The sequence below is a fragment of the Pimephales promelas genome, chromosome 18, assembly GCF_988280905.1.
Source record: "Pimephales promelas chromosome 18, fPimPro1.hap1.1, whole genome shotgun sequence".
Taxonomy (NCBI): Eukaryota; Metazoa; Chordata; class Actinopteri; order Cypriniformes; family Leuciscidae; genus Pimephales; species Pimephales promelas.
In genome coordinates, this window is record NC_142786.1 from 9,914,919 (window position 1) to 9,986,857 (window position 71,939).

General features: G+C 37.9%; 5 protein-coding genes and 1 long non-coding RNA gene across 7 annotated transcripts in view; 2 read left to right on the top strand and 4 right to left on the bottom strand.

Moving 5' to 3' along the window:
- adnp2b (ADNP homeobox 2b) overlaps positions 1–1,597 on the bottom strand; it is a 9,626-nt gene extending 8,029 nt beyond the window's left edge. The window contains exon 1 of the mRNA XM_039678800.2: positions 1,385–1,597. The gene's annotated coding sequence lies outside the window, so the exon portion shown is untranslated. The remainder of the gene's footprint in view (positions 1–1,384) is intronic.
- A 1,501-nt stretch (positions 1,598–3,098) lies between these two features.
- nutf2l (nuclear transport factor 2, like) lies at positions 3,099–6,624 on the bottom strand. The gene is made up of 5 exons (XM_039678336.2): positions 6,518–6,624; positions 6,241–6,400; positions 5,962–6,033; positions 5,789–5,887; positions 3,099–3,452 (listed from the first exon to the last, which is right to left on the bottom strand). Exons 2-5 carry the CDS (start codon positions 6,337–6,339, stop codon positions 3,336–3,338), a joined length of 387 nt encoding a protein of 128 aa, XP_039534270.1. The 5' UTR covers positions 6,340–6,400; positions 6,518–6,624; the 3' UTR covers positions 3,099–3,335.
- A 10,783-nt stretch (positions 6,625–17,407) lies between these two features.
- On the top strand, positions 17,408–26,468 carry ngly1 (N-glycanase 1). The gene is made up of 11 exons (XM_039679023.2): positions 17,408–17,603; positions 17,867–17,981; positions 18,072–18,314; positions 20,431–20,593; positions 22,125–22,344; positions 23,352–23,473; positions 23,987–24,243; positions 24,346–24,522; positions 24,652–24,840; positions 25,581–25,758; positions 25,900–26,468. The coding sequence occupies exons 1-11, from the start codon at positions 17,503–17,505 to the stop codon at positions 26,073–26,075; spliced, it is 1,941 nt and encodes a 646-aa protein (XP_039534957.2). The 5' UTR covers positions 17,408–17,502; the 3' UTR covers positions 26,076–26,468.
- Positions 26,469–27,812: 1,344 nt separating this feature from the next.
- Positions 27,813–48,696, bottom strand: kat2b (K(lysine) acetyltransferase 2B). Its single transcript, XM_039679022.2, has 18 exons — positions 48,194–48,696; positions 42,405–42,543; positions 42,006–42,151; positions 41,437–41,523; positions 40,378–40,559; positions 37,580–37,771; positions 35,795–35,892; positions 35,582–35,707; positions 34,462–34,601; positions 34,165–34,373; positions 32,678–32,804; positions 32,462–32,572; positions 32,123–32,266; positions 31,896–32,010; positions 31,386–31,416; positions 31,233–31,296; positions 31,057–31,141; positions 27,813–29,301 (listed from the first exon to the last, which is right to left on the bottom strand). Exons 1-18 carry the CDS (start codon positions 48,392–48,394, stop codon positions 29,108–29,110), a joined length of 2,391 nt encoding a protein of 796 aa, XP_039534956.1. The 5' UTR covers positions 48,395–48,696; the 3' UTR covers positions 27,813–29,107.
- On the top strand, positions 47,706–49,764 carry LOC120483795 (uncharacterized). The gene is made up of 2 exons (XR_005623655.2): positions 47,706–48,093; positions 48,189–49,764. It is a non-coding gene; the product is annotated as an uncharacterized LOC120483795 (long non-coding RNA).
- rab5aa (RAB5A, member RAS oncogene family, a) lies at positions 49,391–58,028 on the bottom strand. 2 transcript variants are annotated; one of them, XM_039679024.2, is made up of 6 exons: positions 57,756–58,028; positions 54,529–54,761; positions 54,304–54,455; positions 54,078–54,200; positions 53,893–53,986; positions 49,391–51,119 (listed from the first exon to the last, which is right to left on the bottom strand). In XM_039679024.2, exons 2-6 carry the CDS (start codon positions 54,692–54,694, stop codon positions 51,004–51,006), a joined length of 651 nt encoding a protein of 216 aa, XP_039534958.1. In that variant the 5' UTR covers positions 54,695–54,761; positions 57,756–58,028; the 3' UTR covers positions 49,391–51,003. The 2 variants fall into 2 exon arrangements, with proteins under 2 accessions (XP_039534958.1, XP_039534959.1); XM_039679025.2 differs by having other exon boundaries at positions 54,529–54,757; positions 57,756–57,925.
- Between the last annotated feature and the right edge of the window lie 13,911 nt (positions 58,029–71,939).

Consider the following 71,939-nt stretch of genomic DNA (forward strand, 5'->3'; position numbering starts at 1 on the left):
ACACAAATCAAAATAGCAGGAAAAAAAGAAAAATACTTTGCTGTTAAACCCTGAATAACAGTGAATCAAAATTATTAAATAGTTGCATAATCCTTTAGAAAGTAACCCAAAATATGAAATCCCACTTGAAGTATAACTTAACTAGTAGTGGTCGCATGAAAACGGCATATAGCCCATATACTTAAAATTTTATCATAGATGTTACATTGGTGATAAATATTTCCACTTGCATAATTCAAGAGCAATTTAATTTCACAACAACATGTCATATTCAGCACCCAAAAGAACACTACGATTTGTGGTTATTTTTATCTCATGACAATTACACATAGTCTCCCTCTTATATGAATTACTGTAATACCAATGTGGATTTACTTTTAAAGGTTTCGTCTATAATTGCCATCCTCAAAGTTTATTTTAAAAATGTGATTTTAAATATTTCCCAAATGGAAGTGTATTTCAGGCATTTTAACTAAATTACTGAATTAGTCAGTCTGAAAAAATAGGTGTGTTGTCTGTGCAAATATCTTGGATAATGTCACTTTTGACTGGATTAATTTCTGGAAGGCTTTTTTTTTTCATTATATATAATCATCATCATACTCACTAACGAATTTGAGGGAGAATCGTGCTTAATTATGAAAAGAAGTGCAAAGAGGCATTGCCTCTCCATCATTTTCTTTAGGGACATTTTTAAAAGTCCTATGATGTTCTTAATAGGTCATATACAGTGCTTCACATCTTGCCTGTTGCACATGCAGTGATGATACAATCTGATTAATTCAGTTCCACAGCAAATTATACAACACCTCTATAACGTTCTCTCAAACTTCGTATTCACGAATGTTAGAAATCAACACGCTAACGTTATTACCCAACTACATTTAGTGAAATGGCAGATATTGTGTACGAATGCAAGAGAAAATATCACATCTCAGCCATGCATCACTCAAATACCACACTTTATGACAGCATGCGTTACATTGGCATAGCTTATGTGCCAACGCGAATATCAAATTCAAGCTGTAATTATTTATTTATTGCAAGCATCAACTGCGACCGGTGACCAAACATACACGCGCCCGCCAAAGCACACTAAATCTCGGAAACAATAGAGACGAATGTAACTCTAAACTAGCCAAATGTAATTCACCCAGCGCCTCGCATCAATAAGAATTCGACAGGAATGATTCCACATCACAGAACAACCGATTCCCTTCTAGAACGCGCGATTCTAAATAACGCAGTGATGTCATAAAGTAACCTCTTCACAGCTCTCGGCTAATGGGCTTCGTCGTTCTACTTCCTGATCATACCGAACCCGCCGCAACAACTGAACGCAAAAGCTAATGTTCCCGCTGCTATCTAATTGTGAGGACATTACCTTTTTTCACCGCCACACAGACGCAGGGAGGGGATTTAGCTACTTTCACCAATCCGCGTGCTTGCCAAAACCGATGATAGAAGACGTGCAAGCGGTGTAGGATGTTGAAATAATAATTCTGCGCTCTCAACTATGGAAACCAGCAATGAAAAGTATTTATATTTTTTTGCAAGTAGGACTCATTTATTGTGCTTGCCGTTTAGAGTCGAGAAAATGGCGCATTGAACAACTGGGAAGTGACGTCAGGGAATAATTATCATACTGTGTGACTGGCCAATCGAATTTTAGTATGCTTCAAATGGAAAAACTTTCTTATATATCACTCCTGCTGGTTTTCATGGGTAACCACTTGGAGTAGTATATACAACTTTTAAGTTGGGACCTAGTCTGGTTGTGGGGTTTTTTCAGACTTTGAAATATTCATCATGATTAGGCACTCATATAGAAGTGGTCTGGTCATGAGGGGGCGCAGTTTCTTGTAATTCACAGGCATAGCCACTAGATGGCAGCTTGAACAGACAGCTCGTTGCTAAGCAACAGCACAAGAGGGGAGGGGTTTTGTTGCTGAAGTCATATCACACCACTAGTCTTCACCCAATGGGTAATAAGTAACAGATGCTAGCAAAGACATGAAAAAACGGCTTATAGCTACTTGCAATGACGGGGCATGAATTTTTGAACAGTTCACTTCTGTTTTTTATTTCATGACAAAAAGTTACTTTAGACAACACATGAGCAGCCATTTTTGAAAGATTTGATTATACATTCCGTTCGCATTTTTTAAATTTAAAATTAAGTTCCGATCTAAAAAATATTTACAAATAATGCGTTTGCGAATTTCAGCAATTGTTTTTTTTTTTAATTCAATGACCTGATAACATTTCAAACAATGATTACTATGCGTCGTACATTAGTTAAATGTTTTTTATATCGGCGATCAAAATTTCTTTAAAAGATCTTCTAAAATCAGAGCGAATTTTGGAAATTTCTACGATTCTATATTGTATGTGAAAAAAATTAATGTTCGATGTTCTAGAAAATTATTTAATGTCGTTAAATAATTAGAAAATTATTTAAAATAAAAAACATTCAATAATTATAATGGACAGATTTTTATTAAAATGTTACGTAAATTCAAGCGTCACCATTTCACTACAAAAACATTGCCCATAAATAAAATGGCATAGTCACACTAGGCTTGTGCCTCATTCTCTTCTTTTAATATGTATGAGAGCAGCAACGCGAATGTGCGAAAAAGTTACGTATTTCGCTGTGGACCAAAGCAGTTTGGCAAACCCCATTTTGCTAATTCATAATGAAAAACATTTGACCATCAATTGAACTAAATGTCACTAACCAATCTCTTAACACAATATAATATGCAATATACAATGCAAAAGACACAAATGTCCTTTATGGGTGTTGCGCAGCAGCTACTTTGCTGTGTATGTCTAGTTTCTGTTTGTATTTATTGATTTTTTTTTATTGCCTGTGTAGTGTATTCTGGTCACATATGGAAATGTTAGCCTTGTAATGACTTGTATGTACAATATTTCAACAGACCCTGTATTTTCTTTGTTCCTCTGACAGAAATGACAATAAACCACTTCACTTGACTATACTCTACTGAACAAGTAATCAGTACCCAGTATCAGAACTATCTGTTTTACACAACACAGTCTTACCAAAATATAGAAACACAAGCATTCAAAGATGGATTGTATGAATCGGAAATTTATTATCAAATTGAAGTTCATTTCACACAGTGCATTCCACAACATACAAATTACGATTATTATAATCAGTTGTTTTTAACATGTCTTTTTCTTATCTGGAGATGATCATGGACCTTCAAGATCTTTGGCAAAGTAAGATGAAACCAGTTCAGAATGTGAAATGTATAACCATTCTCCGAATACAAAAGTTGCATGGACTGTAAATACTAAATATACTATGCTCCAAAGTTATGAAGAGCTAATCTGAACATGTCGTTGGTGCAGACCCATTTATTATCTACATTCTTCAGCAAGAAGACCTGCTGAAAGCCCATAACTTGGTCCTGGTCAGCCTGTGAAAATACACAAAAACAATATCATTTTTCATGATTTTTTACAGCCAACATTGCAAGACATTTAAAATAATAAATAACTATTTATAATTATGGTAGCTTGTTTCTGCCACTGAAAAAAAAGGAATTGCAACTTTTTATCTCATAATTTTGGACTTTTATTATGTAATGTTGAAGAGCGGTTCAAGTAAACTGTTCGATATGCCATGAGAGTATCGTGATGTGTCCCGCGGGTTGTGTATCGCAGTTTTTCGGTTTGGAAATATATATATCGTCCAAGTCGATACTGAAATTTTAAAATTGTGACACTTAGAGCACAATCGTAAACACCTCAGATTGGCCGTTGTGTTCACACGCTCATCGGATACATTTTAAAACTGGCTCGGTTTCCGAAGTCAGTACTTTTTAACAACTAATAAACTAATTGAAATTCATTCAAATCCCATAGAACCGGAAGTTGCAACCGACTTTACTTTAGTGGAAACGGAATATTGAACAGAGAGCCTAAGTCCCTCCCCTTCCGGTCGACCACCATGGGACTATTTCGGAAAAATATTATATGGTAGTCAATAGCGAGAGACAACAAATAGTTTGATCTCGTTTATTTAAAAGAATTAAAACAATTTAAAAGACATAATACATTTTAAAGTCAAGAAAGTCGCAGTTTGATGTAAAACTGTTGAGGTATAAGACCTCAACAGAATATACGTAATTACAAAGACTACAAACCCAAAAGGTGCACATTTTCTCTCAGTGAATGGAGCTAACTTTACATTATAATCGTAACGCAACGCCGTCATGCCCGAGTATTTTGTAACAGACTGCACACATACGAAACGGATCTTGCTCGTTGTTTCGCTTCCCGGGAGATGTAGTTCATTGAGCGATTTTCACATAAAACTAAATGTTACTCTCGTGTTTTATGACAAACTGCCACTTTCTTGACTTTCCGAATTATCTTTTAAATTGACAAACATTAGCCTGGTTAAAACCAGACCATTCTCAGTTGTAACTGAGATATGGTCTGGCAAAGCATCATAGACAAATCATTTCCAGAGGGGCGTCACCAGCGGACTAAAACCAATCAGAGCGATGAAGGAGATGACGTTTGCAGAGCGGCGGCCGGCGGAGAAACATCTCAGAGTGTTGTTCTTTCCTCGGTTTAACAAAAAGGAAACGTTCAAATTGCTTAAAAACAGACGCGATAGCTGATTCGAGCGAGTGATGTTCAACGGCAGCGTCCATCTTTGTAATGTAGGCTACAAAATCTGCTTCAAAATCCCAGCGCTGTCATCATCGTGTAAAGCCCGCCCCAACGTTTCTGATTGGCCCAGCGCTGTCGTCATCGTGTAAAGCCCGCCCCAACATTTCTGATTGGTGCCGCGATTTCGGCGGACTGGAAATGGTTTTGAATGAGCTCTTTGCCAGACTAACTTGCCAGACTAAAGACTAAGTTGTCTGGGTTTTCCCAGGCTAGACAAACATCATATAATTCAGGGTACAATTCAGACGCAATAAAAAGATAAGTCTCTCGCCATTGACTACCATACATATTTTTTCCGAAATAAGGTCCCATGAGTGGAAGCGGAGGGGAGGGACTTGGGGCCTGTTCACATATCGCGTCTTTTGCGCGCTCAAGTTCGTTATTTCAAATGTAGGCGCGCGGTATGTGCGCTCGTAATGAAAGCGACGCGGTCACGGTGGGACACACGTTTTTTCCAAGAGCGCCCGCGCTGGATGGAGATAAAAAAACATCTCAACTTTTCAGAATGCCGCAAGCGCACGTGACAAGAACCAAACGGAGCACAACCGTTTTTCTTACTTTGTAAAAAAAGAAAATGCGGCGCACCCAGCGTTTTCTACACATTTTTAGGCGCTATATGTGATTCCGGCCTCAGGCTCTCTGTAGAGGGCGGGGTTTACTTTAGAACACCTCCTCTCCATCCTTCACTCATAGCAGACTAACAGTAGGAGGGGAGTGGTTAAAGACATCCATCAAACTGATGTCATCAGAGAAGGAACACCATTCCAGAGCAGAAGCAAATTGTCAGATTTTGATTAAAGTTTACCACAACAAACAAGTGTATTATCTCGCACGGATTAATTGTTCACTACAAGATGTGTTACCACTTACAATGGTAAATCAAAAAAAATAAATGTATGATGAATTGTAAACAAGCTCCCATATATAATATCAGTGGTTTTGAAAGGTATTAAAATGTGCCATTTTCTTTGAACAAAAACATATAAATCTTCCAATTAATCAAAATTGACAAACAAACAGTTGCCTGATGAAACATCAGGTTTAATAAATGCAAACTCTGATCACATCTTACTTTGAGCTGGCCCATTACCATACTCATGACACAGCTGTCTGGAGTCGGATGATGGTCCTGAGCTGTGATGATGTGCTGAATGCTCTGAAAGGGAAGGCTCTGCAGATAGGCACATTCAGTTAAACTTAGAAAGACAACTGTGCATATGACTGGAGTAAAATTAAGTAACTTACAGTAAGTTTGGTCATGATTGCGGTCTTCCCTTGAAATCCCTCCCCCTCCCAAGTCAAACAGGAAGCATCAGTCTAAAGGAGAAAATATACATATATCATAATCAGGCATACAAGCACAGAATGGCATAATAGTAAGAGATTTCTATTATGCCAGAATGGCATAATAGAAAGAGCCTACATATGGATTAAATCAAAATAATTCTGGTTTACTAAACTTAAACTCATCGCGCGACATAATGAGGTTCAATGGCAGTCTTTTACTCGCAATAATTCACTTACATATAGGTCAGCGAGCTTCACGCGGTCTGAATCAAACTGCTGATAATAGTGTTGCACGAATCCGCTGCCGATTTGCTCCCACATCGGTTTCTCTGCCATTGTTTTAACCGTATAAAGCTCCCGCGCAAGTTTGAAGAGAATATTCCACGTGTAGTTGAAGCTGCAAAAAAAACCCCACTGAAGATGAGCTGTTTGGTACAGTTAAACTAACGTATCGTGATTTTAGATAACATCGTGTGTAAAACATAATTGCTGTAGATATTATTTTTAAACTTACATGACCACCTCAGTGTGATGGCACGCTACCTGGGATGAATAGTTTCGCGCCTTATGGCCGGAACAAGAAGTTACCGGCAGATCTGAGATCAGCTTTTAGCCACTGTAAAAATAAAAAATAAAATAAATAAATAAATATATTGCTTTTAGCAGAGTACACGAATCAGTGGAATTCAGATGTGGATTCATTTTTCAGTCTTATAAAATAAAGGCAGAACTGATACTTACTGAGAATTTTAATTAAGAGACATTTGTTTATTCAAAATTAAAAGTGAACTACACTTTTTACAGAATGTTAAAGTGTGAATTACCAAAAGTACACTTGGAATTAAAAACGGAAAATACTTCACTTATCTATCAATATTAACAAGTCAATTAATAATATTATGACACAAGCAAAAAAAAAAAAAAAAAAAGGAAACAATGAATACATTAAATATGTAGACAGGAAATATATAGAGCATAGAGGAATAAAATATTTAGCTATAAATGACTGATAACTGATAATTGAGCTATAATTGTTTATAAAAATTGACCAGGTATAACAGGCATCTATGCATGAGCCAAAAATGAATGTATTGGATAGATGCAATGCAATGAATAAAAATGCACAACTGAATATGCATGAATGTAGTAGTATACTTTATTTTGTCCTCGAAAGGAAATTTGTTGTGTACTATTTGTTGCTGCATAGATATATAATAGACAGACAAACAAACTTAAAAATAAAGATAAACACTTATTCAACATTCGCGCAGAAAGATGGGTACAAAATGAATTGAACAAGGAAATTGTTGGAGCCTGCCACTACATTTTATGTGTAAAGAACTTCCCAAATAATGTTAGCTATATCGATATTTGTTTTAATATAAATTTAAACATTTGTTTATTTTTATTCTAATAAGATTCAATTAGGCCTATTATAATAATTGTTTATTTTATTTAAATCCTGTGAAATGTACTTATCGGTTTTTTTTTGTGTGAAATGATCATTTCAAGTTGAATGTACAATGAGTAGATTATCAAATTAGACATTCTCTGATTATAATAAAAATGTCTGACAGGACCTTTAAAGGACTTTTATCATGCCATCATCATTTCTGAAGTTTGTTCTGAGATCTCTGTCGGTACACGATCCGTTCCATCTGCACGATCCGTTCTACGCATGCGCGTAATTACGTAGAAGAAAACGTCACGGGTTTCCTACACTATCGGTACCACGCATGTGTGATGAATGAAACACTCTACGGCCAGGCGGCACAATTTGCGGCAGATGTGTGTAACGTTAGTTGTATTGTGTTTAACATTTCACAGCGGGTCTATTTTGATGTTTTTAAATGTAACTTACTTACGCTATGTATTGCTAAGTGTTTAGGTTTACGCCAATCCAAAATAATAAAGGTGTTATGAGTTATGAACATTCATGATCACTTTCCTCCATAGGCTACTATCCTTTGTGATTCTGGTATTAGGCTTAATTTACTGTTTTGGTCTTCTTCTTTTTTTTTTAGTTTTTTTATTAAAAACTGCTATTCATTAACTTTTAAGTTGAGAAATTTTATATTAGTAGGGGTTTATATACACATACATATATACACATACATACACACACACACACACACACACACACACACACACACACGCGCACACACACACACACACATATATATATATGAAGAGTTCAGATGCAAAAGCCTCTAAATGCCATTTGAAATTTTCTTCTTGAATGATGATTTTTATCAAACTTGTAAATGTAAGTTCAGTAATTTCACTTAAATAACAATTAATAGATCATCATTGCCATTTAAGTGAAATCACTGAACTTAAATATACAAGCTTGATAAAAATAATCATTCTAGAAGAAAATTTCAAATGGCACTTAGACGCTTTTGCATCTGAACGCTTCATATATATATATATATATATATATATATATATATATATATAAATGGGAAAATCCTTTTTCCATATTTACCAGGGGTATGATTAATTCTGGGCACAACTGTATATAATCTAAATGAGGAAAATAATTCCTTCAAAGTTGTTTACAGAAGACAATAAAGGAACACAATATGCATTTATGCCTAGACTATCTGCACTTACATAAAGAAAGAACTACAAACAAGTCTGGGGAAACGTTAGAGTATTTCAAACTGACTTGAAACAAGCATGTGTGCACACAGAAGTGACATGAGACCAGCGGTGGACAGTTTTGAGTATCTTTATTTGAGAGTAAAAAGTCGCAATCTCTCTCTCTCACACACACACACACAAACACTCTTTCCGCTGTATCAGCTCTCAGTTCACTTCAGACGAACACTCTTTCCGCTGTAACACACACAAACACTCTTTCCGCTGTAACAGCTCTCAGTCCACTTCAGACGAACACTCTTTCCGCTGTAACACACACAGGAACACTCTTTTCACTGTAACACACACAGGAACGCTCTTTCAGCTGAGTCAGCTCTAAGTTCATTTATCCGAACACTCTTTCCACTGTAACAGACACACACTAACAAAATGTATATGGGTGACTGTGCACCCCAACTCCAGCATTTACTCTCAGGTTGAGGGTGTCGTTGCAAATTATCATGAAGGTTTCCATGTCCTGAATGTTTTCAAAAATGAATGTGAAAGGCTCCATGGCATAGCACTTCATGGCATAGCACTCCATCGACTCCATCAGCACACTCCACGCTTTCATTTGGTCATCATGATCCATCAACATGTATGATGGTTCTTGCACCTGGCCAGTGAAAAGCCCAAGACTGTTCCTCACGATGTAGTCTGCCTGGTACATATGTTTCAATGTGAGGGGCAGCTCCTCCACTTCTACCGGTTCCTCCTATGATAAAGTAAAATACCATAAATTTATAATACTTTCCACTATAATGTGCAGTATTTTTTAGCCTGTGTGCACTAAATGTATCCTGTCCCAAAAGTTCTTATATACCTTAAAATGTAACACCACTTGACCCATTGTCTCACTTTATACACACTGTACATGCTTGAAATGACAATAAACCCACTTGACTTGAACTGTTTGTTACAATCTTCTATTTTTGAATATATCACGTGACGTAACATGTTATAATGTATCAGTTTTACATAAGGCGTGGCAATTTTTTTCCCTAAAAAAAACTAGGAAAATCACAAGTGCGCAATAATTGTATAAAATCTGAACATTTAGGGAAAAAAAAACATTTAGTGGGGAACAAGAGACAACAAGTGTAACACTAAATCTGGTAAAACTTTACACATTGCACTTTGTATTGTACATTCAGGAAAAACAAGATAACAAAAATCAAAAGGATCAATTATTATATAGCCTAGTCTACTATAAAATTGAGACATGTTTAAAATGTATAGCAGAGCTGTTTAATGAGGCAGTAACATATGATAGATGGGACAGAACAAGAAAGGCTATTAATAATCTTTCATTGCGCAAAACTATTATGATATGAAAGGCTCAGTACAGTGCGGCACAAAGCTCTTATGCGCCCCCCGAGTGGAGAATGATGCGCTTGAGGCGCGCAGCTCTTCGAGTCTGCATTGAAAAGTTCAAAGCACAAACGAAATATATTGATGCGTCGTGTATAATATACAGTATCTATCTATGCAATCGTTTATTGAGCCTTTTCTTTTAACAGTTTTAAATTTCAGTTACTGTGCGCGTAAAGAACAATAGTGCTCTGACTCTAGTGTTGTGCTCGAACCGACACTCAGTAGAAAGTAACATGAAGATTTACAGCAATAAAGACCAGCAAGATAAAGTTGTTTTATGCGAAACCATAGACCTTTATCTACAGATGAAGTATGATAATAGTAACATTGAATCATTTTAGAGAGTTTTATCGTGTTGACTGTCGTAACTGAACCTTGGAAACCCTGAAGGAAGATTTGGCGAATGCAAAACGTATGTAACGTTACGTATACTGAAGAGGGGGAGAAAAAAAATCTAAAAAATCTTTTTTTATTTTTTTTTAAATATGAATCGATTTGACCAACCAAATCGATTTGTTTTAAAAAAAATTTCCAGCCCTAGTTTTACATTTCATTTTAATTAAAATTTTTGAGACCTACCTGTATAGAATGCATACGTGAAAATGGTTGTCTGGTTAGTTTGGCCATACCTTGACTATTTGGGGTCGAGAAATCCTATAAATAGGTGGTAGGGTGCCTGCCATCAGCTGTTCTGCCTCCTCTGTCCAGAAGGCAAAGCGCTGCCCGAAGTTCTGCCCATGCCTATTCAAAAGTATGGCACTTTTAATGTAGCATAATTGTAAAGCAGACCAATGTTTTACTGCTTGAAATGTGTCGTACCTTGCGATCGGGAATTTTTCCAATATCTGGAGACACCACCACTTCCGAATAGATGGTATGTCAGTCTGTAATACACATGCAATATTGGAGTCTTGCATTGCTTGTTTTTTAACATTCTTTGATAGATATACATTCCATGAATTACAACTTACATCCAAAAAGTGAAACATGGCACCAGTACAGATGCAGAGGGCATACTGTTAAAGAGAAAAATAATGATTACGGAGATTTAGGACAAACAGGAAAAATTGAGTAGAAATTGTACAAGTTTACCATAAGCATGAATATCCCACAGCTCTGTCCATCTGACTGAACTGGAAATGGCTGAAAAGTAATATACAGTTACTCAGATGTGATGTTGACAAGCATATAGTCTCCGCTGAGCAAAATGAAATGGCAAATTTCCATAGTAAGTAAAGTTACATCAAAATCTTTGCCTGTCTTCTCCACCCACGGTCCATTAGCCACTGCTCCTGCAAGTTGTCTGGAAAAAAAAAAAATGCAAAACTGAATCACAATCCTAAAGAGAACAAGCCAGAGAACAAGGCTTTCACTCAATCCTAAAGCCAGAGAACAAGGCTTTCACTCAATCCTAAGAACAAGGCTTTTGCTCAATCCTAAAGCCAGAGAACAAGGCTTTTACTCAATCCTAAAGCCAGAGAACAAGGCTTTTACTCAATCCTAAAGCCAGAGAACAAGGCTTTTACTCAATCCTAAAGCCAGAGAACAAGGCTTTTACTCAATCCTAAAGCCAGAGAACAAGGCTTTTACTCAATCCTAAAGCCAGAGAACAAGGCTTTTACTCAATCCTAAAGCCAGAGAACAAGGCTTTTACTCAATCCTAAAGCCAGAGAACAAGGCTTTCACTCAATCCTAAGAACAAGGCTTTTGCTCAATCCTAAAGCCAGAGAACAAGGCTTTTACTCAATCCTAAAGCCAGAGAACAAGGCTTTTACTCAATCCTAAAGCCAGAGAACAAGGCTTTTACTCAATCCTAAAGCCAGAGAACAAGGCTTTTACTCAATCCTAAAGCCAGAGAACAAGGCTTTTACTCAATCCTAAAGCCAGAGAACAAGGCTTTTGCTCAATCCTAAAGCCAGAGAACCAGGCTTTGCCAGAACAGCATATCAGTCCATTTCACTCAGTTTGATCTGTATTTGTTAAGGCTGTTACAGTGTCATACACCCTTTTTAACACCTAACTTTAATTCCCTTAGTAGCATGTAACTACATGCACTTTATGTTCTGTGTTAGCCTTAATCGGTCACAGGTCAAACCTTGCTAATGTCCTCTGCTTATGCATTTCAAACCTAAATATGGTTCGGTAGTTCTCATCCCCAAACCCATTTGGACATAATGAGTCCAGAAAAATAGCCTCCTTCTTAGCAACTAATAACACCTGTGAAGAACATACCCTTATTAAATGTCAGCTATAGGGGTACCAACTGGTTTAAAAATAGAGGAAAAACTAAAAAAAACAATGTAACTGTACACAAAGCATGTAGTGGCTTGCTGTTTGTGACCCCCTAGACCATGCTGGCAAAATGATGATATCTTTAGATTTCACATTGTCCTATGAAACAAAAAATATATATATGTTCAGATCTCCTTGGACATATCTGTACTTAAAGAGGTGTATCTGCTGGACTTGTCAACACATTATGCAACTTACCGGCAAACTAGGTTCCCTTACTTTCCATTTAGGGACTTCAAATAGGTCAGCAATGTGGACATCCATTCCCTGAATAAAATTGTATGTCTGCATTTCATATACATACATGTCACAAAAGTGAGTACCCTGCTCACATTTTAGCAAATATTCTGTTATATCTTTTCAAGGGACAGCACTATAGAAATGAAACTTTGATGCATCTTAAAGGGGTAATGAACTGAGAAATACAATTTTCCTTGAGCTTTTGACATCTAAGAGGTCATCATATTATAAGAATATTCTGTAAGAAATATCATCACTCCAGAGAGGGAGGGGGAGAGGACTTTTCACGAGTGATGATATTACTGAGTCGAAGTGCTTCCAAGCACTTGTTGTGGTATTCCGCCATACATTATAGTTATCCACTTTACATGCTTTAAAAAGTTTTATTTTGTGTCACTATTCTTGGTTGAGTTACTTTACTTGTGTAACTGTATTTAATTAGGGAAAATGTGGAGGTGTTTGGTCACTTCTCTGCTTGGCCCATATTGAATGAACTGGGCTAGTTAAGTGCTATCAAAATGTCTCACGTGCCAGAGCGATTGAGCGCACGCACTGAGATGAGAGAGGTATGCATCAAACTTTTCTTAGTTAAGGTAATAAATAAATTTAATATGAAAAATTGGTGGAGTATCCCTTTAAGATGCATCATTGTTTCATTTCTATAGTGTTGTCCCACGAAAAGACATATTATGGAAAAATGTGAGCGGTGTACTCATTTTTGCACAAATTTATATGCAAGTCATCAAGATAAATACAAATACATACATGTCTCCTGCCTGCCTCCTCAATCAGCCTGAAGCACACATTCCCAATCTAAAGCGCAGAATGTTTTGGACAATTACAATAAAGGCATTAGAACCATGCAAACTCTTTACTGCAATATCCACTTACATTACTCTCCACCTGTTCATCTAGTCCCAGGCTCCAAAAGTCTTCCCTTTGAAGACAAACTGGGCCATCCAGAACAACAATTTCTTTTGCTGGGCGTGTTCTGTCCAGCACATAGGTCAGCTAGAAATAAATAAAAAAAATCCCTGTTAGAAATAACCAATCATGCATTTTATATTTAAAGCACACCAACAAGCTGTGCATGTGAACTATCCAGCTTAGTTTGGCACTCACAATTTGTTCTTGCTGAGGACACAACCTCTTGTACCACAGTGGACCTTTATTGGCATACTGGTGGTCCACCATTCCAATGTCTTCTGTATTATTTTGGCTGCCCTCAGATTCATGGCTATGATCTACACAACAGGAAAGTAAATAGTAATTATCATTGTCAAGTGTCATGTTTATATTTGCTATATCACCAAGTTTTAGATTACCACAATACCTTGTGACCGAAAGTAGGGCCTTAGCTGGGCAACATTAACTTTCTGTATCTTCCCTAACATAGCCACACTTGCCACACCCTTCTCTGTCAGGGATGTGAGGGTGAATGGCCCTTGGTGGAGATCCTGTAAGCAATTTCCTTTCTTCACCTTCTTTTTGGGCTCCCCAATTAGGACCTCGTCCCCTGCCTTAACTGAGCACTGGCGAACCCCTTTCCTTTTCTTTGCCTCAAAAGCCTTTTTTTGTTTCCCCTGTGCCTTTTCAATGTTTTTCCGTACCTTAAAGATAAGAATATATTACTATGCGGTTGTTCTTATTCAAATTGAACATGCCATGCACACAACTCTGAACAAACCGTTTCATTGAGGGCCTTGACTCCAGCTAGTTTTAGCTCCAGCTCCTCCTCGGGGTCCGCCAATTCAAAGACAGCGTCTGTCTCACAGACATTTAATGCCTGTGGTAGACGGGGGTGCCTGTTGTACATTAAAAAGTACGGGCTGTACTTGGTGGATCTCTAATTTGAAACAAAAGGTTTGCATCAAATCACAAATTAAAACTTAAAACATGTATGAAATATACATTATCTAGTCATGAATAATAACCTGTTTTGCAGTGTTTATTCCATAAACTATGGCCTGCAAGTGGATGTCCCAATCATCATGGTGCTGATTAACATATTTTCTGAGAGTCCTCTTAATGTTTTGATTAGTTCTCTCATCCTTCAAAATAGAAAGGAATTACTACATGCACTTTAGTGTACATTGGCTAAAGTTGACTTTACTGTTTTGCGGGATGCCATGATGGCACACTTACTTGGCCGTTTGACTGGGGATGGTATGCACTTGTGATGGCATGCTTGATGTTCAATGCCGCAAATATGTGTGTATTAAGCTGTACATAATTCAGACACACATGGTTATTTTCAATATTTATTGGTCTCAGAAATGACCAATGACCACTTAAAAGAGCATGAATTGTGATGATGCCATATGTCCTGTGTGAAGGGAGAGGGTAATAAGGACACATACCTCATTAACAAATGCACGGCCCCTGTCAGTGATGATTTTCCGGACCATACCAAATGTGTAGAGCTTTGACACAAGTGCCTCAGCCACCTCAGTGCTGGAACCACACTTCAAAGGCTCAGCGATAACCCACTTGGTGAACAGGTCTGTCACCGTGAGGACATATTGATTGTCTTTCATAGTTTTTTTCAGTGGACCAATGAGGTCCATACCGACCACCTCCCACGGCTCTTTCACCTGTGGAAATAATGTAAAATTACCACATCACCTAACTTTTTGCTTTAAGTTGTACACCAAGGTAAGCGCTACCTTAATGGGATGAAGGGCAGGAGACACAGTCTTTATGGGGTCGTTCTTTTGGCATCTGTGACAGCTTTTGACCTGATGGATACATTTGTTATTTAGACCAAATAATTATCTGAAGTCAAACAAAGCCACTAAATCAATTCATTGTCTGAGAGCCATAGTGTTAAATTCCATGAAAGTTCCAAAAAAGTACCCAATCTGCCACATCTGCCTTTATGTTATCCCAGTAGTACCCTACAACAACCCTGTCCATAGTCGCCCGCACGCCCCCATGGTTCCCTGTGCCAGGGTTGTTGTGGCACTCCTCCAGGACAGCCCGCCTCTGCTCATCAGACAGCACAACCAGCCTCATGAATTGTGCACTGGGGCCAGTGTAGAATAATTTACTTTCTGTGATAGACAAACAATGTTTGTTACGTTATGATTTTGCTGCTGAGAGAGAGAGAGAGAGAGTGTGTGTGTGTGTGCGAGAGAGAGAGTTTGTTTGTGTATGTTCGTGTTTGTCTGATAGTGAGTGTGTGTGTGTGAGTTTGTGTGAGTGTGTGTGTGAGTTTGTGTGTGTGTGTGTGTGTGTGAGGGTGTCTGTTTGTTTGTGTGTGAGAGTGTGTGTCACAAATCATAAATTGTTTCTTCAACTTATTAAAACATCTTACTTTACTGCAACTATCTCTTTCTGCTTTATCATAGTCATTTATAAAATACATTATATCATAACTTGCATCACATACATCATATATTGTGCCTGGTCACTTTACATCTTATACCAGAATATTATTACTGTTAAGCCTACTAGAAATATTAAAATTAGCCGAACCATGTGTCCTGCATCATCTACATAACTTAAATGACCTTTGCAGCAACAACAACAAAAAAAAACTCGCTTGAAAATCAGTTCAGTTTTCAGGGAGGTATGATTAATTCAATGCGCTGACAGCTCATTGCACCTGCCATACAGATTACAGCGGGTGACCGGTCTAAGATGGCAGCCCCACGGCTCGACCGCGCCCATAGACGACCGCGCCAACAGGCAGTGGCGGTCGATAGGCCGTGTATCTATATGATGTTGTCTATGCACTCACGTACCTCTTATAACGAAATTTGCAGCCATTCGTGAAACCTTCTTCTTCAACGCCGCCTCCACCAAACCTTCAACCAAATATTGTCTAACGGCAGCGTAAAGGGCAAACTTCTCATTTCGCTCATTTCTTCCGTTGGACTCCATTTTCTCTGTCTCGCGGTACAAACATGCGCATGCGTGGAACAGATCGTGCAGTGTCGTGAATCAAAAGTAGCGTCGCAAAACAGAATTATTATTTGCGCATGCGCATTTTCTACTGCGTCTACTGCGCATGCGTAGAACCGATCGTGCAGGTGGAACGGATCGTGTACCGACAATCTCCTTCCCATCGATTATTGCGTAAAAGCCTGCATGCAGAGTGCAGACGATTCAGTTGTGCCAATACGTGCACTTAAAACGTATTGACATTTATGTTTATTTTAGATTTATATATATAAAAAAATAAACCACAAGTGAGACATTTTTTTCTAGAGAATATCTATTAGGCGCCTAAAGGACAGGTATTTGCAACTGAGAGGCAGTTGCTTGAGACCTCCATAAAGAAGGGAAAACGCTTAGCCTACTTAGTTAATTTAATCTCTTAGGAGATTAGAGCTAGACCGATATATCGGCAGACCGATATTATCGGCCGATATTAGGCATTTTCCAAACTATCGGTATCGGCAGTTATAATGGCCGATGAATGAATGTTTCAAAAATAAAATAAAAACGGACGAAACACGCTTGAACCATGTCATGAGTGTTGGAGTTGTATAGTTTGTCCACCAGAGGGCACTCTACACCGTTCCATCAGTTCTCTTAACTCAAATAAGCATGACAAAATTTGTGACTATCATGTCCAGTTTAAAAAAAAAAGAAATAAATGAATAAAATATCAGCTGATATATCGGAATATCGGATTTTAAAACCCAAAAATATCTGTATCAGTATCGGCCTTCAAAATCCTTTATCGGTCGGGCTCTATGAGATATATCTAAAAAATATTAAAACGTTATAAAAAGTTATGAGGTTTCTCAAAAACACGGGGTTGTTTTACCGTATTTAATACAGGCAATTCCCTCGATGATCACACTCCAGTCCGGTAGGTGGCGGTAAATGCACGTTAAGTTCGTTTGCCAACCGGCAGCTTAAAAGAAGAAGAAGAAGGCAGTTCCGTGTTGTCTCGTATTTGTACTACTTACTGTTATTGTAGAAGTTACTAGTTTAACCATGTCTGGGTCTCAAGGTGTCACTGCTTTGTGTGACAATCCTAACGAGGTGTTTTTGGATGTTTCTAAATTGCTTATTACATACGCAGACAATATTCTTAGGTAAGTGAAGTGTTCCGGAGACGTTTCAGAGAGAGTCCCGGGTGGAATGTTGTTATGCCTGATTACTGGAAATGACAGTCTCTTCTGTATGTATGCTGTCTATAAGACAGTCTGTCCAACTATCTTGTTTTTTGATTCCCTGTCCATCCTACATCCATCATATTGAATGCTAGTTCTAAGCTAATGTAACACATTATTTCTATCGCTGGATCTTTTTCTTCTTTTTAGTTTATAGTTTGATCTTGTGCGTGTGTGTTCTGTAGGAACCCAAATGAGGATAAGTACAGATCAATCCGAATTGGAAACCCAACATTCTCCACCAAGCTTCTGCCTGTCAAAGGAGCAGTTGAATGTCTCTTTGAGATGGGATTTGAGGAGGTTGGTAATCTATAAGCAAATAAAGTTACCTTTATGGTTTCAAAGCATCATCACATGTTTTATGTGCTATCTTTATGTGTCGTCAATTAGGCTGAAACCCACTTGGTGTTTCCGAAGTCAGCATCTGTGGAGAGGCTGAGGCAGGTGCGGGAGACTATTGCCACTGAGAGAGACCAGAGGCTTGGTACGGGCAAAGCTGCATCCAACCCACAAAGTGCCAGAATTCCTCCAAATCCCGCCCCACCACCAGTACCCGTACCCTCCTCTTCTACTGCAGGCCCTGCGTCTGCCACTGCAGTCCCTACGCCTGCTCCAGCTGCTTTACCTTTCACTGTGAGTTTCTTTTTTCTTCCTACTACTTATTTTTCATTTTATAGGATTAGAGTCCTACTTGATGTATTTATTTTAAAGAGATAGCTCATCCAAAAATGAAAATTCTTTCATTAATTACTTTCGTTCATGTTTGGAACACAAATAAAGATCTTTTTGATGAGATCTTAAGCTTTCTGACCCATTAAAGGCACAATATGTATTTTTTCTGCTTTAAAAATAGTTAAATAACTGTATCTATGTTATATATTTCTATTAGATGTGTACTTACATTATCCCGACAGTTTCCACCAACTTTCAAATACGGAGAAATTTATAGTTTAATTCGAAGACACGGGACGTTTGTTTATTTCCGTTTCGTCGCCCGTCTATTGCGTCATATAACCTTATATAACCTTATAACCCTATGCCGTCATAAGACTCCTCAATTTTCTCTAACTTCCTGCGGAACCCGGCGAAACCATAGGCCGAAACCGCCAAACACAAAGGGGAACACTGGGCTACCGCCAAAAAAGCAAAGAAAATGACAAAGAAAAAAAAGTAGTACGTATTTTTTTATGTGTGTAAATCACGTGCCTGCTCACGAGCGCTCACTCTTAACAGACACACTGTCCCTGGCGCTGCTCGCACATTGAATACTTAAATGAGTCAGGCTGCGAATGTAAGTTACGTGCCTGCCCCAGCGCACTCATGCTTACTAAATAAACGGCTCACCTCCGGCACCGCGCACTCGCTACATTCCCTTTAGCCTTTAGCACATCTAGTGGATGCGTAACGCAAACCCAGTAACGCAAACGTTTGACTGCAGTATCTTATGCGCCTTATAATCCGGTGCGCCCTATATATGAAAAATGTTCTAAAATAGGTCATTCATTGAAGGGGCGTAATATAAATATTTATATTCGTCTGTATTATAGTTATGGACCACGATTAATTACACTTTGCCTGCACGTTCTGCTGCTACAGCCAGCTCAGTAAAGTTTAAACGTACGGGTGAAAAATATGACCCGAGAAGGGTTTAGGACAGGAGAAAAAGCATGACACAGGTAAACATTGGGTTTGCATTTAAAGCTTCGTGACAAGCTAAATCTACAGAGAGATGCCGTATATCCGTATATTTTGTGAAACGATGATGTCATGTCATGAGCTGAGCTGGTTGTCATTAACAGCGACAACAACCCCCGTGAGCCCGCGCTCTTTCCCGACGTCATCAAAGTACGTCTTTTGTTATTATTTTAAATGAGTGACCCCTGGTGGCCAAAAATGACATACTGTACGTTTAATAGACTGCTACACAACTGGCACTTCAAAAAGTTCATAAAGAGGTTGTAAAATGTATCCATATGAATTGAGCGGTTTAGTTCAAATCTTCTGAAGAGACAAGATAGGCTTTTATTCACATATAAACATTGATCAGAGAACATTATCAGAAGCTCAACCTGAACCTGCTTGATTCGCGAGAACAAACCTCATTGGTTCTTGCGGAAGCTCAAATGTGCTGCGTGACACGAGAATGAACCTTGTACATCGGTTTTTGTCCATCAAGTGAACATGCTTGTGCTTCCGTTTACCACAACTGATGTGTGAGTTGATGAATGCTGTATGAATAAAAGCCTAATTTCAAACTGTTCATCATATAAAGCGGTCATGTCTTTTCAGAAAATTTGGACTAAACCACTTAATTCAAATGCATTAAAGGAGCTGCTGTATGTAAGACATTTATTTAAAATAATGTAGTTGGATACACCACTCTACAATATTTTGAAATTGATTGCAGTACCAGTTTTGGCCACAATCTTACATACGGCTCCTTTAATTTTACAATCTCTTTATGAAGCGTCAAAGTGATAGTTGCGTAGCTGTCAAAAGACAGATTTCATACAAAATATCTTCATTTGTGTTCCGAAGATGAATGAAAGTCTTACGGGTTTGGAAAGACATGAGGGTGAGTAATTTATGACAGAATTTTCATATTTGAGTGAACTATCCCTTTAAGGATGATATGATAAACTTTCTGCACCACCAAATATAACAGCAAAATTAATAATGGGGAAAACCATATGGAAAAAAAAGTAAATGGTTTGAAGTCTGGCATCCTTTTTCTTTCCTGATGTATTAGTCCAGCAGCGTGACATTCTTTAGGACTATACAGTCAAACTTCCAACATGTGATGATATACGAGAGCCCTGAACTGCAGGAGAAGGCACTGAACTGCATACCTCATGAAGTGCTCAGGTCCAGGGCTAAAGAACGCCTGAAACAAGCCAAGGATGCAGATCCAGGTTAGCAGGACATGATATCACAACTCCGAATTAACACATACAGGTGAAATTCGAAAAATGAGAATATTGTGCTAAAGTTCATTTATTTCAGTAATTTACATTATTTCAACTTAAAAGGTGAAACTAATATATTATATAGACTCATTACGAAGTGAGATATTTCAAGCCTTTATTTGTTATAATTTTGATGATTATTGCTTAAAGCTTATGAAAACCCCAAATTCAAAATTAGAGTATTGTGAAAACGTTTTCATAGCTGTAAGCTACATCAAAATTATAACAAAGGCTTGAAATATCTCACTTTGTATGTAATGAATCTATATAATATATTAGTTTCACCTTTTAAGTTGAATGACTGAAATAAATGAACTTTTGCACGATATTCAAATTTTTCGAGTATCACCTGTATACTTGTAAATCAGATTTATTTACATTTAATTCACTTTTCATGGCATTGGACCGACTTTCCTACAAAATGGCTAAAAAAAAACAAAAAAAAAAACATTTACCCTTAATAATAATAAACATGTCTACCTGTTAATTCATACTTTGCACGTGACGTCAGAAGTACTGGCTGGCGGGCAAGTTCTCCAGCAACGAAACCAACAATCTTTCCAGGACATCGCCAGTTTTTATGCAAAAGTTGGTGTTTCGAGGTGTGAATGACACGCCAGATAGTTGTTGTGCGATTGGTTGTACTAACCAGATGACATAAGCAATCTTCACAGTATAACGCTACACGTCTGTGCAGTGATCATTCCATCACTCAAGGTAATTTCAACATTTGTCTGAATACAATGGGTGTATGATCGATAATTAATCGTGTCTTTAAGTTAACCTGTAGTTTCGTCAATCAACGCCACCAGCTTGGCGAGTCAGCTGTTTGTGTTATGAGGCTAACTGTACGTTCACACCATTGAAAAATATATGACTTCCGGGCACTTTGACGCTCTCGCCGGAGGCAGTGTAAACACAGTTGTCGTATTTTGCTAACAACAACAAAAGTGTGTGATTGGTTGTTTTGAGGTTTGTGATATCTATAGTTTTTAATTATTTACGGCGGAATTATTACTGCTCGATTATCTAAAAAAAAAACTTGCCTGCTTTACACAATTTAACTACCTTCAACTTGGAGTTAATCCTAATGCATAGTTATGCAGCTAGTTTGCTAATAGAATTGATAGCTACTAGAAAGACCTGGAACTACAGGACTCTACGTTGAAAATACCCGTTTGTTGCCCGCCAGGCAACCATGAAAGTCACATGACTGCAAAGTATGAATAGACAGGTTGCACATCAGTTGTTTTCATTTATGTGCAACCTGTCTATTAACATCTCAAAATGGGTTTCATGACCCTTTAAAACTGATACATTTATTTCCCCTATTTTTTCCTCCCTTTTTTTCCCCCATTTAATGCAAAGAAGACATTTTGAACAATATGTTTAAACTGAATTATACCTGCATGAAATAAAGACTCCAATCCAGATTATCAGAAGCTGACTCTTCTTCGGTGTTGTGTTTCACTTACAGCGTGCAGTTTATGTGAGGAGGACATGTTAGTTCTAGATCTGTTGCAGTGGTTCAAAGGGGACTTCTTTTCCTGGGTGGACAGTCTGCCATGTAGCCGGTGTGGAGGTGGAACCCAGCCTTCTGGATCCCTCCCCCCCTCAAGTGATGACCAACGCTGGGATGCAGGCCGTGTAGAGAACCACTACTGTCACACATGCCAACTCTCCAATAGATTCCCAAGGTACAGCTGCTTATTCATTCTCATCAAAAAGTTGCGCTGTTAATGATGTTGATGGTCTAGTGTCTTTGCTTTGAATTCTATGAAGCAATTTTACTCTGTATAATTAATAAATAAGCATTGAGGGATAGTTCACCCAAAATTTTCACTCATACTTATGTCATTGCAAACAGGTATGTCTTTCTTTGCTCTGTGGAACACAAAATCATATATTTTTATGTTTATGCTGCAGACATAATTGTATAGTTAGACAGGGCTGTTAAAGGGTTAGTTCACCCAAAAATCTGTCATTAACCGCTCACCCTCACGTCATTCCAAACCCGCAAGACTTGTTCACCTTCGGAACACAAATGAAGATCTTTTTGATGAAATCTCAGAGATTTCTGTCCCTCCATAGACATCTACGCTCAAAATACAAAATATTAATCTCCAACGACAATTCACTAGAGCGCCACGATGCATGCGTGTTGTTGACTCAAGAGCAGACACTTTTGCCTTAACGTGTCGTGTGAGATAATTTGTAAATAAAGTGGTAAATTCAGGTTTTTTTGTGCAAACAAAGCAATTCACGTCACTTCATAAAATTGAGGTTAAGCCACTGGAGACATATGGATTAGTTAAAGATGTTTTACTTCCTTCAAAGTGGTAGTTGTGTAGGCTGTCAATGGAGGGACAGAAAGCTCTCAGATTTCATTAAAAAGATCTTCATTTGTGTTCCGAAGATAAACGAAAAACTTGCGGGTTTGTATTGACATAAGGCAAAGGGTGAGAAATGACTGAAAATTTTCATTTTTTGGCGAAAATGTATTCATTTTTAAGCTTCAAAAAAAAAAAACACTATAAACACTACTACAAATCTAGTCTATGCATCTGTATGCTGTGTTATAAATTAGGTTTGTGTGAGGAACGGATCAGAATCCTCTAAAAACTTTTATGGCAACTTTGGTATGGAATAGAGCAATGTTATTCATGTCATTTCTGCAAATTCACATTACTCTTCTCTTCTGCAGGTACAATAACCCAGAGAAGCTTCTGGAGACCAGGAGAGGGCGCTGTGGGGAATGGGCCAATTGTTTCACACTGTTTTGCCGAGCCTTAGGCCTTGAGGCCAGATATATCTGGGACAGCACAGGTAGAAATCTTACAGCTTTAAGGTGCCAGAATACTCCAAGCTTCGTTATTTTTTTGTTTTTCTCTTATGGGTAAAAAGAAGCATCCTGTGCTGGGAGCCTCATTTATATAAATGTATAAATATATGCTGCACGCTTTCCTCTCAATAACAAAATAAACGCATAACAAAAAGTGACAGTGACAAAACAGAAAACAGGAGTTAGAAAAGCATCTGATCACCAACTCTGCAGTTCACGTTTACTTGAATAGCACTTTATACGAAAGCTTTAAAAGGAAGCCGGTTACAGTATTAAATATGAAAAAAACAATGTCGTTGTCGCTTTCAATTAGAATTACAGCTATCGAAATCCCGAAACAAACTCCAAATTAACTTTTATTTTGACCGGATTAGTTTGAAATGAAGTCACATCAGTTAATTCTTCGATTTTGCTTGAAGTACTGACTATCTGGGCCTTTACTGTACCACAATGATATCATTTGGGAATAAAATCACAAAGTTTTGTCCTGCTTTCAGATCACGTGTGGACGGAGGTGTATTCTCAGTCACAGCATCGCTGGCTACACTGCGACCCTTGTGAGAACACATGTGATAAACCCCTACTGTATGAAGTCGGCTGGGGGAAGAAACTCTCCTACATCCTGGGCTTCTCTAAGGACCAGGTTGTGGATGTGACGTGGAGGTACTCCTGCAAACACCCAGAGGTCCTTTCCAGACGCACACAGGTTCAGGAGACATGGCTGCTTCATACGATTAACAAGCTCAACGTTGCGGTCAGTTTCTCATTTTCATCCCGTCACCCAAATACAGCTCCTTTCATCATTGCCTTGAAAAAATGTATCTGACTGTCACTGTGTATAACTCCATACCTGCAGAGGCAGCAGTCTCTTGGAGAAGAGAGGAAGAAGCAGTTGTTGCAAAGACTGTTGGTGGAGCTGGTAGAGTTTATTTCTCCCAAGACTTCTACATCTGGAGAGCTGGGCGGTCGGGTCTCAGGTTCTCAGGCTTGGAGAGCAGCTCGAGGGGAGACTGGTGCAAGCAACTCTAAAGGGGTGAGATGCTCAATCGGATGTTTTATAACTGATTATGCCATTGGAGTGATTTCAATAAATGAATAGACACACACACACACACACACAGTAAATTAACTTGCCTTAGTTTTGATGTCTTTTTCCTCCCAGAATGCACAGGAATGTGTCTTCATTCCTTCCGAATCTGAGAAGCAAAACAAGTTTTTTCACATTTGCTACAACATGACCAAAGACTGTTACTTCAGACTGAGCAATGGCCAAGAGACTATCCCAGGATGGCAGAAAGGTGCTTGGAGGACAGAAAATATATTCCGGAAAGAGGAGCAAGACTGGCAGATGGTTTGTTTCTTTCAGTGGTTTATTTATTTATTTATTTATTTTTATTCAACCAATATTAGTAATTATTTACTTTACTGATTTGAATTTAATTATATAATTTGATGTTCAATTGTATTACTTTGTTGTTTATCTTGATTATTATATTTTATATTTATTTTTTATTTTGTTTAATATTAACCTAGTAGCATTATTTGTTTCATTGTATACTCAAAATTCAAAAATTTGGCAAATATAGATTTATTATACAGTTCCATTCAAAAGTTTTTGAAAAGTCTCTTAAACTTGCTCACCAAGACTGCATTTATCTTATCAAAAATACAGTAATATTGTGAAATATTATTACAATTTGACAGATCTGTTTGGTGCACAACTAGCATTTCTTCTTATTATTACAGGAAAAAATGTTTTTCCTGCTTAGTATTTTTATAGGTACCAAAGATTCTTGGATGAAACGTAGAAATCTTTTGTAACATTATAAATATCTTTACAGTCACTTTTGATCAATTTAATACATATTTGCTTAATAAAAGTATTAATTTATTTCAAGAAAGAAAAAAATCGTGCTGACCCCAGACTTTTGAACGGTAGTGCATAGGCCATAACATTTAAAATAATGATCGACTGTGTATTCCTACGTGTTGGCCTTTCTATCATATTAGCCATTGTCCTAAAGAACACATTTACTATGTATTTGAATGTATTTGAATGCAGTACTTACTGTGCTGACTCTGTGATTGTAGGTGTATTTGGCACGAACAGAGGGCTCTCCCTTTGCAAGGATAAGCTGGAAATTTAACTGCGCTCCAGTAGGGATGAAGATCAAGTCCACTTCAGTCCGAGCCTTAAGCCAGACCTTTCATTCTGGCAGCGTGCGTTGGAGTTTACACTCCGCCGAGACCACCATAGAGTTCCCTGGAGGTATCAGTCTCGCTGCTTGATGCATCAGCTTTGTGTATTAGATTAAATCACAGCTCTCTGCTTCAAGAGCTGAATTGGTTTTTAAATGTAACATCCAATTAAGCTCGATTATAATATCAGTAATGGGTTTTATTTTCACAGATGGTGAACTGCACTCCTCTTCAACACTGTCTGGAGGCGAAGAGCTGATTGTGGAGGCAGAGCTCACAGGAGGAGAGGGTGACGTGTCGTGGCAACACACTCAGCTCTTCCGACAGAGTTTGAAAGACACAGAGAAAGTTCTATTTGAAATTGTGGTTGAAATGGAAGAGCCTTGATGAGAGATAAGCATGTACATATCTATCTTATCTGCATGTCTTCTTACTCCGCGCCATGGATGTTCTCTTTTATTTGTTGTCTACTAGCCAGACATATTTCTGGCTAGTGGGTGACTCTAGGTAACACTGGCTAGCTAGCTGGTCGGTTCTGCAAATTGAACTAATGTCAAATAAATGTGATTTTAGATGTGACCAGATTTGGAAATGTATAATTCGGCTTTTTTCTTACACTATCATTTTATTTTTGAGATTCAGGCATTGCTGTCGTACATTGTACATCATCCTTTCCTGTTCATAACTGTAATGAAACGAGCATTCAATTATTTCATTCTTCAGTTGTACGTAAACCTTTTACTAATTTATTGCTTAATATAACTAGACTGCTTAATTCTGCTTTTGTGGGTTTTTTTTCTTCTCAATCTCTAGTTTATAAAAACAATGCTTTTTAAAAAAAAATTCTTTTTTTTTTTTTTATTAAAATTCAGTTTGAATGGGAAATCTAGTAGCACAGTGAGTAACATTCAGTAAATCCACTATAATATTATTAAAATCTAGTTTGGCAAACAATTAGAAATAATGCAATAATAATATGGAGAAAAGAATTTCATAGCAGGATAAACTGTCACTTATTAACAAGCACTGCACAAACTGACAACTGATGTGGATGTGATAATATAATGGTGTGTTCATGTGTTGTGTACAAAAAGCCAACATAGAAAATGCACATGAACACCCCCTCCCCCCATGTGGTATTTTCCACTGGGCGTCTCATAGAATATTTTGATGCACGAGTTGCCGAGATGAGATGACCTTTGACCTTTTCAAAATGGCGGAGATCAACGCAAGAGCAAAATGTTTCGATCGCCCCCCAGTGACCGGTCCTAGTATTGGTCATAAACCCCACCTCCCCATGTTATTCAACGGGTTGAGTTTCTGTCATTTACTGAAGCTGCTTGCGTTTGATTCCTGATCACAACTACGCATGTCTGGTCCCGAAAACGCAAGTGCGCAGATTCAAGTTCCTAGATGTCAGTGCCATATTGAGACAATGGCGGCTTCAGTTCTCTCTGATGGAAAAGAGCGAAGGGGCGTCGTCCATCTTTTTTTACAGTCTATGGTTGTGAATGGTAAAAATATGTATGTTCCATAGCACATGAACGCACCATAATTCTTGGAATCCTACTTGGCCAATCAGATTAAAGGACTGGAACTGGGCCATATATCTGCCTCTATATCCCATATCTGATTCTAAAGACATCATTGGTAATGTCAATCACAAGTCTCGCCCAAATTATAGCGGAATTATTCCTTTACAATTCCAGTCTCCAGTGTTTCTGGTCAAATTAATGTATTTTCCGAGCTGATAATGTTGTGTTAAACGTATGCAAATGGTTTAAAAAACAAATGGCTCCACAGTAAACTTAATTTCTGCAAGCCATGCTCGTTTTCTCTTTTCAGTCTTTGGCATAAAATGTAAGACAAATGGTGCTGTATTCGGACATTCTTTGGTGGTGCTCAATTTATTGCGGTTGTCGGCTGCCACAACAACGGCAATAAACTGAAGAAATTTTCAGTCAAATTTTTGGTACTTTTCAAAGTTACGGTTTAAGTCACTATTTCTATCTTGAATCCATCACGGTGGCACTCATCGTTTGATTACATATTGTGGATAACGTACAGGCAGCCGATCATTACTGCAAAATAAACTAATGATAAATCAATAAATAAAAGCTGGCATTACTGATTTGAAATTATTTTATTATTTATTGTCTTGTAGAGATCGTAGAGAGACAAAACACGAGCACGGCCATGTAGGAAACAGGTTTCCTGGATGAGTAATAAACTTCCTTTACTTGGCTTTATAGTATTGGAAACACTGTTAAGCTACGTAATGATATGCTAGACTAGACCAGCAAATTCTGCACAAATCAAGAAACTCCAGTCTGTTGACTCATTTTCAATTAAAATATATACATACAAATGCATTTTCTGCTTAATAACATACCTAAATTGGTCAACCAACAGAAAAAATGTCATCTGATTACTAACAGGTGTAATAACACAAGTAGATGATTGTGAATTTTGTTTCTTTTGTTTGATTTAACAATTTCTATGTAAAAAAAGTGCAAGAACACAAAAAAGATGTGCAGTTTGTGCAACATTACTCTCTACTGAAACAGTCCAACACAAAAGTAGACATTTCGTTCACATTAGTTGCTCTAAAAATGTAATCATTCTATAAAATATGCTTTAAAAGCAAAAAAAAGCATTTAAAAGACATACAAAATATGTCTTTCAAAGCAAAGGTACAAAGACCTTAAAATAGCTTTATCCCCCATTTCCCCGAATGTAGTACAAAGCCCATCTCTTCTTAAGTATTTAAAAGTACAAATATTTTAGAAAACAACAATAGTACGAGTCATTGCACGTGTCATCTTTACATACAGATTCTGTACGTTCTCATTAGCATATTAAGACTGTATTTGTCACTGCACAGGGAATGCTCCTCTTACGCCAATCACGTACACGCTCTGGTAAAGGCCGCAAATGTGCGGGTTTCTAATTAGGAATATTCATCGTATGAATACTAGTATTTATCAACATTTCTTTAAGTTTAATAATAAATAAGTGCCGTTTGAAGGTACAACATTAGGTAATTAGAGTAATTTTTCTTGGTTGGTACTATATAAAATATACAGTTTTTCGTAAAATCGATCTATATAAACAGATTTTCACTATTATATACACACACTAGCATGACCACATGCACACCAAATGCATACAGCCGTACTGCATACCGTAAAATTGTTCCGCGATTTTGCCAGAAGGAATTTTTAAGACAAGAAAGAGACTTTTTCCACACGTGGTGGTCATGCGGATATTCACACACATCAAACACCTGCATTTCAGACAACCCTCCTTTTGACGCAAAACAATGAGGGAGTTGTATATGATCAATGTTGAGAAAAAGAGGTAGAGAAAAGGGAGGGGCAAGAGGGAAACAGAGGGACTACTTGCGCCCCCTTGCTGGATTACTTCTCGATGAGGCCCGCCTCTTTGATCTTGGTGTAGAAGAATTTCTCTAGTAGGTTGGCACATTTGTAGTATTCGCTTTCGGGAGGGTTGTACTCTCGACAGTTAGTGAAGATCCTCTGCATGTCGGCCATGAACAGCTTCCGAGTGGTGTAATAACGACTCTTCAGGCGCTCGCTCATCGTCTTCAAGTCTGCAATGCACAATAACATTCATTCATTTAGGGGTGGGTAATACGTCCAAAATCATTTATCCCGATATATATATATTAGGGCTGGGTATTGAGACAAATTTCACAATTCGATTCGATTTCGAGTCACAAGCTTGCAATTCGATTCGATTCCGATTCGATTCAATATCGATTATTTTGGATATCAGTTACAATAAATGGCAAATTTTCTCAAGGAAATCAAATCTCTTAACTAATGTTGTGGGAGTTAACTACGGGAGTCTAGTTGTAGCCTATAGACTTCATTAGCCTAATATGAAGGTAATAATGAACTGTTTTGTAGCTACACAAACTCTTAAATTACACTTTTATTTATTTTTATAATAAGATTATATGAAATATAAACATTTAAATGGTGACTGTCATAAAAACTTGTCAGATTTATTCAAATATGCATTAAATATTGAAGAACATTAAGATTATAATGCATATGTAATATGGTGTATATATTTAGCAAAAATGCTCCTCTCTGGAGTTATTATTTTTCTAGCTGACTAACGAGTTGATGTGGGTTTTCTGAGGTAAATATGACGATGACATTGATTACAAGCTGTTTAACTGACGTCTTTCCACGGTTGAAACGCTGATTGAGATGCTCATTCATGTTTATTTCGCGCTGTGACTGGTATGATTAACCCGGAAGAGAGATCCGCGCTCCTGCTTCTCTTGAGCTGAGCCAGAGCGATCTCACGCCACAGCGGCAAAACGCTATTTATGTTTTTGAAATTCTAAAGAAAATGGACGTAATTTGAAAATCGAGACTTTGTTTCATATTAATAGTAACAAAGGACAAAGATTATTGCGATTTTTTGGATGCGCACAGCTGCGATACAATGTCCCATTCATTCAAATGAAACAGGATGACTAATCGATTCTTGAGATTTAAGAATCGATATCGGTTCGTAAAAATGAGAATCGATTAATATCGAGAAATCGATATTTATTACCCAGCCCTAATATATATATAGTATTTTTAATTCACAATGACTATATAGTTCTTTTTGCTTTAACTAAGGTTTTTATGATATGAATTTTAGAAATCTAACAAGTAAAAAAACAAGCTTACTCCAGACAAGTAAACAGTGATAAAATAAGAACAAAGAAAGTAATTCTAAGCAATAGGACAATAAAACCAAAGACACAAATGAAAAAGAAAAATTACTAATTGTATAAAGTAATCAAATGTAATCGATGTAATAGTATGTACAGTAGTACACATATACATTTATTTTTATTACAGCTACAAAAGTGATTCAGTCAAAATCTAATTTCTTATGTTGTTTGATTAACATTAATGACAGACGGCTGCTGTCACTTTAAGACCTCATGCACTGATTTAATGCACTTTCTTTCTTATATGTTTGCTTTCAGAGTTAAGACAAATGACTGTGTTTACAAGGATACTCTCAAAGAGTTTCAGGTGTGTGCGTCGCTCAGACAGCCTATATGCACCGAAATGAGTTTTCTTTTACACTTGAATGGTTTAAAATCCTTTGTTTTTAAACCACAAGGATTAAAAACGCATTCAAATGATGCATTTTCGCGACAGCACAGCACGGCAACATCATGTGAGCGTGTAATCGCTACAGATACGATAATCCAAAATTTATGCTGGTTTATAATGTCAACCGGTATATCGTCCCCACCCCCACTCTCATTCATTATACGCTCAAAAGTAAGTGTAAGGTGGTCCAGTGTGTTTAAGAGATATTTGCGTACCCATAGGGAATCGGATGACTTGGTAATAACCAGGTGCCTCGTTCTTCTTTACAGGCTCCATGAAGGGCCATGCATTCTGGTGTGACTGAGGGGTACAATACATATTCCTCATTAGCCATATATGTTCTTTCATAATTATTGTGTTTGTAATGTAAAGCCAAGCAGATATACATTACCTTGACCTGCTGTAAGATGTTCTTTATGGTGGTGTACAACTGGTCAGGATCCTTCAGCTCTTTGCTGTGAAAAATGACACAAAATAACAAAACTTACTTTCAAAACCAGTTACATAAGATTTGTTTAGCTGTGACTAATAGATACACACTCACCTCTTCCCTAAAGGCTTCCACCCTGTCTCACCTGTCCAAAGACAGAAGTAAATTAAAGTGTAAATTAAATGTATTATATATACAATAATATTTCAATTAATTGAAGTTCTTTTGAATTTTCTGAAAAAAATATCTGTTTCAACACAAATGTTAAGCAGCACAACTTTTTTTCTACATTGATAATCAGCAAATTAGAAAAATGCTGAAAATTCAGCTTAGCATCACAGGAACTGGACATTATATTTTAAAATATTTTCAAATAGAAAACATTACAAGTTTTAAGTTGTATTATACAGTATTTCTGATCAAATAAGCTGCCTTGGTAAGCATAACAGAACATAAAAAAATATGAAATCTTACAGAAAATATACTTATGTATATTTTGTTAAAATAATAAAATATTTTCAGAATATAATGAATAACATTTGTATAATAAAACATAAAATATTGTATTATCATTATTTAATTTAAAAAAATATATATATATTTAGATATCAAAGAGAGACGTACGGATTCCTGGAATGCTCTCAATTGCAATCTGGCGAACTCCCTCCTTAAAACAGGATAGGCCAGGGTAGACTTTACGAATCTGCGCTTGCTTGCGCTCTATAAGCTTCTTAATGATCTGAGATAGAGGGTGAGAAAGAAATAGAAAGCCTTTAAGTGATAACAGAATCATGAATTTGACCATACTGAGTTTGAATTGGTCATGAATTTGACCATACACACACACACACCTCTTTCTGTTTCTTGATGATGACGGAAAACTCAGTGTAAGGGATGCAGGGGTTCAGTTCACAGCCCATGAGCGTGGCCCCCTCATAGTCTTTAATGTAGCCCACATACTTAGACTTCGGCACTTTAATATCCTTAGAGAATCCCTGACATGAAATGAGAGTAACAAAATGGACATACTTAAAGCGACAGCACCCAAAAATGAAATATGTTGTTCCAACCAATCATTATTTACTTATTATTATTATTATTATCATAATAAAATACCACTGTACTATTTGTATGGACAAACTTTTATTAATAAATGACCAGCTCTCTAAAACAAGTAATAGAACACTAACCTGCTTCTTGAAGTAGCCAATAGCGTATTCATCAGCGTAGGTGAGAAAGTTGAGAATTTCGTGCTTGATGTGATACTCCTTCAGATGGTTCATGAGGTGAGTCCCATAACCCTTAAACAGCAATTAAATGAATACGGATCAAGCTAGGAATGAGTAAGGAAGCAGGAATGACAAATAATAATGGAAAAGCATCACCATAATTATAAGAGAACACACCTTGACTTGTTCATTGGAGGTGACGGCACAGAACACAATCTCAGTGAAGCCCTGAGTTGGAAACATCCGGAAACAGATTCCCCCAATAACACGGCCATCTTTAATTAGAGAAAGAGTCTTGTGCTTCCTGTTTAAAGAGGAAATAGATTGACTCATAACAATGTTATGCTATCAATTAACAGGAAGCAATAGGTTACATTAAAACCCATTAAACCAATGCAATTTAACCCTGTTAAAATGTCAGAAAATCACCATTTTAAAGCTACCCCTAATAATGTAGTGTCATATAGCTGTTTGTGAATGTAAAAGTTCTCTCCAAGTGCATGATACATGTAGTTATTGTCTCCCAAAGGATTTGGAACTGCCTCAAACAGTCAGTATTCCAATTTCAGTCCATACTTCCTGAACAAACCTATGTTGGTTTGCAACAGATTTTCATAATGGCAGTCTATGGTCTTCATTTGCTACCGACAAACAACATCTACTTTGACCCTTCCTCAAACACTGTAGTTGTAGCTGAGGCCTGGAGGAGATTGATTTGTGTTGTCGACATGTCAGGAAGATGCTGTTTTCTGCATTGCAAAAGCAAATCCACATTGCATGCACTTTGCAGGATGAGGATGATAGGCCCTATCAATTACTTGGCGCAATGCGCATGGCACCAGGCGCGACGTAAGTGTTTTTTGCTCATTTCAGCCCAACGCCGTTATCATTTTCCCGTCCTGCACCACGTTGTATAATTGGCAAATGCATTTTGCGTCCATTTTCGCACTGGTCTGAAAACTAGGTGTGTTCGGGTGCATTGTTAGCGCGTTGCTATTTTGAGGCAACTGAAATAGACTGCGCTATTGACCAACAAAAACCTGGTCTAAAGTCAGTGGTGCAGTATTTTTTTGTTATTTAAAGAGGAGAGGAGATTTTGATTGGTTTATTCACGTTATGCCCAAAACACAGCCATTACTCATTAAGAGAATAGGGTCAAGCCCTCTAGTCTAGACCATGTGCCTAATATTTTTTGTGTCGTTAAACTAGCAAAAGTGGATTCGGAGGACACGCCTTAAATGCACTTGTGCCGTGCACTTAGATCGTTAAAATAGGGCCCATTGAATTGATACATTAAAACCGATGGCATAGTTACTGTTCGTATCACTGTGTATCAAGTGCTGTAGAAGCCTCTGGATCTGAAATTCAGATATTGTAGGGGCGTTTAGTTTGTGGTAGACCAATCACAACAGACTGGGCCATCTGACCAATCAGAGCAAAGTAAACTCTCAAAAAGCAGGGTTTTAGAGACCAATTCCTTTATCAAATCGTTTTTAGAAACTAAGCAAAGAGGTGATGATATTATGAGAATATTAAAGTGTTTTTGACCTTGTAAACCTATTGTAGAAGAAAATATTTAAATTACTTCACAACAGACTTGTTATTATAAGCATCAGACAAAGGTGTTTAGTACATTAAAATGGGGATAATGGTAACCAACATACGGGTCAAATACGAGGCGTGTGATGTATTCTTTAGGCATGCGTGGCAGCTGATGAGAGAAGACGTTCTGCAGGCCAACGAGCCACATGAGGATCTTCTTATTGGGCTTTTGGTTGAGGGAGTTTCCGATGACATGGAACTCAATAACGCCGCGCCTCTCCTCTAATCGAGCAGCTTCATCACGCGCAGAATGAGCTGAGAGAAGACTGGTCTGAGAGAAAGAGATACATTTAACACTTTGAGAATGAGCACTGTCATATGTCAGACCGAAAATCCATCAGACACACTCTCTGTTTTACCTCTGGTCCCAGCATGGCAGTAGGGTCTATAATGGTGGACATGACTTCATTAATTAATTCCACAGGAATGTCACCAACCACACGAGGTCGTTTGCAGTCCTCGTGAGATAACGGCTCAGAAGGCTTTCGCTTCTCTCCACCTACATATGTGCATAAAGTCAAATCTATTAAGATATTCAGATATCAGTGGTCATTGTGATGGCCAAGAAACACTCTTCACAGACCCTCTAATCTGATTCAAGAGGATTTAGCAACTTTACTACATTTAATATCTGCAGTACATATAGATTTGGAACATGATGAAGTAGGATATATGATATTCTATGTTATCATGTAAAATATGATGTAAGGATATTTAAATTTATGGATTAAATAGGTAAAAACAAATCATAAAGTAATGATACAATCATACAAAGTGTAATTATTATTAATTATAACTAAATGAACGGCTTATATTTATCTAAACCATCAAAAATCATTTTAAGTAATTATTCAAACCATTTAAAAGATGTATTTTATTTTCGATTTTTTTTTTTGTTTGTTTACCTGCATGTCACTATCATCAGAGAACCGTGAACATGCAAATGAGTTGTTAAATTATTGTAATATATCAATAAAAAATCAGGGGGGGTTTTATACAGTAAAAACAGTGAAATTTGGAATAAATTACTTTTAAAAAATATAATTTATTTATTTTCAAAAAGTAATTTATTCCCAAAGCTGAATTTTCAGCAGTCTTCAGTGTCACATGATCCTTAAAAAATCATTCTAATATGCTGATTTGGTGCTCAAGAAACATTTCTTATGATCATCAACATTGAAAACAGTTGTGCTACCTAAAATCTTTTAGGAAACCGTGTTACTTTTTTTCTGGATTCTTTGACGAATTGAAGGTTCAACAGAAAGCATTTATTTTAAATAGAAATCATTTGTAACAAAGTAAAAGTCTATACTGTCACTTGATCAATTTAATGCATCCTTGCTGAATAAAAGTATACTTTTATTTAGTAAACTTTTGAATAGTAGTGTAGATTTATCATCAAGACTACATAAATGGCAACGTGATTTTCTATAATTTATAATCACACAATGAATGAAATTCTATGAAATAAATTGATACCTGGATTGGGCTCCAGAACGGATGCTACTTTCCGGGCCGGGCTTAAGCTGCCTCCTCCAGCCAGCTCCACTGGGGCAGGACTACTGCTATAGTACAGGGGGCGGGTCACGGGTGGAGCACTGATCACTGTACCAATCAGAGAAGAGAAACGTTTGTTTACATAGCCACGCCACATAATGACTGAATAAAGTTAACTCTAACATTGCTAATCACCTGTAGGAATCTGTCCACCTGATAAACCAACCATGAAGTTTTCACTCCAAATGGGCGAATTATGACTATAAACCTCCTCCTCCAGCATAGACAAAAACCTAAGCACAACACACACATTCACATACACATGCACACAAAATCAACATATTAAGCCCAAAGTATACATCATATTTCACGCCAGTGAAGATGCAGGGATGGATTCTTCAATGCTGGTTTAATGTATATCCTTTGAGGGTTGTTAATCCAGCTATTAATCAATATTGTAAATATCAAAAGATTTGAATGACTTCTTCAAGCTTATGAGATTTACATGTCAGTTCACTGAAACATGCTCTCTCTTTCTGTTAAAACCAATATTTACTCTTCTAGCTGACCCTGACAGCCTAGGTCACTAGGGGTCACTCGAGCCTGTTGCCTATATGATAATTCTTAGTTAAAACGTTTACTTTACTTATCTGCAATAGAGAATAATGATGAATATTGTCTGAGCCTCTTACTAAGAGAAAGTACATCTTATCAATATGTTTTGGGAATGTTTCCAGGTCAAAAGTTATGTAAACAAATAATGGCATGCAGGGGAGGTGATCTGCCATCTTGCAAGACAATTGGAACCTAGAAACTAGTGAGTCAGTGAGCCTAAACCAGGATTTGACTGATGTCCTGATAATCAATGGAGATATTCTTCAGTCGAACAGCCCATATGTGGAATTGTTTTAAGTTTATCTGTGCCTTAACCCAGCGGTTCTCAAACTGGGGGCCGTGGCCACTAGATGGCGCTAGGGGGGCCGCAAAGAAATTCTAGAATATGAAATTATTTAAAAAAATGTATTTTACCTGTATGTAAGTTTGGATTGTCCTATGTAAAATCTGCATTGCATGATTTATTTTATATTGTAAAACTTGTATAAAATTGTATGTCTTCTATATTGAAAAAGTATTTCTTTAAGTAGAGTAGATTTTTTTTTTTGTTTCTTGCTGAAAAAACAGATTGCTGTTCAAATTTGCAAACCAAACTTGAGCCACTGTCATTTACTACCTTAAAACGTAAGAAGTTTAATGCACTTTTTCACAATCAGCAAATTAATTTTTTCAGTGTTTATCTTTTACTATGAACATCACAAATGTTCAGTATTCAATACTTTTGTTGCACTTTTCAGACAATATTACTGTTAACTGTCAAAACCATTTTTTATAAAAAAAAATGTTATATTTAATGAAATGTACAATTTAACTAATTTTGTATATTCAAAGACATAAAGCTAAAAACAGAACTGTTGTTCCAGCATTGTACAAATTCATTTGTTTTTGGTACAATCTAAAATTTGTAAGTAAAATTGTACGTTTGAGGATGTTTTCGTTATGAGTTTTCTTTTGGGGGGCCACAAAAGGATTCGCCCTACACAAGGGGGCCTCCTCCTGAAAAAGTTTGAGAACCACTGCCTTAACCAATCAGGATAACTTTACCTGACAAGATGACATAGCTTAGTGACTTGTGTGAGAGTATAATTGCTGCTGTAATGAGTGTGTATGCAGAGCGGCCTACAAACTCCTTGTTGAGTGTTGAAGCTGATGAAACTGAACTGCAAATTATTCTTCAGTAAAATGTTCTTTCCTTGATTGCATCTCCAACTCCTGGTCCTCATTCATCCTATCTGTAAATTGCCCTACAAAAGTAAGCTCGTACTCAACTGGAGACGAAATTTGCGTCAAGCACACTTTCCGTGAACCCTCGCGTACGAGTAAAAACCAAAGGCTTTATTTCTGTTTATGTTGTTGTGTGCTTACTTGGGAAAATGTGTGAGAATGAGTGTGCGTTTCTCAGGCGGTAGTTTGTCTTTCTCCTGTCGGGCCTGTTCCAGCAGCTGTTTCCTCATTACAGTGAACACAGAGCGCAGAAAAGTGCGTCCGAAAATCTGTGTGGCCTCATACCGAGGAAGACTGTCACAGAACTGTGGCACATTACAATAACACAGCCACCTGCAACACAAACACACAAGAAGACCGGAAATGTGTATTAAAGGAATAGTTCACTTTTGAAAAAACTTTTGCTGATAATTTACTCACCCCCATGTCATCCAAGATGTCCATGTCTTTCTTTCCTCAGTCGAAAAGAAATTAAGGTTTTTGATGAAAACATTCCAGGATTTTTCTCCTTATAATGTACTTTAATGGGAACCAGGTCCAACCGAGGTCCAAACGACAGTTAATAACAGTTTCTGATGCAGCTTCAAATGTCTTTAAACGACACCAGACGATGAATAAGGGTCTTATCATGCGAAACGATCGGTTATTTCTAAGCTTATTCCAAAAATGTAACTTTTCTAAGGACAAATGCTAGCCTTGTAATATATTGTGAGGCGCGTTTGCAACGTCACGTAATACGTAATTACGTTCAAAAGGTCACGGGCGACGTAGCCGGAAGTACAGAATCAAAATCGTCCGACATCGTTGTTTTACCTTTTAATTCCTTTTTTGTAAACGGCGTTTGAGTTAGTTTTCACGTTCAACCTATGCGTTAAAAATTTTGTAAACACTCTGACTCTGTACTTCTGGCTACGTCGCCCGTGACCTTTTGAACGTAATTACGTATTACGTGACGTTGCAAACGCGCCTCACAGAATGGAGAAAGGCTAGCATTTGTCCTTATAAAAGTTACATTTTTGGAATAAGCTTTGAAATAACCGATCGTTTCGCATGATAAGACCCTTATTCATCGTCTGGTGTCGTTTAAAGACATTTGAAGCTGCATCTGTAACTGTTATAACTGTCGTTTGGACCTCGGTTGGACCTGGTTCCCATGGAAGTCCATTATAAGGAGAAAAATCCTGGAATGTTTTCATTAAAAATCTAAATTTCTTTTCGACTGAGGAAAGAAAGACATGGACATCTTGGATGACATGGGGGTGAGTAAATTATCAGCAAAAGTTTTTTCAAAAGTGAACTAATCCTTTAAAGTCACCACGAAATCAAAAAAGGCCAAAAAATTTTGATGGAATATTACAGTATTATTGTAAATGATTTATCCGTGCACATCTTAGAGGGTGGGCAACCTGTCACTCACATGAGATCACACCAATAGTGAATCACAACCATCCAACGATCCAATCAATTCTAGATGGACAAAATCAAGTCCCTACATTTTTTCTAGTTTTAAACGCCGGTTCACTCGGATATACGTCACAATATGCAAAAAAACGCAACTTCAGTTTCATGCTGACTTTAAAGAGCCCCTATCATGGATTTTTGAAAATGACTGTTCATGTAGTGTGGAATATAGCTCTAAGGGAATAAAAACATCCTGCAAAGATTTATATCTGAAAATGCACCGTATATAAAGTTATTGTCTTTCAAAAGTGAGAGTCGACTCTGAGTCTATGAAATGAATTGTTTTTGAAACGAGTCATTAGCTGTTTCGTCGTGACGTAGATACAAAACATTAGCTCATTGCCCGCTACCAACAACTGCGCGCGCAGACGGGAGTGTAAACTTGAAGTCTAGTATAGAACACATTCAAAAACTTCAGCTGAATCGCATCATGTCGAGAAGACGCTGTGTTCTACATTGCAAAGACAGTTTTCATTGCCCAGGGACGAGCATGTGAAGAATCAGTGGTTAGAGTTCATATTCGCAATGATACCACAACAGTATAGCCTGAACCTTGTGTTCTCATCATTTTAATGACAAATCATTCAAAAACCTAAATGAATTCAAACGTGGATTCGCAAGCCGGTTGTCCGTGAAGGAGGGCTCAGTATCCAGTGTATATGGATCAGGTTCGTCCTCCTTCGAATCACAGTCTGTAAGTATTATTAAAACTGTTTGCTGTTATGTTTTCTGTAGCATGCACAATATAGTTATAATGTGTTGTGTGTGTGTGTTGTGTACACTCCGCGCAGCTTCTAAGCGGGGTAAAGTTAGTTTTGTTTTTGATATTCACCAGACATTCATTGAAAAATGGCAATTACCTCCTAAACGACTTAGCCAAATATGACTTCGCTCTATATAATAAGCACTGCCCCTCAAAAGCCACCGCAATGTGAGTTTCGCCGGGAAAGCTCGCTCTTGACGGAGACGCGAGTAAGGGACCGTGTGGAAAGTGCACTTTTTCTGACACGTTTGTTCAAACACTATATACAGTTTTCAACACTTGACGAGCTATAATCCTGGTTATGGGCGTTCCGTTGCCGACAGTCTCTGCCTACGGTTTACCAATAACAACTGACTGGGTCATTTGACCAATCGCCGCAGATTCGCGTCACTCAAAGGAGGTGTTTGGGAAAATGCATCGTCGAACGAATCATTTGGGAGTCGTTGAGCAAATCGGGTAAAAATAAATGCATATTATAATACAAATAAAGTGTTTTTTATCCTTGCATGCACGTTAAACTGTTGGGAACTCCTAAAACAAAAATGGGAACATTTCAAATGCTATAATAGGGGCTCTTTAAGAAATAGGGCCAATTGTTATTTCTTGTTATCCTTAAATGACAATAAAGTGTAAAACAGAAGGGAAAAATAACATTTTCTTTTCCCCTATGGAAAATTAGACCCTCCTAACCCCTCCTAAAAAAACATCCAGTCACCTAGTGTAATTGACTTTGTAACCAGCTACGTCATCATCCGGCGCTCTTTGCCGTCTTTGTGAAGGCGTCTCTAGCTGCCAGTAGTTGATCTGGTTCAGGAACATCTTTGCGAGCTCCACAATGGTTTGCCTCTCCTTACAGGGTAGGTGGCTAAACTTGTACTGCACAAAGTTGTTCACACCCTGAAACAAAAACAATATGAAAAAACATCTGTCTGACACCAACAGCAAGGATGTCAGGAATGTGTCTAGGGCTGTTTGGTATCTCACAGACTCGTCACACTGCCTACAAATTAACCAAGAAAACAGAGCTGTGAATGTAGTTAAAGGGGACCTATTATGCCCTTTTTCAAAATCTTGATCTTATTTTTTTGGGTCTACTAAAATAGGTTTTTATGATATATTTTTTCAAAATGATATATTCTTATTCAAAATATTTTTTAATATTAATAGTAACACCCTATTTAGTTCCTCCCTCTATGAAGCCCGTCTTTAAGAAAAGTTCAATGTGCTCTGATTGGTTGGCTGGAACAGTGTGTTGTGACTGGCCAACTTCTTTGAGTGTATTTCAGAAAAATGACACCTTCTTACCACAACTGTAAGTTTCAACACACTACTAGTACTAACTCAACTAGGCCTTTTTTTGCATATGCCTTGGGCGGGAATTATTTAAATGAGGAATACTTTTATGTGTTCGTTCCTGGAAGAAAACCAAATAGTGTTTCAGGGAGTTACTAAACATTGTTTACTTATATAGAGAATCTATACTTCATTTAGAATGGACTTTGTAAACTGTCAGACCTTGTTCACGCTCAAACAGCAACATTACATACAAAAGAAAGTTGAAAATGTAAAAAAAAAAAAAATGTTGTTGAGCTCATATGCGGTTTATCTATCTGCACCTTCACACTTCTAACTTTCTCACGCTGATATTGTTTATGATATGATGTTTGAATATGATGGTGAAGAAAAATGTATTACTATTTAATGCTATTTAGCAAAGATGTCACCAAATCATGAAATATTAAATAATAGATATTCAATGCTGTTCAAAGCATACCTGCTCAATGCTTGGTTTTTCAAAAGGTGGGCTTTCCAGAGCTTCCACCACTGGCCTTCCCATCTGCAGGATGCATTTCCGTAGCAACTAAGACATTTTCCACACAAAAAAAGATAGGTAGGTAGGTAAAATGGATTAATAGTAGCATTAATTTTTAATAAGCACGTTTTTATTCATCAAAGGATTCTGAAAAATGTATCACGGTTTGCATAAAAAAGTTCTAGCAACTATTTTCAACATTGATAAGAAATGTTTCTTGAGCACCAAATCAGTATATTAGAATGATTTCTGAAGGACCAAATTCAGCTTAGCAATCACAGGAATAAATTACATTTTGAAACATCTTAAGAAACACTTATTTTAAATTGTAATAATATTTCACAATATTACAGTTTTTTCCTAGATTTTTTGAACAAATAAATGAGGCTTCTTTTAACTTGTGTTAATTATATTCATTGTGATACATAAACAGATAAGTGTCACCATTTCATTCAGCGATCAATATTTTTAATATTTCCAAAACGGAATCATGCATGGTTGCACCACATGCGACAACCCAGAAAACTCACTTTGAAGAGAGAGAAGTAAACTTGTTTAGTGTCAGGATCCTCCTCTTTATGGACACATGTGTACAAATACTCTACATCCAGTACGATTCCAAGCAATCTATTCACCTCCTCCTCTGACACATTCTCCAGGTGTGTCACATGGTCACCTGGGCCAGAAACACAAATAAATGAGAAAAGCCTTACGAATGATGTGGCTAAAACATGGAACTGTTGACTAGAAGTAATTAACATTAAATATAACCTCTAAAAAAATATTCAAATACGTAGTTTGTGTAAACTAAGCGGTGTAAAAACACACATTATAACACTAAAAATCAATTTTTCTATGGATGACAGAAAAGGGATTTTATCTTCCTGAACTCTACTGTTGTTTTCTATTATTACACAAGCAGTCGTTACCGAGGGCGTGGCTGCAGCTTCTGCACGGCTCCATTAAGTTAACAGCGATTGGCTGCTCAGCCCTGGGCGGGGTTGGAGGGGGAGGAGTGGGTGGGGGATTTTGACTCTTCCAGCCATTACATTTACAAGCTCCTTCAGCCTGTTGGGGTACAAAACAGATTAGTCAAAATATAGGACACTAAAATGACTACATTAAGAATAAGTTCACACTAATAAACCGTATAGCTACAACAACCTGTATTGGAAAAACTGCAGTGAAACCAACAGAATCTAGTAGGCTATATCTTTTTAAAAGAAAATTAATTCAAACTTGATTTTATTATGTTGTGCAGTAATCCAAAAACCTTAAAAGGATAGTTCAATTCTGTATTATTTACTTAACCTCAAGTTGTTCCAAAGCTGTAACAATGTCTTTGTTCTGCTGAACACAAAGGAAGATATTTTAAAAAAATTTGTGGGGCACCATCGACTTCCACAGTATTATTATTTTTCATACTATGGAAGTTAATGGCTTGTTTCCGCCACAGAATAAAATATAAAAATACTAATTGGGACTTTTTATCTTACAATTATTCAGAATTGCGTGATATAATCTCGCAATTGCGAGAAAAAAGTCAGAATTGCGTGACAAACTTAAAAAGTCAGTTATAAAGTCAGAATTTCATGATATAAGGTCGCAATTGTGTGTAATAAAGTCAAAATAAGAAGTCTTTCTCAGAATTGCAAGTTTATATTTGCAATTCTAACTTTATGACAATCTATAGTAACACTCACTTCATTCTGACTTCGCAATTGTACGCTTATATCTCGCAATTCTGAAGAAAAAAAAAAGTCAGGGTTGTAAGATGTAAACAAGCAAAGGTGAGATAAAAAAAGTCGCAATTATCTTTTAAAATGCTTTGTTCTGTGGTGGAAACAAGCTTCCATACATGGTGCCTGTTTGGTTAGAAACATTCTTCAAAATATCTTCCTTTGGGTACAAGACATTTTTACAGATTTGACTTGAGGATAAACTGTCCCTTTAAAGCTCATCCTTAAATGCTGGCATTTTTAAGTCCATAGAGAATTCCAGATTTACAGGTTTTAGGAGTAATCTATGTTTATAATGCTGATGAGATTGTTTTTGTGGAGGGCGTAATTAATCAAAATTAAATCATCGCGTAAATGCTGGAACACCTCTAAAAAGTGATGCCCACTATTGTTGAGTGACATACCGACAACCGTAAACCTGCGTACGGATATGAAAGGACACATGCTGCTTGTGCTTAACGCCGCACAAAATGAAAGTTGTGAATTTGCGATAGTCTTTTCTTCCAAAATATGACGTATATATCCAAGTGAAGTGGGTTTTCGAAAAAGAAAAAAATGTGGGACAGGACTTGTCCATCAGGAATTGATTGGATTTCTAGAATGGTGCAGGTATGACATCACTTTGTAGGCCAGAAGCGAGTTAGCATTTTAGCACTTCTGGTTCCACCGTCCTGAAGTCAATGGATTTTTTGAATGGGGTTTTGGTTAAATGGGACTTCAGAGACTGTCTGGGACATTAAATATAATGCTGAACTGACAAACTAAGTCCTCTTTTACATCCTTGTTGTTATGCTTATAATTGTGCTCTTATAAACTATTCTAGATCAAATCTCTCTGGGAAAATGGGTTTTGTTGTGGGGTTTTTTGGAGTTGGCGAAAGCTTAGTGATGGTGACGTTGAAATCGAGGGACCGTGGTTTGACAAATGAAAGGCAAACTATAGTACTAAAATTAAATACAGACATTTATTGATTAGTCGGGTGATTTAATAATGAATTTAATAATTTTCATGTTTTTTTATTTATGTATTTATCTCTTTCACGCACAGCGATCACTACAGTGGACAGCTATTAAAAATCCATTTCCTTGTGTATGCCTGGGTTTTGATGGCATAGTTGCACATCAACCACTACATTGGACACTAGTGTATAATCCTATACACTGCCACCAAGTGGCAAGCCATTGGTTGTGGAATTCTTTTTCTCCAAACCAAGATGGCCGATGGCCAGTAAGAAATGTCAAGTTGCATTAGTCTTGAATATCCATTAATTCCTTCTATGAGACTCTATAAATTCCTTTTATGAGACTCTATAAATACATCAAGTAAAATCTAAGAAGCCATATCATTTTTACATTTTGCAAGTACTGAATTTAGATTGGGAGGAAATTCTGATTAATCATCTGTCCACCTAATTGGACATCATGCATCACTATTGCAGCTACAATTATTACTGACTGAGACTGTTGTTCTTGAAAATACATCATCTGCAGTCCCTTCTTTTGGCTGTAATTAATGAATTCGTTTGATTAGATTATAATTTGCAGTTACATTAATAAAGTAATCTGATTACATTATGCATTTACTTGTAATCCATTACTTAAATCAAAAAAGTAATCTGATAATGTAATGCACATTATTTGTAATGTTTTACCCCAACATTGTTCATTTCAGATGAGGTTTTCTCTGAGAGAAGAGCTGAATCTGTCCATTTTGAACATACTCAGAATTATCAGCTAAAATCAGAAATGTCTGCGCAAATTAGGGGTGAGATTGGTGATGTCGGGATTGTGTTTGCTGGTGTGTATATGGAATATCTGGAATAATTGGCTTTAACTCCTAAAATGCCCAGATGTTGTACTTGTCATCACTGTTATTGTCATTTATTTTTTTTTTATTATTATTAGTGGTGCTTGCTGAAAGCAAGGCAACACTATTACTATTGTGTTTTTTGAGTCGGCCCAAAAGTTTGGCACGCTACTCCTCCCGCAGTTTTTGTCACACACCCATGAATGAGGTCTCAAAACGTGCGGATTATTCGGGAATGGTGTGCTATGACTTTTCTAAGCGATCGGGGGTACGATGTTCGCCCGAAGGGCGAACAAATTTCCCAAAAATCCCATAGACTTTACATTGCGACAAACTTTGACGAATCATAGCTCCGAGCGAGGATTTCACAGAAGCCTGCGATTTACCACATTTGAAGAGGCTGACAGGCTCTGTAAGAACATACCTCACAATGGGGTAAAAGTTGCACCCCTGGGGGGCAGGAGCTGCCCAAATTTTCCCCCATTGACCCCAATGTTATTTAAAATTTCTAGTATAGCATTATACTATTCCAGGAAAAAGTTTGGCGCACTCCTACGTCCACAGTTTTTGTCACAGACCAATGAATGAGGCATCAAATCGTGCGGCCTATTGAAGAGAAGTGTCCTATCACTTTTATCAGAGATCGGGGGTACGGTGTTCGACCCAGGGGCGAACAAATTTCCCAAAAATCCCATAGACTTAACATTGAGACAAACTTTGACGACTCATAGCTCCGAACAACGATTTCGGAAAAACGTGTGATTTGCCACATTTGAAGAGGCTGGCAGCCTCTGTAAGAACATACCTCACAATGGGGTAAAAGTTGCACCCCTGGGGGGCAGGAGCTACCCAAAATTTTCCCCATTGACTTACTATGGTGAAGGATGTCCCATCAAATGCATGTGTTTTTCCTACTATGGTAAATTGCATAGGGATTTTGTATTGAACATAGCTCTGGATCATAGTGTCATAGAGACAAGGGGGCGGGCTCATTTTACTCAGACGACCAATCAGTCTCTCAGGATCATTGTGAAGCTATCAAGCCACGCCCTAGCAACCATATAGAGCACCTTAGCAACAACTCCCATAGACTTCCATTGAAAGAGATCAAATGGATATCTCCGGATAGAAGTGTCATAGAAACACAAGGGTGGTCTCGTTTGACTCGGGGTAGCAAACAGCCAATCATGAATCACCTCAACAATTTCTGGCCACACCCTAGCAACCATTATCGAGCACCTTAGCAACCAAATTTTAAAGAGGGATATCTTCCATTCTGAATGTCATACAGGCTTGGGAGTTGTATTATATCAATTATACTGACAAGCAGCCTTTGGAGATTCATGATTGGCAGCTGCCAAGCCACTCCCTAGCAACCAAAAAGAGTACCCTAGCAACCATTTTGCAAGGCCTACATCTCTGCATCAGAACATCGTATAGAGATGGGGGTTGGTTTATACATTCACATTGACTTTGGAGCTTCATGATTGGCAGCTGCCAAGCCACTCCCTAGCAACCAAACAGAGTACCCTAGCAACCATTTTGTAACAGCTATATCTCAGCATCAGAACATTGTATCACGATGGGGGTTGGGTCTTTTGACTCATGCTAGCAAACATGACTTGCTACATGCTACACATGCTAGCAGAGAATAGCTACATGCTAATATTGTTTAGCTAAGTGCTAAATCATGCCAAGAAAATGCTACAAATTTCATAGTAACCATCTGTGACAACTACCAACCACCTATACCAGAACATCCAAGCAACCTCCTAGCAACACCCTAGCAACCACCTAGCAACCACCCAGAACACGCTAGCAACACCCTAGCAACCACCCAGAATACCCTAGCAACTGCCTAACAACACCATAGCAACCACCCATGACACCCTAGCAACCACCCAGAACACCCTAGCAACCACCTAGCAACACCCTAGCAACCACTCAGAACACCCTAGCAACCGCCTAGCAACACCCTAGCAACCACACAGTACACCCTAGCAACCACCTAGCAACAACCCAGAACACCCTAGCAACCACCCAGAACACCCTAGCAACCGAGCGAGCTTTTTGCCACTGCAAGCACCACTTCACATTTTCGTCTGGAAATGTACATTCTAGTTACTACTACTACCTTAAATTTTCTTGAGATCTATTTGTCACTCTATTTGTGCATTTATATACATTTTTTTCTCTTTCCATAACATTACCACAACAAAATGAACTGGAAAAACATAAATAATATCAATGATTACTATTACATTACATTAATGTTTTTCCCCATGCTTTTTTGTTTTGTAAGAGTCATGGATTCTCTCCTTTATATTAATTACCATGAATATAATGTTGTTATATTGTTTTGTGCCAAAAAACAAAACCACTGATGTGGACATCTGAAAATTTCTTTGTAAAATATGTGTAAAACAAAGTTCAAATCTTGTTTTTCATGCCCTAAAAGCAATAAAAACAAATACAGGAAAAAATCCTGACTGTGGTTATCATAATTCATGCATGAAAGGGTTAACGATTTATTTAAATATTTTAACATTTGTGTAAGTTGGCTCTTCATATACTGTATGTTTTCTTTCTTGTGATCTGACAACAATGAACAGACAACGCCCCCCAGCAACAAACCCCGCCCCCGACAACAGACCACGCCCCTCCAGCAGCTGTCATCCTGTCAAAACAAAGACGCCGCTCTCGCCTCTTGAGTAATCAACTTCAGTTTGTCTCCTTTCTAGCAAAACTCTCGCACCAAAGCGTCATGAGCCTTCAGTTTGACTTGACAAAATACAATAAAAAACGACAATCACTGTTAAAAGAAAAAAAATAAAATAAAAGCAAATTGACTACCGGCCAAGAGCACCCAATGTTCACGTCATCTTGCTCACTATGCGCAAAGGCAGCGGTATTATCTCTGCAGATCGCGGAAATTAGTTCATTGATATATTTTTGTTGGGCACAAATGTAAGTGACCAGCGCACGAAAGCATACATTCGCAATTTAAAAGAATGGAGGACAAAGAGATGGCTTTTTGTGCTGTGCTTGCAAATTCAAGAGTGAGTAAAGTAAGGTAACAGCTTCACCTATCAGATAAACATATAAAAGGGAGTCTTTTACTTTGCACTGTAGACGTAAACAATGTTTTTTTTTCCCGCCCTAACGTAGCTTACCTTGCACGAGGAGTAAACGCCGAGTTTTTCCAGTTTCTTCGGACGTGGGGAGGAGCGGAGCTGCGCCTTCTTAACAGCAATACGTGCAGAACCGACCGCAGCGCCCGAACACTCGGTTCCACCGACTCCCGGAGCAGCCGGAGCCGAGCCCGCCGCGCCCACCGCCGGGGAGCCTTGAGGAATCCCGGTGCTTTCCGACATCGAGTCTGGTTCCGCGCTCAGACTCAAATCCTCGAAGTCCGCCCGCTGTATTCGCTCTCTCTACCCCTCAACAGCGGGATCAGACATGGCGTTCATCCCTGCTTTTTTATTTGACATTGTAAATCCGTCTTGTCTCCGCTAGGGGAGGCACAAAATGAATCCCGTTATGATTCGGACTCTGAGAAGGATACAAATATATCATGATTTTGAGGGAACCGTTCAAGGTCAAATACATTAAAACCGTTAGACATGTTTTGTAGAGACATTATGGCTTCTTAAAGAACATGCTCGAGACTTACTTTTAAACAATCCTGCTAAAAAAAATAATAAAAATAAAAAATCTAAAACTAATCTCCTGACCTGAAAGTCACCAAAAACATAGAAAACTATAAAATATATATTTTTGTAATTTAAATAAAGCGGATAAAGCTATATATTTACACACATTTATATATATACATCTATATTTCTATTATTAAAAAGTTAATTTAGAACAAACAAAAATTTGACATGTTGCCATATAGCAACTAAGTTTAAGTACTAAAACTGAAATAAAAATGTAAAAGCTATATTTAAAAAAAAAGCACATAAAATTACTGAAACTAAATTAAAATGAAGACTAAAAAATATATTAAGAAAATATTAATAAATACTGTAATAGAAGATAGATAAAACTAAAATAACAGATTTAAACACCTGTCGGCAAAAAATAACGAAAACGGGTGATCATTAAACAGACAGGTTTCACTATAAGGAAATCGGAAAATACACACTTTCTAAAATGAAGCTTATCCGCAATCAGTCATAGAATAAAATCAGTACTCAATCCTTTATAAGCAAACAAATAAGTGTTGTGACTCAAGGTATACAATTTACTTATTATGTGTCATTATCACAAACAAATGCTATTACAGAAGAATCTGCACTGGGATGAGAATTCCACTCAGTGATAAGACAAGAAGTTAATTTGGCCCTTTGAACACACAATATTATCAATACCATTTATAAGAAATTTATTTGATACATTAACAGTAATATTTAAGTAACTGCATTTTTAGTCTCAAAGGGGAAATGCTTTAAAAAATAAAAAAAAGACGAAAATTTAATGTAGCAGCGAATTTATGTGGTACCAGTATCCTCAAGGATAGAATATTGAGATCATGTTAAAAGTGTATGTTGTATGATACTGGGAAGAAAAGCAGAGGAAGAACCATCATAATCTGGTCATTTGGACACTGTTAGTGACAAAACGTTGTGAATGTCTTTGCTTTCTCATGAAAATTACAAAACAGACCACTAAAGAAAAGCTTCTTTTTTTGTTAATAACACTACATACATTTTTTATAAGACCACCATTGATTATAATTTAACCATTTTGTGAAAAAGAAACATAACTCCAACCCCCTATCAAAGCAATTCCTGGTTACTGTACAATCTTTTTTTTTTTTTAATGATCATCTAACTCCCTATCAAGCATTAGTCCTGCAACAGTAAATGAAAAAGACGAATACATTGCAACACCCTATTTACAGTAAATTATTTATATATATTTATATCACTCTGGCTGTTCTTGCAAGAGATAATATCAAGACCAAAAATTAGTGCAAGGCATGGAGTAAGAAACACCTGGGTGAGTTAGAACCAGAAGAATGGGAGTATGTGTGAGCGGTGCACGTTTGTGAAGGGTAATTCACTTTACTTGTACGTAGACATGTTTTTTTGTTTTGTTTTTTTTTACTAAATGAATATCAGAACCTTGTGTAAGCCTTTCATGCTGAGTGAAAGCACAGCCAAATATTCACTCAGTTATAGGATATTGCCAATAATGCCAACGAAAAAAGTGAAGGGGTGCTAACTGGTGAGAGAATAACAGGGATCTTGGCTGTGTGTGTGTGTGTGTGTGTGTGTGGGGTAAAGAAGGAGGTGGGCTTGGCGGCACAGCCTCAGGAAGTGGGCAGTCTGCCACTGAACAGAGCCGCTGGGACATCCAGAATCAGAGCGAGAGGGAAAGAGCAGGGAAACGAGACGGGGTGGAGCAAATGGGCCGAGTCATTTGTCAAGTCCTCTCTCACCATGTGTGCCGTTGGATAAGGTTAAAACTTTGATTTACCTTTTTCAGGCTTTGTAGTGATACATGCATCCATTTTTCTGAAAAGTACATTTTTATAAAACAAAATCATAAAAAAAAAAAAAAGAATGAAAACAGATTTGAGAAAAAGAAACGACGAAGCCGACTGTAGAGTTCTGAATTATGACAGAGCAAGCGAACCCTTGCAGAGGCCCCACCCCTTTTTTGTCCTGGTCAGGCAAATGACATTTTTTCTTTCTTTCTGATGAATATTTGTGACGGCATATATTACAGTTTGGAGATAAGGCATGACCTTAAGCATGAATACAGTAAGAAGCCTGGGTCTTTACAGAAAAACAACAAAACAAAACACCGCGGATATATGGGCGGGGCAGAGCTTTTGTTACAGCGTAAGAGAGTTGTGGAAATGGGGAAAGCAGAGGCATTTCATTAGTTAGTCAAAACCAAGTTGGAGGGCGGGACCTTGCGTTAGTTGTTGCGGTAACAGAGTTTTGTGTGGGTTTTTTTTTTTTTTTTTGCGTTAGTTGCTGCAGCAGGGGGCCTTGGTGGGTTGGGCAGTCTCTGTGAGGTCCACACCCCTACTTCGCCCACTGTTGGCTCCGGCAGCTTGGGGCTCGCTCTTAGGCAACTTTTTTGCTGAAGAGAGACAAAACAAGAAATGAACACTAGAATACTAAAATAGAAAAATATAATATTATCAATCATCAAATATGTAGTGTTTAAGAAATAAAAGATGAACCAATAGAATTCGCAATACCAATTATGTATATTCACTAGTGCTGTCAAGCGATTTAAATATTTAATCGCGATTAATCGCATTAATGTCATAAGCCATGTTTCCATTGACACTTTTTTATCCGAATTAAGTGATATCGAATGAAAAATGCCTTATGGAAACTAAAATTCGATGAAATTTCATGAAAATTGACTAAAATGAAATGCGTTCGGTCTCATCGGATTTTTTCTTGATCGATATACGGCTAATGCGATAAAAGCTGATGGAAACGTTATTTGCCGAATAAATAATGAATTGCGATTAAGTTTTATGCCCTTTTATGGTTGCAACACGCCAAAAGACGAGTTCATTTCCAGCCAGTCTGTTTGCGCACACATGGCGGATGTCAACAAAGACAGATGTAAGTGGACAAAGCAAAAAAAAATGCTTCAACCAAAGGGTTTCTGTGAACCACGATCTCCCAGAACTGATGGAGCGCTCGTTCCCACACCATAGTCACCTTCGCTGTCGTCGGGCATTTACGTGCATCGGCACGTAATGCACATTATCATTATCGTTGTTTTCTTAGGTTAGTTTTGCTTGTTTTTACGTGGCTTGGTTGAGTTCTAATGTAGAATGTGGTCTGTTATTTCTGGTTAACAGACTGCGGCGTTGCTATAACACCGTTGCTATGGACGCAGTTCAGAGACGGAATTCACAGACTAACTATTTTCTTTAGCAGAAGCAATACTCGTTTTTAAATCAATAAACTCGTTTTTAAGTCAATATTTTGTGTCAAATAATTGATTTATTTATTTATTTGGTTGATTTATATGTAATAAGCAGGATAATATATAGCGAGGCGGTTGTTATAGCGAATACAACCGCTTCAACAACCGCCTCGCATACATTATCCCATACATATTTCGCTATCAACTGGCACATAATAAGCATTATTAGGCTTCAACTTTGTTGGTAGATGGCGCAATCCGTTTTGTCGAACAAAACTTTGTTCGCAAAAGTTTGCTTGAATGTTGTTCGATTCAGTGCGAAAATGAATGGAAACATCTTAAAATGTCTCAAATCAATTCGATATACCAATTTGATCGCAAAACAGCATGTGACGTCATTACGTACAGGTTTTTATTCGCTTTAAAGCCGTTTGATGGAAATAAATGCTTTATTTGCATGTTTTTTTACCGAACTTTAGATAATTCGATTGACAAGTGGATGGAAACATGGCTATAGTTAACTCACAATTAATCGCACATTTTTATCTATTCTAAATGTCTCTTGATTTCTTTTTCTCACATTAGTTTTTCTCATTTTAATGCTCTTATCAACATGGAAAAGTGTATCGGCTTGCTTTGTGCAAATGAAATTTTTTATTGAAAACAACTGGCATATACCGTGTTCAATTTCACACTAACATTCTCACTTGGAGCAAATAATCTCTCAGTGTAACACTGTCCATCAATAAAAGGGTGAAAGAAATACTGACGAGGTCCTGATTTTGACGAGGGGGTGGCGAATTTTCATCAGCTGTGTGTGTGTGAGTGCACACTTGGCAATCAAGTGGTATTTCAGACTGGACGTGCTGCGATGATGATAGCTCAGTTCACAACGACGAAACACACGGATCACTTTGGTCTTGTCAATGGAACCATTTGGCAACTTTTTAGTAAAGTAAAATTTCCATTCAGAATCTTACTGCCATCCATTTCAGCGTCTAACGCTCATCATCCACTCAAAACATAACATTAACCAACTATTTGGCCGGCTCGCAAGCCGAAACGAGTGTGTGCGGCGTGCCTGTTTTGTTTCCGGTCTAGCTAGATCCGCTTGCGCTTTGGTCAACGAAGCAACAAAACGTCCTCGTGCGGTGCAAGCCATTGAAATTAAAGGGTTTCATAACGTAGCACCAGGCATGCCGCATCCTGTTGCAAAGCATGTGAAAAAAAAAAAACTACAAAGTTTGCTAAGTAATAGAAGAATAATAACTTGCATTGTACCTATTTGATCACAGTCTCACATGATCACATGAAGCTTAATATTCTTGTGGAAAATTGTGAGTCATTTTATTTAGGACTCTTGATGAATAGAAAGTCAAAAAGAACGTTTATTTGAAAGAGGCAAACTTCTGTAATGTTATAAATGTAATTTTTGATCAATTTAATGACACCATATTAATTAATTAATAAAATATGTGTTCAATATTAATAGTTCTTGGCATCAAAGCATTAAAAAGAATACTACGTTGCATTTACTAGATCTCATTTATACATTAAAATCACCACTAATTTTCAATCAATCTGAATGGATTCAATCAGATTCTGAAAGTTCTATGAACCCTAAACTTTGCAATCAGATTTATTTTTTTCAATGTCATGTGCTGAAGTTCTGTTTGGAAAGAAAAAAATGTATGCAAACATCAGAAATCTTATTATAAAAAGGCTGTGGTAAACATTTGCGTCACAGCACTGCACATGTGCGCAAGGTATTATTGAATCCGGTTGAGAAGATTTTTAGTATTGACTGGATTGTTTCAGGTATACACCACCTCAATCTGATCAATTTAATTTGGATTGAGCTGAGCCTGAGTGGATCTATTGAGGTGTTTACAGGAAGCCTTTTCAATTCGATTGAGCCATTAATCCGAATACTAACAACTTATACTATGAGGTAAAACCCTACCAATGGCCATGAAGATCTCATTCACATTCATGGAAGTCTTTGCTGATGTCTCCATGAACAGCAAACTGTTGTCATCTGCGTAAGTTTGAGCATCCTAGAGAAATAAAGCAACTCTGGTGAGGGAGACATCTTTGGTCGGATATAAAAACTCTCTCTGGTTGGTCTCATTGTGAAGCCATGTATACCTGGAAGTCCACAGCTCTCTTGTTGGCAAGGTCAGCTTTGTTCCCAGACAGTGCAATGACAATGTTTGGGCTGGCCTGCCTCTGAAGCTCCTTCACCCAGTTCTTTGCTCTTGCAAACGACTCCTTCATTGGTGCAAAAACAGAAACACAGAAGAGACAAGGAAATATGACAAAGTTGTTCATAAAACAACTATTCATTCGTGAAGAGAACAACAAATCGACTCACCTCATTGGTGATGTCATAAACTACAATGGCAGCTTGGGCACCTCTGTAGTACATGGGGGCCAAACTGTGGTAGCGCTCTTGTCCGGCTGTGTCCCAAATCTCAAACTTTACCGTTGTGTCATCCAAGCACACCGTCTGCGTAAGGAAGGCCGCTGGAAGCAAAAGTAAAAGGTTGTTGAGAACGTGCAAGCAGGTACACGCAAATTTAGACCCGAAATCCCCTACCTCCAATTGTGCTTTCCTGAAACTCGTGAAACTGCCCCTTGACAAAGCGCAGTACGAGACTGGACTTTCCCACAGCTGACTCCCCTAGCAAGACCAGTTTAAACTGGCAGATCTTATTTCCCGCGTTGGACCCGTTGGGGCGTGTTGCTCCTCCCCTATTGGCCATGACAGTCGTCAATCACCCAGTCTCCTTTAGGCGGTCACACACACACCGAGAGCTGTCCCAGTACTGGCTGCACAGGGTAACATGTAATCAAAAAAAAAAAAAGAGAAATGAAAGAGTGCACTTTCATGTTGACTGCAGACAAAGATCTTTTCTTTCTTCTCTATTCAGAGCTCTCTAACAGGGAATCGCTAATCTAGGCTTTAGTGATGGCGACTAGTAACTCAAATGCTATTTTGGGTTTTAGATGGGCAATTTTAGTCTAAAAAACTAATCTGTTTATTTCCCTTTTTACCTTACAGCTGAATATATGACACTGTGACAATTAATTACAATGATCCCAAACCAGTGACTAAAGATGCGATTTACTCAATTACTGTTTGCCTATATGACACAATTAAAGCAGCATTATGTTATTTTTGAAATTTTGCTTTCAGGGTCCCCCTACAGTTGGGAAAAAGTATTGTCTTCTACTACTGTCATAAAATCTGCCATGGTTACACTAGGGAATACACGCGTGCATGTGTTGACAAGCGATACCCCTGAACTCGTGTATCCCACGTTTACAAGCCAGCGTCTTTATTGTAATGTTACCCTATTGGCTACTGTTTTACATAATGGATGCTAATTCAATTCAGTGTTTGTTGGTAGATATTAGCCATGTCATCAATATTATAATATCAAGCTACCATAGATGAATCTGCAAATTTGTAATCAGTATCATCTAGAGCTGGCGCGAGCTGCCCGCCCCGGCTCTACGGGGATGCTTGAGTGTCTTAAGCGCCCTCAAAAGAAAGCAATGCAGTCTACACTTGATGCAGCGAGGGGCACAACACAACAGTAAACTGCTCACCCGCGTGCTTTTTTTCTGATGCACTTCACATTTGGTTTTACTTGCTGCTTCAGCCATGACAACATACAGAGGTAAAAGAAAAACGCTCGTTGGGCTCTCATGTCGGAATTTGAGGAAGTGACGCAGTTGTATTTTGTAGTTCTCTTTGTGCTCGGGTTCCTACCCGCACCTCGAAGTTACAGAGTGCCAGTAAAAGCGATACAGACCACGTCAGGCTATGGCAGACCTGTCATTCAACCTATTGTAAGTCGATGTACCATCTCAAGGGTTTTGGAAAAATATTATAAAGGTTGAAAAAACTACATAGTGCTGCTTTAATAATAAATTATATGTATAAGTACATTATATCAAAATATTCAGGGGTTCCCCTTCCCAGACTTCTTAATTTTTTTTTAATATGATTTAGATTAAGACTAATTTGTGGAACAGTTTGATCAATTCTTTACATTAAATATTTTAAAGCATTTATTACTTTTTATCTATATGACAATGCATCATAGTTACCACAAAAATATTACGCTGTACAAAACTGTTTTCAACACTGATAGTAAGATAATAATAATGTTTCTTGAGCTTTAAATCAGCATATTAGAATGATTCTGAAGGATCATGTGACACTATAGACTGAGTAATGATGCTGAGGATTCAGCTTTACCATCCAAGGAATGAATTTATTTTTAAAATATATTTTGATCAAATACTGGCAGCCTTGGTGAGCATAAGAGACTTATTTCCAACTCCGAACACACACATACACACATTACAAAGAGTAAGGGAACTCCAAAAATTGCTAGAATTTGCTACAGATTGTAATCATGCATTAAAAACACGGAAAACAGTTGTTTTATTAACCATAATTTAACAATGTTGATATCCTTGCAGAAATAAATGTCTGTAGCCATGGTAACCAATTCTAGCACAGAATGTCTTGAGTAAGCAGTCAAAACAAGCATTCCCATTTAGCACGAAAAAAACAGCCTGAAGCAACAATTCAACGGCAATTCAAAGAAGTATCTCAGCCTTCAGAATGACTAGACAGACCTGCGATAGATACAATACCAGACGCCACCAACTCAAATGACAGTAATAAAACTCAAGGAATATCATAGACATTTACTGTGTCAGCGACCTCAAGGCAAGGAAAACACTTTTCCTGTCAAAATTGTACAGTTGCTGCTGTTATGAAATAGGATAAGATAAAAACAGACCCCTGATGCTCCTGTGACATTGCATCATCGTAAGCTGATCTTTCTATAAGAGAAACCAAGATCTTCTTTGACGCTCACTTCAAATCAACAACAGGAACTCTATCTGCATAACAGGATATAATTCAACTCCTTGAGAAGAAAGTCTGGTGGTATGTCAAACCATGCCAGAACTGCTGTCTTCATCCATTTGGTTTGCATAACAGCTGATATGGGAACAAAATATGTCTTTTATACTTTCCTAGAGTGCAATGTCATGGCTTATATGTAATATTCAAAAGCAAAATAAAAAAAGTGCAGCTAATGAAACAAATCATGACATTCCAAAAGTCAGATCACCTGTGAGAGGTTTTAGTCAAGTGCTGGTGGTCCGAATGTGGACCGTTTTAATGACAGGCCTAACAAAAACAAACCTGTGATTTCTGAGTTGAAAGTTGACACAGTCATCCTGTACATGATTCATATACCCAAAATAAACCTGTATTTTCAACATCACACTACTTCAATAAACCCAACCTACACAATTCCCCTATTTTTCAACACACCCCTGCGCCTAAAACCAAGGAACAAACTGTCTTGTTACTTGGAAAGACAGCCCATATCAGGTCAGATGCCAAGTCTAATAAACCACAGTGATCGCCCATATACCTATGGGAATAAGATAATGACAACATAATAATAAGCTGCTGATAAGCAACTTCACTTTCACTCCAGCATTCCCACCCTGTGCTGCACTCAAACTGCATTCCGACATAACTCAGCTAGCTAAACATACCACGACGGGATGGATATATATTCACGATTTTAAAAAAACAAGATCATATATAATGTACATATGAGGCTAAAGAGATCAGATTTGATGACTTGTGAAGGCAGAATTAGGGCAAGGGGCCTGTAACATTGTTGACGATATCTAACAAGCTAAAGTGGCTAACGTTAACTAGCTTGAGGGATACGCCAAACCAGAAAACGGTACATTCAACGGAGGTATTCGGTGTCTTTTTACCTGAAAGTCAGCCGGCAGGTTGCTTGAACTGATTTCCGACGACGGGGTGCTAAAATTTTTGAGAGGTTTTCCTTATTGTTGGGGTCGGTTAGTGGGAATTTTACCAACCCCGATCAAGTCTCCTCCTTTCTTTTCTCTCGCAACTTCCCCTTTAGAACCAAAACACAAACAAGCGTTTCCGCCCCTCATGCCACGTCAGATGATACTTCCGCCCTGCAATGATGCACTTCCATCATATGATCATAATACGTCCACCACGGTCAAATTGCGTCTGGCTGCTGACTTAGCAGCACCATATCTATATAAAGGCTAGATATCTCGTCCACGCTGCTGGCCAATGGAGGTCGACGTCTGCACCTGGCGGCCATCTTGTCACAGGCAGCTCGTTCACTCGTAACATAGTGTTAATGGTACATGTACTATTTAAATAACCATAACTTGATCAATTTTCTACCGATTTTCAAACGGGTTGGTTTGTTATAAACGTCAGAGATGTAGTTATGACACAGCACACTTATGAATAATAAGTGTATAAATAAATAATCATCCAGATAATTATAGCCACGTTAATAACGTTTGAACCAAACCGTTTGTAAATCTGTCAAGATTTCAACGAGATAAGAGCATTTGTGTTCGTGCTGACCACTCATCTTACGTCAGCTTACCTGTGACAAGATGGCTGCTGGTGATGACGATAGAAACTCTTCCTTAAGACATCTAGCCTTTATATAGATATCTATGCTTAGCACTTGCTCTAACTCTCATATGCCCTGTTCAAACCCATAGACAGTAAAAGAAACGGACAGAGCTATCTCATTGGAACTCCATTATACATTGTCGTGTTTCTTTAGAAATAAATAAAGGACAAATGGGGTCTTCAAACGCCTCAGATGTAAAGTTATTCGCTGTCAAAGTGACGCCAAAATGAATGGGAGTCAATGGGAATGCTAACACAAGTGAAGTTCTGCTACAAGATGGCAGCTCCCGTGAGGCTTCAACTTCCGGTCGATGGATTACCCCCTTGTCCAAAACTCACTATTTAAAATTGTAGTGCTTCTAATTCAGTGATAAAAAGCAGTTGCAAATGTTTTACTTTGTACATTTTGCACCAACAAAATGTGCAACAATATTTGTTTTACTACCAAATTATATGTAACATATAATTAATTTTAAAAGGGTTAGTTCACCCAAAAATGAAAAGTGTGTTTTTACTCACACATGTTGTTCCAAACCCATAAGACTTTTGTTCATCACCGGAACACAAATTAAGATATTTTTGATGAAATTTAATGATTAGCCGGCTCACTCCTTCATAGGCTGCAAGGTAATTTCATCTCCCAGAACAGTTACATCGTTAACAACATCAATAATAACCATTGTTAAAATAGTCCAAGTCTATGGCATTTGGTTCCGTTGCTAGGCTCTAAGAGCCTGGATGAGTTCCTGGCATGCATTCAGAGACTCAGAATGAGACTGATGACTTTCAGCTTCTCCATCTCCCATGTGGCCAGCAAGAAGTTGGCCACGGCAGACGTTGTGTCAAGGGCACTGTTGAGAGACAGAGGGCAGCCGGAGCAGGAAGAGGGTACGATCATGTCAACCCTCCCAGCTACAGAAAAGAGGCTACAAGAAATAAGGGAACACTCAAGAACAGGATGAAAAACTGAGCCTAGTGAAAAAGTACTGTACTGAGGGCTGGCCAGACAGATCCACAATAGACAGAGCCTACCTAATGTATAAAATGCTCTGACATTTATTTTACCAAAGCATTCAAGTTGGCATTAAAGGAGCTGGATGTAAGAAATTTATTTCAAATAATAATAAAATGGCTTGATATGTCACTAGACATTAAGAAATCATGTTCATTTCAAAAACTTATATCACCGACAACAGCAGTCCAGCCAGGATATTGTCATTTAAAAAGTGAAGTTGCAGCCCTCAACTGTCATGTTGTGTTTTGGTCTGATGCTCCACCCTCCACCGATCTACCAATCACCAAGTCAGTAGTGTTGCAGCATTCGGGTTGCCAGCTCTGCTCTAGTTACCACAGCTGCAGCTACAAACGTGGGATAAAAAAATCTGGCAACCTCGAGTCAGGGGGAGGGGGAGGGTATACACCACTCTACAGTAATTTGAAACTGATTGCAGTACCAGTTTTGGCCACAATCTTACATACAGCTCCTTTAAAGGGTTAGTTCACCCAAAAATGAAAATTCTGTCAGTATTTACTCACCCTCATGTTGTTCCAACCCCGTAAGACCTTCGTTCATCTTCGGAACACAAATTAAGATATTTAAGATATTAAGATCGCTCCTGCATACAGTCCATAGGCTTCTTGAGGGACTGGCTCTTGCTGTCCCCGAAAAGTCATTAAAGACATCGTTAAAATAGTCCAAGTGACTACAGGGGCTCAATCTTAAGTTTATCAAACGACGAGAACACTTTTGTGCGCAAAAAAACAACAAAAATAACGACTTTATTTCAACTATTCGTTTATTTCTCCCTCTGTGCGAGTCAGGTTACTAGTTTAATAGCGTAAGCTTCTGTTATTGTACGTCACACGCATCACATACACATGACCAGCGTCGGCCAATAGTGAGCCCTACGTGTGACGTAGCTCTACGCAATCACACTACGTTAACTGACTTACAGGCTCATGGAGAAGGAAGTGAATAGTTGAAATGAAGTCGTTATTTTTGTTGTTTTTTTTGCGCACAAAAGTGTTCTCGTCGTTTGATAAACTTAAGATTGAGCCCCTGTAGTCACTTGGACTATTTTAACGATGTCTTTAATGACTTTTCGGGGACAGCAAGAGTCATTCCCTCAAGAAGCCTATGGATTGTATGCAGGAGCGATCTTAATATCTTAAATATCTTAATTTGTGTTCCGAAGATGAACGAAGGTCTTACGGGTTTGGAACAACATGAGGGTGAGTAAATACTGACAGAATTTTCATTTTTGGGTGAACTAACCCTTTAAGACTGCAACTGTGTGTTGAACTTTTGATTTCTTGATGGGAGTGGGGCACACTAGTGTTGCAAAAAATGTGATTACTTCATGTTGTGCACGCGCTCTCAATTGCCCAAGACCGCAGTGTGGGTTTTTGGACAGGGCATCAGAATGCACACACAGTAACTTGCACTTCCTCTGCAATGATTCAGTCATAAAACATGTGCTTATGAAAATTGCAGACAAGAAAAAAACATGATCAAAAATTAGGAAGAGTTGGATTAGGCACGGGTATATACTGGAAAGTAGGTGTGAATGGAAAAGGTAGATGATTGCATTTTTTTGAACAAGGACAGGTCTGGTGAGGAAATAATATGGACATTACAGGAAAATAAACTCTGAAGATGGCAGTAGTGCAGTGCCTCTGGATTCAAGCTGCCGTTAAATCCCAAAGGAGAATTATAATATGATTTCTCACACACCAGCTAGCTGTCTTGCATTGCACTTTGTGCTAGTAGCCTATAATATTGCATTTATGGTAACTTTACTGTCTTCACTAGGCTGTCTGACTTTGAGAGGGGTTTTGTGTTTATTTACCTTTTCTGTTTATTTTTTTTAATAAATTTATGAGGTAAGTAACTTGACGCAGCACTTTCCAATACATCCGCTTTTAAAGATGCACGTGCAAATCTGGCTGATCCTTGACGTGATCGCGGGCAGCAGTGCAAAGTTGATTCTGTGCTGTGCTATGATCTAATATTTGATTTTTATTTTTTTAATTGTTGTAGATTTAAGTTTTGTTCAAAATATTTAAAGCAAGAGTTTTCCAATAACGGAAGAATATGTAAAAAAAAAAAAAATATTTGGGGTAAAAAGCGCATCTTGTCGGGGCAAAAGGCACAAACATGATAATAAATCTGTTTGATGACAGTATTTATTGAATAAAATTGAATTGTTTTATTTTTAAAAATAAACAGAAAATAGTATAAAAATTGTGATTATTGAAAGAAGTGATTATTTTGAACAAGTTTTAACTTAAATACAAATACATTAAACCATAGTATTTTAGCCAAAGTATCTATCTATCTATCTATCTATCTATCTATCTATCTATCTATCTATCTATCTATCTATCTATCTATCTATCTATCTATCTATCTATCTATCTATCTATCTATCTATCTATCTATCTATCTATCTATCTATCTATCTATCTGTCTATCTATCTATCTATCTATCTGTCTGTCTGTCTGTCTGTCTGTCTGTGTCTGTTTATTTTGACATGCAGTTGTAATGTCTGTCGACAGATGGCGCAAGGATGCTGTATAAGAATTCAGTGATCAAAATCTCACTCAGACATGGTATGTTCAATTACTATTTATGGCATGGCATGTTTGTAATGTTTGCTAAATTGGCAAATGGCCTGCCATTGTAATGAAATAGGAATCGCAATCTTATCAATCAACCAATAAAGTTTGAAAATATACGGAGTTTGCTGACACCACAATCACCACCATTTTTGAATATGGAGGAATTCACAACTGAACAGCAACAGCTACATCAGTACTGTATTTGCATTTGTATTTTTACAGTACATTTATTTTGTAGAAATGTGTAACATGTCATCTTGTCATGGAAGAGCAATAGGTGTAAGAAGATATGCATGTGTTAGAGAAAGACATGAGTGTGTAAAAATGAACAAGCAGTAATTATGTGTGTAAAATATAACACATTTCTGCAAAAATAAATGTACTGTATAATATATTTGCTTTTTGTGTACAGTCTTGACTATGCAGTACATTTTTACCTGTCTGACAAGACAAATGTGCCAAAGCGATAGATAAATTCTGTAGTTAGATTACAGTTAGATTTTACAGTAACAATCAAGCGTTTTTTAGATGTTTTGACAAAAGACATTGTTCATCAACATGATAAACCCATATTCTTACCTCTAAAATGTGATTTATTTCATGTTCTTCTAAAAATATATGTTTTCACATTTAAATAACAAACAGCCATTTTGATGTCATGCAGAGCCTATAAAAGTGATATATAAAGATCTCTCAAGCTAAATTAGTTTTGAGCAGAGGCATAACCTAAATAAAATAGCCTATGGGTCTAAAGATCACTGATATGGTGCTCTAATTACTGGAAGGAATGTTTAGGTGGAGACAGACAGTTTGTGTTCATTAAAGCAGTCAGGAAATGGCTCACAGAGGCTCAGCAAACTTTAATTGCCCTTTAAAATGAGATGATACACACAAACACAACCTCCTGACATAGTACTGTACCATAAATAATAGTCTGGTATGGTATGTTTGGGACAAAAATGAAGATGAATCGGACGACAATTAAATTGGTTCCATGTGTCAAGCAGGGGACAGTTCCCAATGGATCACGGCCAGCAGTGTCAAATAATGTAGGTGTTTAATGATTCTATTCTAAAGGGTCCCGTCACCACAATTGAGGAAGATTCATCAGACGATCATCAATAAGCACTAAAAATGCTGAATTTGCTGTTTTCATAGGATTTCATAACAGCTCAACTCTTCTAATTCAGACCTTGCTTCTTGTTGATTACATATTTAGTTGTTTTTGGTTCTGTTTAGTGATACCTGATAATGAAACATTGTATTTTGTTGTACCATTTGTAATTTGTAGCAAATGTGTGCTTGATGATTGTGCAAATCGCTTGTCAAGCGACACCTACAATGCATAAATGGTTATTCTGATTTTGCAATAGTTTGTCAAACACTAGCATTTTTGTTTTGTTTTTTTCTGTTATATTTCCTGGAAGTAAAAGGTCAATGTTGCCAGTTGCCTTTTGTGACCCTCTGTGTCATAATTACACAAGTCTTCTATTGTAATTGTGGACCCCGTGTGGCCCAAAGTAAGGTGAAATAAGTGGTCACTTAATACACAATATTTAAAAGACAATATTAAAAGAATGTATACATTATTTGAATAAAATGCGATGCAATATTAAATGCAAGCTTACAGCAATCCCTGGGTGAAGTCCATCAACAAAGACTGAAAAAATATTTTATTTTTTCAAAAACTTTTGAATATGGATCAGACTGTCCAGTTATAATAGAAATACATTATATATCCGAGTCTTCCTCATTTTTCAGTAAGTGTTAACAATAAATCAACAATAATTGAAAAATAAATTGTTAGTGATTTTCTGAGGTGTTATTTGATGGGTAAGTGAGTTATAATAATGTTGTTTTACATTGAATCAATATGAAAGTTATTGAACAAGGTTTTTGCTCATTAGGTTTCAAGACTTTTGGTGAAACAAACGAACAGTGACAAGGAACAACTGTAACACAAGGTTATTAATACAGGGTTAAAACAAAGGAAACCAAGACACATGTGAAATACGTAACTATAAAAACAAACAAGGAGATATAGTAAACAAGAAAGCAGAAAATAAACAGAGACAGCCCATTCTCACCCCCAAGGCGTCACTTTACTGACGCCTTGGGAAGCATTTGGACATCCTTCAATATCTGACGCTTTAGGCGCCCTTTAGCGTCAGTTAGATGACGCCCTAGGATCGCGTGTACCCTACCCCCACCCCACACCTAAACCTAACCGCGTCCTCTAACTGACGCTTTCCTTTAGCGTCAGTTAGATGACGCCGTAGGATCGCGTCATGTAAGTGACGCTAAAGGGCGCCTAAAACGTCAAATATTGAAGCATGGTCAAAGGTGACGCCTTGGGGTGAGAATGCGTTGACAGAGAAGGGAAATAGGAACTAAAAGAAACAAAACAGATTGTCAAAATAGCCGTTTCTAAATTTTAAGAACGCAAAGAACGGACTTGCGTTCTCATGATCAATCTTGCTATAGGCTACATTGAAAGAACAAACTCAGAAGAATGCGAGGACATAGAAAGCATCCTTGTTGTGAGAATTGAGATGTGCTCCGATCTTGTTAGTTGTGACTTAAGTATAGCAGCCTATGCACACCAAATACAACATAATATCACCAACAAATGTCATAAACAGTTCTTTCATATTATTATAAGCCAGTGGTTGAAATAAAGAAACATTTATATTAAACTGTTACTGTGTATTCAATACATAAGCTCGCATTGGCTGTGTTAAGAATAAACCAAAAATGTACTTCTACTACAATCTACAACAATTCTACTACAATTCTACAATCTACTTTTTTGCTGCATATACAGTTACTTTAGGTTACAACAGCTTTAAACCGCTCTGTGTTCCTGAAATGAAGCTTTACATTATTTTAGCTTTACTTTGCATTTTTTAGCTTTGCACATTATTATACCAGAATAATCTTTACATCAAGACTTATTTCAGTTTGCAACTTTCTTTTCTTAAACCTGAAATGCTTAATAAATGCTAAACAACACCAACTTTTGCATAAGGTGAGTCACTAAGATTTGTTTATAAGGTCTAATTGTCTAATTGTTATATGCCAGCTCGGTCAGGCCTGGTTCAATGGGGGTGCTAGAGGGCTAAAGCTGTATAGGATATTCATTGGCAAAACAGATTTGGCAAACTTTCCAGTGCATATATTTGTATTTGCACTCGAGAGCATCACAGCATCTATTTACAACACTGAGCACATTAGCCACCCAAAGATTTTGCATTTAAAATACTTCTAACAGCTTTCCAAGCACAGCCCTGAAGGCAAAATTTGGGCTGTTTAGTTATTGAAAATTTAATAGATGTCTAACCATAGCCCAAGAATAGGATGCATCAAAAGGTGACTTGTGCGGACTTGAGACAGCCAGGTATTCCAGAATGCATCTCGCACCAACCAGCAAGCACCAAAAGGAGAAAATCTGCATGATATATCAAAATAAAGCTGTTATTATGTCAAAAAATGTAATTTTAGAGTGTTCAGGCTAGAATGTAGTTGTTTAAAGCTCAAATCTGTGGTTAAGATAGCACCTATTTGAAAAATTCTTCTGACGTTTTCAGGGTTGTCAGTTCCAGGCGGTCACCGGTACCATGGACGCAAGTCCGAAGTTTGCATACTTGGTATTGAGAAACGTCGCTTCTCTGTTCTCAGAGCTAACAGCTGTGTACCCACCGCTGAGGAACTTGGTAACTGTATTCGGGACCAGGTGGCCAACTTGGTTTCTAGTCCCCATTGCTGCAACCACCTAGATGGCACATACCTTGCCTCTATGACATACCTTCTCTGCTCTGTTGCTTGTGGTTGTGGGGAGAAGGGGTAGAGGGCATCTCGTTGTGAGAGGGCATCAGCGCTACCATGGCAAGGTCTGGGTCTGTGAACAACTCAGAAACTCAAGATTCAGAAACCATCGATTTACCCTCCTATTGGTCTCTTTATTCCTTGCCATCCACTGTAACAGGGCATGGTCTGTTACCAGGACAAACTTTCGCCCCAGAAGGTAGTACCAAAGGTTCTCTAATGCCCATTTGACTCCTACACATTCTTTTTCCAATATGGAGAGATTCTTCTCATGCTTTTCTAATTTCCTCCTTATATACAAAACTGGATTTTGGGATAATACTGCCCCAAGACTCTGCCCCAAGACATCTGAGGCATCCATGTAAAAGATTTCTTAAAAATCTAGGTGCTACCAAGACAGGATGCGACATCAGGGCTCTCTTTAGTTTTGCAAATAATTCCTCTGCCTTTTCAGACCATTTCACCATCCTGGAGTGTTATTTCGTGGTCATTTCTTTAAGAGGAGCAACCAGACTAGCAAAGTTAAGGACAGACCTTCTTTAGTAATTGGCCAGGCCCAGGAAGGACTTAACATGGGTCTTTGTGAATGGCCTTGGCCAGTCTAGTATGGCATTGATTTTGGGCTCTTGGAGTTTTAACTCATCCTATGGTGTATCCCAGGTAGTTTGTTTCACAGAAGGCTAGTTGGCACTTTTTAGGGTTAGCAGTGAGGCCGACCTCTCTGACCAACGAGTCCAACACTTTCTGTACTTGCATTAAGTGGGTTTCCCAATCCCGGCTATACACCACCACATCATCAAAATACGCTGCAGCATACCTTTGAGGACATGGTCCATCAACCTTTTGCCCCATGCAGGCCGAAAGGTAAATGAACATAATGGTATAGTCCCTCTGGGGTAGCGAAGGCTGTCTTTTTTTTTTTGGATGCTGGAGAAAGAGGAACCTGCCCAATATCCTTTCGTTAAATCAAGGGTGGTAATAAATCTGGCCTTGCCCAGCCAAACAATCAACTCATCTATATGTGGAATTGGATAAGATTTAAACTGTGATACTTCATTTAGTTTTCTAAAATCATTACAGTTCCATCTGGCTTGGGAACCAGAGCAATAGGGCTTGACCAGGCACTCTGAGATTCTTCGTTGACTCCTAGCTTTAGCATTGATAGATTCTCGCCGGGCTTCAGGGACTCTGTATGGACGTTGGTGTATGACTTTGCCAGGTATCATGCAGATTTCATGTTGGATCATGTGGATGTGACCAGGTTCAGAAGAAAAAAACATCTCTACTAACTCCAATGTCTCCTGCAGCTGCTGTGGTGTCAGGTCTGGATTGACTTGGACTTCTCTGCACTTGTGTTCTCGAGTATTGGATTGGTTCCGAAATTGAGTAGGTACTTATTTTGAATGTTATCTGGATGTGACCTACCGTCAGTTGTGTCACATCATCCCCCGTGGCCTCATAGGGTAAGTAAGGTGTCCATCATATGCACACTTCAGTCTCTCGCTGGAAGAAGTAGGTCATCCAGGTACTTTTGGCATACTCTTTTAAGATATACTATTAATTCAGATTTCTTTTGAATGCATACTTTTTTGTGACATACTGTTTTTCACATACTATACAGTAGGGAATATGCGATTTTGGATGCAGCCCTGGAATTGAACTTCGACGGTTGATGATGCTGTAGAATACAAGGATGCAAGAATATGCTTAAATATTGAGAAACGGCAATGATCAAGAGAATGGAACATAATCCTGACAAGTATGCTATATATTGTACTGTACAAGTCAGTTCCGATTGGATAATAAAATAAGTGTGAAATGAGGAGGCCATCCTTGAGGATTTGCGGAGATGATGTTTTTCATCATGCTTCATGGTGTAATATGTATTCCTCTGACAGGTAAGGCCTGTAAGTGTGGCACTGTGTGAAACATGAAGTACATTAACCTATTAAAATTCAGCATGAAGGAATTACATGCTCAAGACCACTGAACAAATGAGACACATGGTCATGCAGGTCATTTCACTCTCTCTCTTTTTTCACTTTCATTCAAACATAAAGCCATTCAGATTCAGACCTTGGCTGAAGAGCATTTTCTTTCTGTTCCTCTGCAGAAGGTACAGTTAAACAAGTCATTGCTCAAATAAAAAGCTCTGCCAAATTTCTGGGTTCAGTACACACTTAAAAATAAAGATTCCTAATTGGCATTTGAAACCTTTAGCATCAATGGGACTTTTCCATTTCACAAAAGGTTATTTTATAGATTTTAGAATTGTAGATTTTCTTAAATGTTCTTCACACTAAGAAAAAAAGAAAGGGTTCTATTAAAGGGTAAACTAACCAACTTTTTTGGTTACAATTTTTTTACAATTTTTTTTTACAACATATGGTGTAAAAACGGCACTTTAAAAATCGGCACTTTAAAAATCATCTTGTTTCGTCAAAACCACTGCGAGTCAAGAGTTGGAATTACAAGTATTGAAAACAATCAGGATAGATTATTGTAGCATCTATTTAGCATAGCATTAATATAGTTATTTAGATTATTTTGTGTAGCCTAGTTAGTTAGTAGCATAGTACAGTTAGGATAGCTTCAAGTTAGCTTAAATTTATCTGGGTTTAGTACAGTGATCAGGATGGTAATGGAATAGAGGTGGACATTGGCTTCTCCACACAGCTCCACAAGCAGTGTGCCAAACACTGCTCCTCTTGCATGGACTCCACCACCGCAGCGGCGTCTTGATGTGAGTGATCATGTATATTTTAATCACAATTTATGGTAAGGCTAAAGTTAATCCTCCGGGGTCATCAAACGCACCCGGGCATTTTGCTGGATTTTTTCACATTTCGGCAAAATGTCAATATGCCTACAGAGTGCGCGCTATTGACATCAACTCGAAAAAACTCATCAGACGCCGATCGCGATGCGAGAGTTAAGCATAGACAGTATAAGAAGTGGACAGAGCCAACTAATTGGAACTCCATTGAGACAAGTGAAGCCCGTTTTTGGCGATTTTTTAGCACTTCCGTCCCTGACGCCCAGACTCAAACAGAGCTTGATGACAGCAACCCGTCTGTCTTCTAGTGGCTGTGGCATGAGAAACATGCAAAGCGGAGAGTGTGAATAGGAGCTGTCCATGAGCGAGGAGCAGGAGAAACTTTTGCTAGGTATTCTGATTGATTATTTTGTCATTTTGCCTCCACGTTTGCCTGATTGCCCGCGAGCTTCTCCTCTTATCCATACAGTAACTTTTACAAAAAACTGCTTCTACGGGGCCATAACATAAGCTACAAGGTAATGGAGCATTTTATACATTGTCGTGTTTTTTTAGAAATAAATAAAGGACAAGGTCTTCAAACGCCTCAGATGTAAAGTTATTTGCTGTCAAAGTGACGCCAAAATGAAGTCAATGGAAATGCTAACGCAAGTGAAGTTCTGCTATGGCAGCTCCCACGAGGCTTCAACTTCTGGTCAATGGATTACCCCCTTGGAGTTAAGACTGCAGTTTGAGCCAGCGGCTTGAATTGATATGGCCCTGTGTCCACAGACAATTCACCCTCCTCCACTTCAGGTTAAGTTGGGGGAGAAAAGTCTTCGACTTCAAATGACCGCTTTGTTCAAAGCTACTTGCGTCACTCCAGTGGCTCTCCATTTTAGAGTCTGACAGCAGCTGCCACTGCGGGTCTCAGGTGCACGCCCCTCGCTCAGCCCCGCCCTCGGCTCGTCCCCTCTATCTCCGCTGGGGTCTGCCCATTTTTTCAGCATTTTTCAAATATTGCCAGTGGGTGGAGTCAGGCTCTGACCAGGGGTTTAGTTACCCTTTAAAGCTACACTGTGTAACTCTTTTAGTTTATTCTTAGCTAAAAACAATTAGCTCTTTCAAAAATATATGTGCTCATTAATGTAGATTTACTTCGTTCAAGTAATAAAGTATTCTTGTGAGTGTATAATATGCCATTGAAAATACATACGGGTAAGGGGTTCTAATGTTGGTCGCCATGTTGCCCCTCCATCTTGAAAGTACATTAGCCAAAGAGGGACATATCCGTTAATTCAAGCTTCGCCTTTCGCGTTTACGTTTAAATTAACACTCATGGACGAGGTCGAACTGGAAGCCATGTTAATCTTGGACTACATTGGCCACCGTAGGAGTTAAAACGAAATCGGAATTGAGAGGAACAGAAACTAATATTCACTGGATGATCATACTTTTTCACCTCTAGATGGGGGTAAAAATCACACTTGTGTAGCTTTAAGAACTGTTCACTGAAAGGTTCTTCTTGCTGCAAACCCCCCTCCCCCTTTTTGGTACAAGTTAAGCTCAATCAACAGGATATATGTTGATCAACCATTTTTTTTTTAATTGTGCTTTAAAAATTTCTCTGTATTATTTGATGTTTAAATCTGCTTAAATAATTATTCAGGGTTCACATTTTATCAGCAAAACATGTTTTTAAATACCACTATGAACTGCATTGCAAAGCACTAAACATACCTTTTGATATTTGGTCTGATATTTGTTTGATGGTTTAACCTTGGGGATATGAAACTATAAAAAGCGGCCAACAAATAGCTTTCCCTGAGGTCCATTAATCTATTTGAGACCAACTATACAAGACTAGTCACAAATACTTTTTCATACATCCACAGTTCTTGCAAAACTTGCAAATCTTCCAGCCTCAGCAACTCAAGACATAACCTATACAGGTGTTTTGTTGATGTGCTTGTTATGCAATAGACTTCTGTCTACTAACGCAGGCCATTTTCTTCGTTTAACCTTTCTGTACACTTCCCAGAGACGTTTGTGATTCTCGATATCTCCCCCAACCAGAAGAGAACGCCTCTTTGTACACAACTTCACCCATTTTAATGTGCTTTTAAAAAGCCTTTTCATATCATTCACACAACGAGTGGCTCCCTTCTGCCCCCAGGAACTTGAAAAGCAAAAGGATGACAGAGGACAGCCTTGCTTTTCTGCACCACGAGCAAAAAAAAAAAAAAAGAAATTCTTTCTCACCCATAAAAAAAGCTCTTCAGTGAAGACGGCGACAGCGGCGGTGATGATGCTAGAGCCAATTTAGCTCTCCCGCTGAAGCCCTTGATGGGTGCGGATGTGATTGACGACCTAAGCACAGAGCGCGAGCAGTTTTAACAATTGCACAAGATGCTCACGAAGCAATTTCTGCAATGCCAGAGTCCATACGAGCTGAGTTTATAAAAACGTCTTGGAGTGATGTAGAAGGGTCTGCCAGGAGATGGAGACTAAGCATCACAACATATGTTGACTATTATCAAAAGAAATAAGTACTGTGCAGATAATTATTATTAATTCTTTAAGTAAAATCCTGTCCTACTTGCAGTGTGTTATCTCTTCTCTTCTCTGAATGACGTGTTTACTGACATGAGGGTGGGACAACCTGTCACTCACATCAGATCACAGCAAACCACAACCGCATCCAATCAATAGAGAATCAAAGTCCCGCCCACAGCCCGAGAGATCGTTGGTGCCGGAAGTAAATTTCCCATTCATTTCTCCCATTGGCATTTTGTAAAATCCATATTTAAAGAGTATTAGAGCATGTCTGAGGATAACCAGCTATGGCTGAACTCAAAAATCCCCCCCAAAAAATCCAAAAAAAGTCAAGAGTACAAGCCTGTGTACATATTTTCATTTCCGAGCAAAGGAACTACTCCTCCCATAAACCAATAAAGTTGACTGAATCCACCGTGAAAGAGCCTTTTGAGGGACTTCCAAATCTGACGACGACGGCCACGTGAACTTTTTCCTCCAGTGAATTTTATATAGTGAATGTGCAGGGAAACTCCTTTTCCTCGATTTACTGAAGCTTATGTAAAATGCATTTGCAGCTGCACATGCTAAATTGAGCATCTGGCTCGCTCATAGGCTGTGCTGCGGCAACTGCACATCCAATGGTGCGGGGACGTCTCTGAGGTGCGACCAATGAACTTAGCCCTACGTCATTACACGATCTTAAGTCTTCACGGATCTTCGCGGGGTTTACCCAGTCAGTTACACGAC

What these genes read in the sequence shown, in the direction of transcription:
- nutf2l (XM_039678336.2), bottom strand. Translation starts at nt 6,339, where the DNA reads ATGGCAGAGAAACCGATGTGGGAGCAAATCGGCAGCGGATTCGTGCAA. An exon ending in TGAAGCTCGCTGACCTATAT is followed by an intron (nt 6,034 to 6,240) that starts GTAAGTGAATTA and finishes TTTCTCCTTTAG; the next exon opens with ACTGATGCTTCCTGTTTGAC. An exon ending in TGGTAATGGGCCAGCTCAAA is followed by an intron (nt 3,453 to 5,788) that starts GTAAGATGTGAT and finishes GTATTTTCACAG; the next exon opens with GCTGACCAGGACCAAGTTAT.
- ngly1 (XM_039679023.2), top strand. Translation starts at nt 17,503, where the DNA reads ATGTCTGGGTCTCAAGGTGTCACTGCTTTGTGTGACAATCCTAACGAG. An exon ending in AGCCAAGGATGCAGATCCAG is followed by an intron (nt 20,594 to 22,124) that starts GTTAGCAGGACA and finishes TTTCACTTACAG; the next exon opens with CGTGCAGTTTATGTGAGGAG. An exon ending in CTCTCCAATAGATTCCCAAG is followed by an intron (nt 22,345 to 23,351) that starts GTACAGCTGCTT and finishes TCTCTTCTGCAG; the next exon opens with GTACAATAACCCAGAGAAGC.
- kat2b (XM_039679022.2), bottom strand. Translation starts at nt 48,394, where the DNA reads ATGTCGGAAAGCACCGGGATTCCTCAAGGCTCCCCGGCGGTGGGCGCG. An exon ending in AAGCTGCAGCCACGCCCTCG is followed by an intron (nt 42,152 to 42,404) that starts GTAACGACTGCT and finishes TTTCTGGCCCAG; the next exon opens with GTGACCATGTGACACACCTG. An exon ending in ACATCTTACAGCAGGTCAAG is followed by an intron (nt 31,142 to 31,232) that starts GTAATGTATATC and finishes TGTACCCCTCAG; the next exon opens with TCACACCAGAATGCATGGCC.
- rab5aa (XM_039679024.2), bottom strand. Translation starts at nt 54,694, where the DNA reads ATGGCCAATAGGGGAGGAGCAACACGCCCCAACGGGTCCAACGCGGGA. An exon ending in AGAGAGCTGTGGACTTCCAG is followed by an intron (nt 53,987 to 54,077) that starts GTATACATGGCT and finishes TTATTTCTCTAG; the next exon opens with GATGCTCAAACTTACGCAGA. An exon ending in TGAGATCTTCATGGCCATTG is followed by an intron (nt 51,120 to 53,892) that starts GTAGGGTTTTAC and finishes GTCTCTCTTCAG; the next exon opens with CAAAAAAGTTGCCTAAGAGC.